Below are 72,089 nucleotides of genomic sequence, written 5' to 3'. Positions count from 1 at the left end.
CTCTTCCAGATTAGCGTCCTCGAGTAGGAAAGGGAAGGACTTCCTTCCGACTCTGGGGAATGCCAACAACCAATCCTGGAAGCTGCTCTCATGCTGTGTTCAGCATGAGAGCAGCTCCAGAATTGGTCAGAGCATGCTAACCCAGCACTCATTTTGAGGCTGTGGGCCTGTGCCACCATTCCCCTGGCTGTTTCATAGCCAGGGGATTGCTCGGTCCACAGTGCCCATGTCGGGCTGGCCTTAGCAAACCAGCTTGCCAACCCGACATCCGCACTGCAGGGGCATCTGTAATCCTGCAATCGCAGGATTCAGTCCCACTCCCTGCATTCGCACTGTGGTTTATGAGAAAATGGCATTGACATACCATTTTATTTATTTGTGTGTGCCTGCTGCATTCGCAGCAGGCGGGAGATGCTCCTCCGCTCTTGAGGAGGAGCCATCCCTGATAACTTGTGCAATTTCTCAGTCATACGTATGAACTTTATACTCAGAAAAACATGTGCAGTGCTCTGTACCAAGCTGGTGCAGCTCATCCTGATACAGCCCTAAATTGGCCTTATGGTTGTTGATATACCACAAAATGAAGCCACTGCGTAAATCCTGAATGTGTTGACTTCAAAATCCTGGTTAGGGAGCCAATTAAGCGGTTGTTCTGGTAGCTTCGGATGGGAGGTTATGGTCTGCTGGTAGTAAGCAGTATTTATTATTTGAGAACTCTGTCGTGTGAGCCTGTTACGGCCAGTGATGTTTGTAGACATAAGCATAGTAAACAAATGCCCAGAGCCTCAACCTGCTAAGCCCCAACCGGCTCCCACCTGACAGTGATTTTTTTTATCAATCTCACTTCTGTATATTTCTCTATCTTATACTTTAAAGTGTAATTCAATACTGTTTGGCATTTGAAGCTCGCATTAGTAGAAAATGGCTAATAAATTAAAAAGTTAATCCGAGTCGGACCACAAAATATTTCTTGTAAACGGCACCAAAGTCATAAAAAATGACACTACTAACAGCATGTACCATGTAAGTTAATGTGAACGTACACACTTCTAACCATCAAATACATACTGATCAAAAGCAACTCTCACTTAATAGTAGGGTGGGGCGACCATGAGTGCCGTTAGAAATGGGATTTCTGGTTGGCTAGGGCTTGCTTCTAAGCCAAGTAGAAACCACCACTCCAGTCGGGGCAAGGGAGTTACACACAGAAGATAACCCCTGCTCACCCTGTTGGTAGCTTGGCACGAGCAGTCAGGCTTATCCCAGAGGCAATGTGTAAAGCGTTTGCGCAACACACTCACATAGCAGCAACACACTAGGCACATCACAAAAGAAACTCCACACAAGGTTATATAAAAAATAGCCTTTGTATTATCATAAACACATTAGAAACATAATCATACATTTACACTGTGCCAACTGGCACTGGGCAATATTCACAGGGAATTATATACAGACAGAGCCAATCGGGCCACTGTCAGAACCATTAGTTCAGGTAAGTAAATCTAAAACACAACCAGTAACTACTGGTACCATAATGACCTAAGCATTATCACATGAGCATTAGACACCATCCTAACATACCATAGGATGACTTTAGGCATAACATTACGCATAAATCATGCGGCATGAATCAAATGAGGCATCTCATTAGGCAGGACATCTCTTAGGTATAAAAGCAGCAGTGCACCATAGTTGCACTGGCAAGGGCCTTGCGCCCTAACAACACCCTTAAATGACCCCAGGACAACTGGCCTTCCCCTGGACTCAAATGCCCTAAGTCCCGCAAAGTCAGGGCTCTAAGAAGGACCTCGCAAAGGGCCCCTGGCTTCCTCAGCAGCAAACATAAAGTGTGCAAGTGCACTGGGGCCTAGGGTGCACTCACCCCTCCTTTATCACAGATCACTGGCCCCCTCGTTGCAGCTGCCAGCAACTGCAGTGCAACTGTGGAGCTAAAAGAACACTGGCACCGACTGGGCCTCTCACATCCCACTGGGACTCCAGGGACCAGACTTGTCCCTACGTTGCAGCTGCCCTATGTCAGGCGGGGTAGCTGTGGAGATTTAGCAAGGCCTTTCACAGTGCCTAGGGAATGACCACAGGGGAAGGGCACCGAAAATGTGCCCTGACACACCCCCCCGCCAGGCTCCCAACTTAGCCCCACTCACCGGGCTCTCTCTTGGGACACCTCTGGTGCCGCTTCAGGCACCCGCAATGCTTTGTGGAGCCCCCCTTCACCCGGGCTCCTCTGGGCAACGACGTTGTGGCAGTGGGAGGGCACCGGAAGTGTGCCTTGGTCAGCCCGCCTCTCGGGCCTCTCTTCCGTTCTCCTGGTCCTCTCTCACCGGCGGCTTCACTGCGGGGTCACACAAAGGCTGAGTAGGCTCCCGCATCGACCCAGGCTCCTCGATCAGCTCTGGTGCCATTTCTGCCACGGGAAGGCTTTGTGGAGCCCCCCTTCACTGGGGCTCCTCTGGACAACACCGCGGGGCTCTCTCTCTGACACGGGAGCCCCGCCCACCTTCAGACAGGAGGTTTGCCTGACATCCTTTGCTGGCTGCGCTACGATGGGCTTCCCTTTTTCAGCTCCTCCTCAGGTCCGGCTTTCAGAAAGCCTGACTTCTGGTTCTCGGCGCTCCTCTCCTTTTCTTTCCAGCGCAGAAGTGCGGAGTAAGCTCCCGCAGTTTAAATGAGAACAAGTGCGGGGTGGGCTCCCGCCTCACTGAAATTCAAAAACGTGGCAGAAATGCTGGGTGGCCTCCCACTTCTCATCTGAGCACGGGAAAATCTTAAGCAGGAGATTCCCTCTCCACGATGTGCAGCACAGTGCTGCAGAGCATGCACGCTCCTCTTCTTCTTGGAAACAAAAAGTAAAGTGCTCACGAGGTGCTAGGAGCCCCAGCTCCAGCAGCCAGGCCCGGACTGACCGTTGCGGGCACCGGGCAATCCCCCGGAGCACCGCAAGGGTGGGGGCCGGTTTTGGGCCCCTGGGGGCCGTTTTTGTTACAGGGCCGTTTTTGCAGCATAGCTGCAAAATCGGCTCTGTAACAAAATCGTCCGAAAACCGGCCCGGCAAAGAGTTCGGTCGCACCCCAACCATCCCCCAGGGGGGCCGGCCGAGCACTTTGCCAAGGCCGGTTTTGGTTCCTAGTCCTGCCCTGCCAGCAGCAAAGTACTTAGGGGCACAAGGCTGGGCAAAGGCAGGCCAGCTCACTGGTCCCTCCAGCTGGGAGGCAGTCCCTTGTGGCGGTTTCTCCTGGAGCCCAGCAGCAGCAGTTGCCAGCACAGGAACAAGCACACCTATCATGGGGTCACAGCCCCTATATTTATATCACAATTTCCTTTGTCTGTTGCACAGTGCTTTGGATGCAACTGGTTCAGGGGGGAATTGGAGCACTTTGTTCACAAGGCTCCTCTTCCCCTTTGTCAGGTGTGGGCTCCTCATCAGACACACTACAGGGGGGAGGAGCCAGCATTGTACAGGCTGGGCACAGGCCTATTCAGGGACCAGGGACTACTCCTCCCACTACTCCAAATACAGATGTCCCATTCAGCCTAGTGCTGACTCACCCTGCCCCTCCTGGAGCCACACACATCTCACCAGCCCCTGTCACTCAAAAGCCAGACATGCAATTCACATCAGGCAGGCATACACATAGCACACAGAAATGCCAACTTCTAAAAGTGGCATTTCTAAAATAGTTATAATAAATCTGCGCATACCATTGCACAGCATTTATTGTCACTATTCCACATATACCAAGCTTGACCACGCTGCGCTTCTCATATCGGGAAATACCATTGAAACACTTATCAGGGAATCCCCAATGCATTCCTATGGGAGGGCAGCCCCACAGTAGTGAGAAACCAAAATGGCTGTTTGTCACTTCCAGGACATGTCACACACTTGAGGTACATATCCTATATTTTACCTACAATGCACCCTGCCCATAGGGCTAGCTAGGGCCTACCTTAGGGGTGACTGACATGCAGTAAAAGGGGGGTCACAGCCATGGCACACACTATGCACACAGGCCCTGCAATGACAGAGGCCTGAGATAGGTTTGAAGGGCTACTTTTGTGGGTGGCGCAATCAGCGCTGCAAGCCCACCAGTAGCATTTAATTTACCAGCCCTGGGTATATGAGATACCACTTTACAAGGGATTGACAGGTAAACTAAATAGGCCAAACAGGTGTAGACCAATCTTACCATGTTTATCACAGAGAGCACACACACTTTACACTGAACAGAAGTGCTAAAGTGCCCAGAGTCCTAAAACCACCAACACCATGTCAGAAAAACGACTAGGAGAAAGGCAAAAAGTTTAGGGATGACTCTGCAAAAAGGGCCATGTCCAACAAGTGCGATCCGGTACTGGCCAATGAGAAGCCCTGTATAATTCATCACAACAGTTAAAGTTGGTGCATGATTGACAGCATGTTTGATCTGCATACCTGCAGACTCATGATAACTGGTAAGACCATGACACCTGTTAGGACTAAGGGTGCACTTTGAAAGCCCAGCATCTTTGGCGTGTCAGAAAACACCTCCGGTAGGTACTGTAACCTCTTTGGCAGCATGGTATTGCAACACGGGTGTGCAATGCCCCATACACTGGTTCTGGTCCAATCAGCACATGCAAACAATGCAAAATAATCTGTGGCATTCACTTCTTTTAGGGTTCTGTGGGCATTGGTAATATACAATTAGTATTATTAACAAAGGAGGGTAGCAGGGGAGCACTGTCCATTGAGGGGGAAAGCGAAAAATTAAGTTCATTTATAATAATGGGGAAGGATGTGGTGGGACTTGACTATGTGGCACTTTGTCGGTAGAGGTATTCTTTTTAGCCCAAAAGAGCTAAGGACATTTTCACACAGGTATGTTTTTGTCTATTTCATGTGTTTGTCACCCACTCACATAAGTTTATTCATTGAACCTGTTATGCCCTACAGCTGATACTGCTTTGCAGCTCTTGGCCAACTACTTGTAGCAAATGAGGCAAGATTAATATGTATGTGTGTAGGCAGTCATTTGGCGTTTTTCTCATTTTATAATAATTCTCAGTTGTTGCACTACCTTTAGGGGAAACTGGCCCCCTCGTTGCAGCTGCCAGCAACTGCAGTGCAACTGTGGAGCTAAAAGAACACTGGCACCGACTGGGCCTCTCACATCCCACTGGGACTCCAGGGACCAGACTTGTCCCTACGTTGCAGCTGCCCTATGTCAGGCGGGGTAGCTGTGGAGATTTAGCAAGGCCTTTCACAGTGCCTAGGGAACGACCACAGGGGAAGGGCACCGACAATGTGCCCTGACACACCCCCCCGCCAGGCTCCCAACTTAGCCCCACTCACTGGGCTCTCTCTTGGGACACCTCTGGTGCCGCTTCAGGCACCCGCAATGCTTTGTGGAGCCCCCCTTCACCCGGGCTCCTCTGGGCAACGACGTTGTGGCAGTGGGAGGGCACCGGAAGTGTGCCTTGGTCAGCCCGCCTCTCGGGCCTCTCTTCCGTTCTCCTGGTCCTCTCTCACCGGCGGCTTCACTGCGGGGTCACACAAAGGCTGAGTAGGCTCCCGCATCGACCCAGGCTCCTCGATCAGCTCTGGTGCCATTTCTGCCACGGGAAGGCTTTGTGGAGCCCCCCTTCACTGGGGCTCCTCTGGACAACACCGCGGGGCTCTCTCTCTGACACGGGAGCCCCGCCCACCTTCAGACAGGAGGTTTGCCTGACATCCTTTGCTGGCTGCGCTACGATGGGCTTCCCTTTTTCGGCTCCTCCTCAGGTCAGGCTTTCAGAACGCCTGACTTCTGGTTCTCGGCGCTCCTCTCCTTTTCTTTCCAGCGCAGAAGTGCGGAGTAAGCTCCCGCAGTTTAAATGAGAACAAGTGCGGGGTGGGCTCCCGCCTCACTGAAATTCAAAAACGTGGCAGAAATGCTGGGTGGCCTCCCACTTCTCATCTGAGCACGGGAAAATCTTAAGCAGGAGATTCCCTCTCCACGATGTGCAGCACAGTGCTGCAGAGCATGCACGCTCCTCTTCTTCTTGGAAACAAAAAGTAAAGTGCTCACGAGGTGCTAGGAGCCCCAGCTCCAGCAGCCAGGCCCGGACTGACCGTTGCGGGCACCGGGCAATCCCCCGGAGCACCGCAAGGGTGGGGGCCGGTTTTGGGCCCCTGGGGGCCGTTTTTGTTACAGGGCCGTTTTTGCAGCATAGCTGCAAAATCGGCTCTGTAACAAAATCGTCCGAAAACCGGCCCGGCAAAGAGTTCGGTCGCACCCCAACCATCCCCCAGGGGGGCCGGCCGAGCACTTTGCCAAGGCCGGTTTTGGTTCCTAGTCCTGCCCTGCCAGCAGCAAAGTACTTAGGGGCACAAGGCTGGGCAAAGGCAGGCCAGCTCACTGGTCCCTCCAGCTGGGAGGCAGTCCCTTGTGGCGGTTTCTCCTGGAGCCCAGCAGCAGCAGTTGCCAGCACAGGAACAAGCACACCTATCATGGGGTCACAGCCCCTATATTTATATCACAATTTCCTTTGTCTGTTGCACAGTGCTTTGGATGCAACTGGTTCAGGGGGGAATTGGAGCACTTTGTTCACAAGGCTCCTCTTCCCCTTTGTCAGGTGTGGGCTCCTCATCAGACACACTACAGGGGGGAGGAGCCAGCATTGTACAGGCTGGGCACAGGCCTATTCAGGGACCAGGGACTACTCCTCCCACTACTCCAAATACAGATGTCCCATTCAGCCTAGTGCTGACTCACCCTGCCCCTCCTGGAGCCACACACATCTCACCAGCCCCTGTCACTCAAAAGCCAGACATGCAATTCACATCAGGCAGGCATACACATAGCACACAGAAATGCCAACTTCTAAAAGTGGCATTTCTAAAATAGTTATAATAAATCTGCGCATACCATTGCACAGCATTTATTGTCACTATTCCACATATACCAAGCTTGACCACGCTGCGCTTCTCATATCGGGAAATACCATTGAAACACTTATCAGGGAATCCCCAATGCATTCCTATGGGAGGGCAGCCCCACAGTAGTGAGAAACCAAAATGGCTGTTTGTCACTTCCAGGACATGTCACACACTTGAGGTACATATCCTATATTTTACCTACAATGCACCCTGCCCATAGGGCTAGCTAGGGCCTACCTTAGGGGTGACTGACATGCAGTAAAAGCATGTTTGATCTGCATACCTGCAGACTCCTGATAACTGGTAAGACCATGACACCTGTTAGGACTAAGGGTGCACTTTGAAAGCCCAGCATCTTTGGCGTGTCAGAAAACACCTCCGGTAGGTACTGTAACCTCTTTGGCAGCATGGTATTGCAACACGGGTGTGCAATGCCCCATACACTGGTTCTGGTCCAATCAGCACATGCAAACAATGCAAAATAATCTGTGGCATTCACTTCTTTTAGGGTTCTGTGGGCATTGGTAATATACAATTAGTATTATTAACAAAGGAGGGTAGCAGGGGAGCACTGTCCATTGAGGGGGAAAGCGAAAAATTAAGTTCATTTATAATAATGGGGAAGGATGTGGTGGGACTTGACTATGTGGCACTTTGTCGGTAGAGGTATTCTTTTTAGCCCAAAAGAGCTAAGGACATTTTCACACAGGTATGTTTTTGTCTATTTCATGTGTTTGTCACCCACTCACATAAGTTTATTCATTGAACCTGTTATGCCCTACAGCTGATACTGCTTTGCAGCTCTTGGCCAACTACTTGTAGCAAATGAGGCAAGATTAATATGTATGTGTGTAGGCAGTCATTTGGCGTTTTTCTCATTTTATAATAATTCTCAGTTGTTGCACTACCTTTAGGGGAAAGCACTATGAAGTATAGTAATTTGCTAGTATTAGTACTGCTTGCACCATTCACACCCCCTTCCAGCATTTGGGATGGCATAATATGGAATTTAGTATGTCAGAAATCGTTAAGAGTTTTGGCTGTGGAGCATTTTGTAGTTGTTGAATCTGACATCCTTGGAGTGGTTTCCCCCATCATTTTTCATTCCAGTCTCCTGTTTTGTTGACCTAATGTTTACTGGCTTTAGGATTCTGTGCACCTTACCACTGCTAACCAGTGCTAAAGTGCTTGTGCTCTCTCCTTTAAACCTGGTGGAATTGGTTCTACGCACACTTTACCACTGCTAACCTGGTGGAATTGGCTTATGCACACTTTACCACTGCTAACCAGTGCTAAAGTGCTTTTGCCCTCTCCTTTAAACCTGGAGGAACTGGATTACACCCAATTGACACATTTACTTTACTTATGTAAAGTGGTGCTACGAGTACTCAGGGCCAGTAAATTAAATGCTACTAGTGGGCCTGCAGCACTGATTGTGCCTCCCAATTTAAGAGCCCTTTAAACATGTCTTAGGCCTTCCATTGCAGCCTGTGTGTGCAGGCTTTAAATGTGTTCATTATGCCAATGGATTCAAGCTAGCCTGACTGATGAGGAGTGATACCCTAAAACCAGTTAGCTTGTTTTCTGGTCCAGGGAGGACCTGGCCTGGCAGTTTGGGTAGGACTGTTCCCATGGGGAGCAGGATCAAGACTGATTTGCACATGGCTTGTTCCAAACTGGGGTGGCATGGTGAGCAAAAAAAGATGGATTTAACCCAGATCTGTGACTGCAGGTTCATGTTTGACAATGTTCAGCATTCTGTCCATCACCTTTTTGTGTTGCTATAGTCAGCCACATTTGGAAGGGTATGCCCACACATGGGTCCCATGCATGCTATTCCATTGGATTCAAGCTAGCCTGGCTGATGGGGGGTGATACCCCAAAATCGGTCCCAGGAAGCTTGTTTTCCAATCCAGGGAGCACTGGCCTGATAGCTTGGGCTGGACTGTTCCCATGAGGAGCAGGGTCAAGACTGATTTGCATATGGCTGAGTCAAACCTAGGGCAGCATGGTGAGCAAATAAATGAAGGATTTTACCCAGAGATATGACTTGAGGGGAATGTTTGACAATGTTCAGCATTCCATCCGTCCTCTTTTTTGTGTTCCTAAGTTGCCCTAAGTGGGAAGGGTATGCGCAGATGTGAGGCTCATGCTTGCTATATAACTGGATTCAAGCTAGCCTGGCTGGTGAGGGGGGATACCCCGAAACTAGTCATAGGACGCTGTTTTCTGATGCAGGGAGGAACTGGCCTGGCAGGTCAGGCTAGGCTGTTCCCATGGGGAGCAGGGTCAAGACTGATTTGCATATGGTTAGGTCTAACATGGGGTGGCATGGTGAGCAAAGAAACAATGGATTTAACCCAGATCGGTGATTGGGGGTGAATGTTTGACAATGTCCAGCATTCTGTCCATCATCTTTTTGTGTTGTTACAGGTTTTAAACTGCCTTTTCGACCTGACAAAATAAACCTTTTGCCAGGCCTAAACCTTCCTTTTTAATACATATATGTCATAACCCAGGTAGGCCATGAACAGCCCAGAAGGCAAGGTGCTGTGTATTGAAGAAGTTGGACACATACTTTTAACTTGTACATGTCCTGGCAGTGAAAAACTCATAAATTAATTTTTCACTACTACAAGGCCTACCGCTCCCATAGGATACTGGATAGGACATTGGGTCACCATCTTACATTTAAAAAGTGATAACTTTCAATTGGAAGCAGGTTGACAGGTCAGGTTCATTGTCTGAAGAATTGTAATTAAAAGTCCTCATTAATGGTATAAGTCAGATTTGTAATCACATTTCTGAAAATATCACTTTTAGAAAGCTGTCATTTTTTGTCCTTACCATTTGCTGCTTGCATCCTGGGTTACTTAACTAGGCATAAAGGCAGTTTGTATTTGTGTATTGCTCCCAGACAGTGAGACAAAGGTGGAAGGGGATAGGTGTTGGCATGGTGGGTCACTCTGAGTTGATGAGGAGGAGGAGCTGTTGCCTACCAAAGTTGCACATCACAACACTCTTACAAAGTGGGTTGACAATGGCTGTTTGTGACCCCAGACAAGCTAGGGCAAGGGTAGGGAGGAAGGGGATGCTTAGAAACGTATAAAAACAAGCCGCAAAACCAAGCGCATTTCACCGGAATGCGAAGACGGCACAAGAGATACTCGGCAGGCTCTGTCCAGTAAAGCCGTGAGTATGACGATCACCACGACCATGGGTAAGCGCTTTTTCCTCCCATACAGGTCTCCTAACCCCAGTGGCCAACCCCCCCCCCCTTTTTCTCCTAATAGGGTCATCCCCTTGCCGCTTCTCTCCTGGAAGCACCAACAGCTAAAACCTAGCGTAAGAACATATTGCTTACGCGTAATCACACTATGTACCACCCAAGTGTGATATCCGTGTTTTAGCCACACCACACACAATAGAGTGTGATTCTCACCCTAATGGCACCACCAGTACCATTACACCTTAGCCGACTATAGTCTACTCACTATGCACCATAGACCCGGCAATTACGATATGTATGACTTCGCAATATATGCTAATATGCTAATATGACTCTCTTTCACTTATATGTTTTGTCCATGTCCTTTACGTTGTGTGTTTAGGTATGCTTGAGAAGGGAATCCCTCTCTCACACCTAGAAAAACGCCTTAGCGAGTGTAACATATAGTCTGTATTACACGAACCCACTTTTTTAGTCTGCACCATCACCCTTTTTATTTAGGTCCTGAGGAAAGCCAGATATTTAAGGCACTAGCTGAAACATGTCGACCCACGTATGGATGTAGGAGGTCGTAACTCACCACCCTGACATCCCCCAGCCTTATTTTTAACCGCTGACGGCGGCCCAATTATGAAAGTGTAATTTACCCTCGGGTATTGGGACCCCCGCCAAGCCGTTTTAACTGTCACTTCACAACGCACCCTACACTGCACTCTCAGCAATATACCAGCTCCGCTGTAATCCCGCGTCGCAGCACACCCGGGACACACTAGCTGTTACTGGATGGGCCCGATGATGAAGCATGCCACCAACTAGGTTGGAGGGTGAGGGCTTCATGAACACACCAACGAGGTGCCCACTGACAAAACCAGTCAGAGTCTTAACATAAAAGTCATATTGAGCTAGTCTAATTTGATGATACATGTACACGTTTATTATCATTACATCATGCACTCAGCAAGGAATGTATATGAATCTTGCTAAAGGATTGAACTCAGGGTATTACAACAGTCCGAAAAACAATAACTGGAAACAACAACATCGACCCTATATCCCTGATTTGGGTTAGCGAAAACTGAAATTTATAATGATCTGTGTTAGCCTGAGTAGGTACGCCACCCTTGTGATAATATTAGAGCACTGCCTAGGGAGTGTCAAAGCTCTGTAATCAATGACAATGCGCTTCCATACAATGCTTTAGTTACATTCAAAAATCGCACCACCTCATCTCCATTAACAGTAGGTGGGTCACAAAAGTTTGTCATTCTAAAAATTGGATCATGGTTCTTCACTTTTTGGGAAGCACTGTCCTATAAACATAAAACAGAATGTAGGGTATGCGGCCCGCCTGATGAAGTGTAAGCGTGCCGTTAGGGAAATGCATGCTCTGAGATTGGTACTCTGGGTGACAGCACATGCAGCTCTTACGTCTGAGGCCAGTGCAGGAGTGTGATGGGCATTATGCATGTAGGGCTACATATTCTGGTGTACAATATACCTGCATACATAAGCACCAGGAGTGGCCGGTAAAGGTAAGAGCAGTGGGGTGGGGTGGGCTGGGTGGCATTTGACAAAGGATGGGATAGGGAAAATAAAATAAATAAATAAATAACACTTGCGATTGCCGCATCGCTGAGTCAGCGATCCGCTGAGCACAATGTAAGTGGTTTTATTTATTTATTTTATTATTCCTATCCCGTCTTAAGTCGACTCCACCCCCACCGCCTCACCACTCTTACCTGTACCGGCTGCGCCTGATAAGCACCCAGCCCATCCCTGTGCTTCTGTTATGGCTGTCGATATTCACCCACTCTGCGGTTTGCAGTACTGACGATACTGGCCCTGCGCACAATGATTACCCTCCACATTTCCACCTTCAGTCAGCCTCAGTGAGCATGTGGAGCTCAGCATTACTGAGCTTGCAGTTCCAGTCCCTAAACTGCATTTTAAAGTGAGTAAGCACTGCTAGCAGGGTGTGCATGAAGGATCTCGATGACGGTGCAGGAGTGCCTCATATAACTGCAGCTCTGTTTGCAGCTTCAGCCTTTGTTTTCCCACTCTAAAGCGAGAAGAGATGAGTTGCTGGAGATAAATTAAATCAGTGCTCTTAGCACCGGATTTAATGATGTCTACACCAAGAGTGCAATTTACGTTGATGTTTATAATGGCCTCCTTGCACTGATGTGTTTATGAACTCAAATATAGGGCCCCGTTCGCCAACAGATATCATAAATCCATTCCCAGAGGATACGACGGGCTTAATTACAATCCCTGCAGGTGCATCATTTTTAATATGGGAAAAAGTGACATAAATAAGCCCCTACATATATATGGAATGGATTCACATGTTTTGTATGTACAAAGGTTTCTTGGAGGTCTCCTTGGAAGCTATGACTGGCACAGTTTTCACTGGAGATCGCCTGAAATTCTTTTGAGAATTGGCTATATACACATGCATATTTGTCCATGAGAACATTCCCGAGCTTGTAGTGTGGCATTCCTGTAGTTTGAGGCAATCTTACATTCCTTCCTAAGGGAAATGACCACAGAAGTGTGTTTTGTGTGTTCACGCAGGTATCTGAGTGAAAAGGGCTTTCAATGGGTGTTGCTGTAAGAGTTCCACTACAACACCCATTGCCTTTTTACGCTGCCTCAGATTTACAAAGAGGTGTAAATCTATGGCAGCGCCAAAAACTAACCCCATGCAAGAGCAGGCGTTAGAATGGTGAACAAGGAGAAATGCTTTTATTTTACCTCATTTTTGCTTTTTCTATGTGTGCAGCATTCAGCAGCACACAGAGAAAGATCAAATTGCCATTAATGATTATTTATGTGCTGTAAATGACACCTTCCTGAACATAAACAAGCATTTCTTGCAACACGGGCACCCTTGCACTATGGGTGCCTGCATTGGCTCTAGGCAACTAATTTTAGTGCTAGGGAAAACACAGGGGTGCAACTCAATGCTACGACATTGGGGAGCATATTATCAAGGGGGTTTATCTCCGCTTTTTTGGCTTTAAAAGCCAAGAAAGCGGAGATAAAATGATCTCCCTATTACCTAGCTGTCGCTAACACCAGTTAGCGACAGCTAGTAGGAGATAGCGACCATCTTGGGCCCCACTTTGCATGTCAGTGATATTTATCACTAATGACATGCAAAGTGGGCGTGCCAAGATGTTAGCGACTGGAAACAGTCGCTAACATCGCTATCTCCTATTACCAACTTTTGGAGATATTCACGCTAAGCGCGAATATCTCCAAAAACTAACACCTGCCCTGAGCAGTTCTTAGCCATGTTATCCAATGGGAGGTGGATAACATGGCTAAGAGCATTAGCTCGGTAATGCATGAATATCGCTGACTTTTCAGCGATATTCATGCAATGCGGCCGTTTTTTATCGCATTTGCGATAAACCTTGATAATAGCAAGGTTTATCTGCGATAATTTCTGACGATGCTTAGCGTTAAAAAATTCGTTGCTAAGCATCGTTAGCGATAAATATCGCTTAATGTTGGTAATATGCCCCTTTGTTTTACATATGCCTCTTAATTTCCTATCTCGAAGAGTATTTATTTCTTTGCTCGAGAATCACTAAGGAAACAAGAGGCGATTTAGCCGTAGACCACCCCTTTTTCAGAAGTGTTTCCTCCTTCCTTGCCCTTTGCCCTTGATAGTCTAAAACAGCACCTTTACTTAAAGATTTAAAATATTTCCGGTGGAGATAGGGGGACCACAACAAATTTGTCACTGTGCTATTGATGGTCTACTATGTTCTTGTCTACTATGCTATGATTTCATTTATAAGCCATTATTTTTCTACAAAAAAGATATAAATGCTTAATTTATTTAATCGCATATCAAAATCAAAACACAACTTGAAAGATCCTATCTGTCTGCTGAAAGCCCGATAATTTTTTTTTTTTTTAAAAACGACTTGAAAGATCCTCTTCTAATAATTGATACAGCTCCAGTTTTACTTGTTTTTAACCAACTATGGGAATTTCAACACATCATTCTAGATAACATCCTCACACATAGATCAAATGTATCTACCCTTTATTATGCAACAAAGTATTCTGGGTGACATCCCCACACATAGACTACATATGTCTACCCTTCATTATACAACACAACATTCCAGTTGTCATCTCCACACATAGACCACATATTAAACAATACAGTATTCCAGTTGACACCCTAATACGTACATCACATGCATTGACTTTCTATTAGAAAAGTCATTCCAGATGTTATGTCCACGCATAGACCACATATTATAAAACACAATGGGGCATATTATCAAGGACCGGTGTTAAAATTATCGCCGTTATATCGGCAGGAAACTGCCGATAAAACAGCGATAAGGGGCTTGATAATACGCTCTTGTTAATTCCCATACAAGCTAATGTTCTGGTGTTAACATGGGCTTCTATGGGAATTAACAAGGGCGTATTATCAAGCCCATTATCGCCGTTTTATCAGCAGTTTTCTGCCGATAAAACGGCGATAATTTTAACACCGGTCCTTGATAATATGCCCCAGTATTCCAGACGCCATCCACGCACATAGACAACATGTATCTACCTTATATTTTATGCTCATATTATTCCAGACATCATTTCCACACATAGAATGGGTATGATATGACACAATATCCCAGAAGCCATCCACACAATCCACACACATAGACCACACCTATGTACCCTTTCATATACAATCCATTACGCCAGATGCAATTCTTACATTTTGACCACGTGTATCAACCCTCTATTGGTAAAGCCTTTTTGTTCTCATAATGTTATTTTATCAAAGATGCATGCACTCTAACTCTCAGCAAGGATATTTCACAATTCATGTAGATGGCAGGAGGGGTTTCCCTCTTCACATTAGCATCTGGCATGCAGACAGTCATTCATAACCCCATAGTCACAATTAAATGTGTGCTATATGAGATCACAGCTGCGGTTTTTCAAGTCTCAAATATGGCTGACATACCTATACGTTAATATTATTGAATCCTCGCTGTCGTTTCTCAATAAATTCACACCATTATACATCAGTCAACATAATGACTGCGCTTAAAGCTACTCTCAACTTTTCTTACATACTAGGGGCCTCATTTATGAGAAATGACGCATCGCTGCGTGAAAGCAGCGATGCGTCACTTCTCAGTGCGCACTCCTTGCGACATGATTGATGCGTCATATTTACAGTATGACGCATCATGTCGCAAGGAGTTACAGATACGTCAGTATTTCTGACGTATCTGTAAGCGCAAAAGTCACGCATTGCTGGGGTGTGTCACAAAAGTGACTCAACTCCAGCAATGCGTCCGTTCACATGGGGAAAGCCCCATGTGAAAGGGCTCACGTCAGTCTTACGCCTGCTATGAGGCAGGCGCAAGATTTTGACGCAACAGCGTCCTAAAAGTGACGCAGTGAAATCTCATAGATTTCACTGCATCACTATTACGAGGATTTTTGCGGGGGAACGCCCCCTCTGCGCAACATTATTCCTGCCGCAGGTATAATGTAGCGCAGGCGTTTACAAAGTGACGCATCTGCTTAGATGCGTCACTTTGTAAATAGTTCGCAACAGGAGGCATGTTTTACGCCGCCGATGCGTCACAAAAAGTGACGCATCGGAAGCGCAAAACTGACGCAATGCCTCATAAATGAGGCCCTAGGAGTTACTATTTTCCAGTTCAATATCCCACAAACCTCCGTACTCTATAGATCAAAACGGTTGACAGCAATTTCAGAAATGATAAACAAAAATAAGAATGGACCATGCAATTGCTCCAAGCATGAGTTAAAGGGACAAGTATTTTCATGCACACTATGGCAAAAAATGTGTCTCCAAATATTCTTTTATCTGTGTAGTTTATACTGCACTGGGCACCAGCACAGTGTCTCCAACTGTTATATCAATATCTTCAGAAATGAAAGTGGACAGTTATACTCAGTACCCAAAAACCTACATTTTTCAAACCCCCCGTTCTTTTCTGCCAACTGAAGGCAGCATATTGTCCTGTTTTCTGACCTATAGTGGCTACTCATGGTTCATCATGACGAGTGATAACATAACATGTATTTGTAAAGCACACGTTCACCCATAGGTATCTTTGCGCTTTATACCAGACGTTTATTGTTACCCAACTCAATGTTACTCATTTAATGGACCTCAGATGGATGAAAGGCTGAGTGGACCTTCCGGGATTTGAACCTGTGACCATGAGACCATGAGGTCAAACACAGGCCCCTGTAGATGATGCATTAGTCCACTGAGCCACTAGATCCATGCTTTGACTGTATTTTTGAACACGCATTTCACCAGAGCAGGTGTCAGGACAGTGGTACTGTCTTTCCAGTAACTCAATAGTGACAACAGAAAAAATATGTGAGTAAAAACGTGTATTGTAGCAGTCTCACAATTACAGACAACACAGAATCACAATTGCATATTGTGGTGGCAGACTTCCTACTTGCTTGGTTCTTCATGCCTGACTCCTGAATCTAGAAGCAGTGAGTAGAAGACACATTCATGAAGCAGCCAGGAAAAATGATGATCTGTCTCACTCTGCAAAACAAAATAAATTGTTGTCAGAACCACTGGACTAACACAGCATATAGTTGGCAAAGCATCCTAGAAAGACTAAGAAAAAATTAGTTTACAAATATTTCAATTTTAAGACATAAAAAATATTTTCTTTGAAATGTAAAGACACATGCAGACCAATGCCCTTTCCATTCACTAAACCAAGCAACAATTGTAATATTTGGTGGCAGGGGATGTCAATTGCCAATATGAGCCATATTTTGGAAGTAGCGAGGGTGCTCTTATGGGAGAGCACGACTATTGGGGGATTCCCCAATGTCAGTCTCCACGCCCAAAGGCTTGGTCCCCACTGGCGACCCATATCACTGCCCTTGTGCTAAATAATTCCCTTAGGGCTTGTAACAGACGTTTAGCGTCCGACAGCCCGTCAGTGTGCACCTACAATAAGAAGGGGCACGAGTCCCGAATCGACTACATCATGGTGGAAACCCGGATGTGGTGGATGGTCTCCGATTTTAGGGTAGTTGAGAGAGCTGACAGGGACCATAATGCGTTACGCCTGGAGTTGGTGTATCCAGGGCTACAAGCGATAGAATCATCTAATGTAGGGGGTGATGCAGAGGGTACTGGTTTAACCCTATCAAGCAACAGGCGTAGGGTAAAGTGGGGGAGAGTAGTAGGTTCGGAAGAAACCCTGGCCAAGGTCTATAATATAGTCTCACCACGACTCCTGGAGGTCGAATCCCTAATCTCCCAGGGCTATCCTACGGACTTTAATGGAGAACTTAGTTCAATCCATTTAGATCTGGCCAATAATCTGGCTGAAGTCTTCTACCCCCAGGCACCCACTAGAAGACCCAGAGTACCTGCATCATCCTGGTACAACTCAGCATGCAGGAGAGCAAAGTGCCACCTCGTCACAGCCATAAAGGAAGGGCGCTGTAAATTGGTGATTCGAGATTGCAGACTGCAGTACAAAGAGGTAATGGGGCATGCAAAAAAAGAATGGGACATGGATAGGTGGATGAATCTAAAGCAAGCTCTGGACACAAAAGATGCGCGCAGATTCTGGTCACCTGTTAATCATGGCACGGGTGGACCAAAGTCTGCCGTAGCACGTACATTGCGGCATCAGCATGGGAGGCTCATTTCAAAGGGCTATATGGGGGCGAAGCTGCGCTGTGTAGCTTGCCCAACGTACAAGTCCTAGAAGAACAGCAGGAGCCCCTGGAGTTTACCCTAGGGGAGGTGACAAGTGCAATAGGTAAATTATCAGTGGGAAAGGCCCCGGGACTTGATAAATTACCGGGGGATCTTTTCAGACATCAACCGGAAATTTGGGGCCCTTATCTCCATGTAGTATTTAACGCCATCTCGAGAGGCATGGAAATTCCCAGTACTTGGCTGGGGGCTGAGATAGTCCCGATATTTAAGAAGGGGTCCCCTCTGCTCCCAGCCAACTACAGGCCAATCAGCTTAATTGACGTCCAGCAAAAAATATTTGCGAGATTGGTCTTGGACCATTTGTTGACGTGGCTGGAGGAACACGATGTACTGAGCCCCTTCCAGGCGGGATTCAGAAGGAATACGTCCACTATGGACCAAATTTTCCGGCTGATCCTATTGTACTGGAAGTCGGTAAAGGTAGTGGGTGGCAGCCTCTACATGGTCTTTGTGGACCTTTGGTCCGCGTTTGACCTAGTTCCTAGGGGGAAACTGTGGGCCGTCCTTCAGGATCTGGGCCTCCCACATCAGATTCTTGAGCTACTCATGAGATTACATGAGGGGACTTTCGCCCAGGTCCGCTGTGGCAAGAATGGGACGCTGTCACCAAGGTTCCCCGTTGGCAGGGGGGGTGAGACAGGGCTGTGTCTTAGCACCGTCCCTGTTCTGCCTGTATGTCAACGGGGTAATCTCACACCTGGACGGCGTCCCTGACAATGACGCACCTAGGTTGGCTGGTAGGAGGGTGCCGGCGATTATGTTCGCAGACGACACCCTCCTACTTTCCAAATCTCCTATGGGGATACAGAGGATACTGGAGGGGTTTGGGGACTTTTGTCGGAACAGAGGCCTTGAGATCAACGCCGACAAGATAAAATTCATGATTTTTAACCCGCCAGTGTCCACTCGAGCTAATCCATCTTTCGGTGATGTTTGTCTGGAAAGGGTTACGACCTTCCAGTACCTGGGTGTTACAATTCATGAACATTTGTCATGGGGTCCGCAAAAGGCAAAATCCCATATGAATTTTTCTCAGTTGTCGGGTGCCATCTCAAAGGTTTCCAACTCCTCAAGTTTTAGGCCAGTGAGTCCTGCTCTGGAGGTCTATAAGACGCAAGCAAGGGCAGCTGCTCTCTACAGGGGTGAGCTCTGGGGACACTGTGCTGCCCCTGAAATTACTAAACTTGAGTCCAAATTTCTAAGGCGAATATTATCACTTCCCCAGAGTACACCATTAACACCACTGAGGTTAGACTTGGGACTGACTCCCATTGCAAACAAGCTAACAGTAAAGCCCCTAAGGTTCTGGCATAGATTATGGACCACACCAGATCTTTTAAACTATAGGGATGAACTTAAACAGATCCTCAGTTTTAATTGCGTAGGCAAAATCCCCTGGCTTGCGTTCATTGAGTGTGAACTTTTAAGTATTGGACTACAATCTATGTAGGAAGATCCAGAAAGGGCCTGTGGTCGGGTATCACGAAAAATGTTCACTAAAATTTACAAAGGGCATAAGCAGGAACTCCTAATTGCGGATCCTAACGCACGTATCCTTACTAGTTCCTTTTTAGAATTCAAAAATTCTTATTATTTCGAGGACTTCATGGATGTTGTCTTTCCAATTTTAGCGCGCACACTTTTTATTCAATGGCGTCATGGCACTTTACCCCTTAAGGCCGTCACAAGTAAGTGGACGGCCTCTTCGAATAAGTCTTGCCCGGGCTGCAGCTGTGACTTAGAAGATGAGCTTCATGTTTCTTCTTTTGTCCAGCATATACCAAACCCAGAAAATATTGGTTGATACCATTATGCAGAAATCTCGGCTTCAAACATTGTCTGAATGCTTTTAGAATTTTTAAATCAAGTTCATTGAGCCCTATTGTGTTTGCACTATCTAAATTTCTGCTAGCTATGTGGTGCAAGCGGCGCAAATTAATGGATATTGATTGCTAGCCTTAATGGTGAGAAATGTGTGCTCTGAATTTGACATTATCTTTATTTCTTATTTTTAACTAAAGGGTACTTTTGCCTGTACAAAAATTTTGCCATGTGTATATAATTTTTTTTTTAATTGTTACCTGTTTTATCCCATTCCCTTTTTTATATAACTTCCCGGACCTCCTTTTTACTGTCTGTTTTATATATTGTATTCTTTTATGGCTAAATTGGTCGAAATAAAGATTTTTTTAACTTGAACTTGTAATATTTGTAAACTGGTTACTTTGCACACTAAGGGGCTCATTAGGATCGCGGATTTCCCGCATCCTCCGGGCCGGCTGAAGCCACCGCCGGCCCGGAGGATGCGGGAAAACCGCCGCGGATGCTTTAAAGACCCACCGCCAAATTAGGATGGCTGGTGGGTCTTAGAATCTGTCCACCGCTTTTCCGCCGCGGTCGCATTCCGACCGTGGCGGAAAAGCATTAACATGGCTGGCGGTGTCTATCAGACACCGCCAGCCATATTATGATGGAGTAAAAAGTATGCTTTTCCACGGCGGCTTTTCCGCCGTGGAAAAGCATACGGACCTTCACTTCGGGGGCCCGTTGCGGGCCCCCTGGGTGAAGGGGGGTGCACATGGGGGGTACCTACGGTACCCCCCTGCATTTGCGTGAACAAAGCGTCAGGCACCGCGCGGTGCCTGCCGCTTTGTGCACGCAAATGCCGTGCATGCATTTTTAACATTGCGGCGGGTGCAGCTTGAAGCTGCACCCGCCGCAATGTTAAAAATAGAGGATGTGACCGCCACCCTGGCGGTCACATCCTAATCTGTATGGAGGGACCGCCGCTGCCCCTGCGGACGGTCCCTCCTACTCTATGGTGGCGGACGGACTCAGGTCCGTCCGCCATCATAATCGGCCCCATATGGACTCGCTAATTACAACGATGACACTAATCAGAATTGATGACATTACCCTAATAGTCTCAGCTATACACAAAACTTCATAAGCCATCAAGATTGAAACTCGTTAAATAAGAGTACTTGAATAGGTTTTAATCAGAACTTTCCTGGGGAGACAATGTATGCATTAGTGATATTTCTTCTTAAATTATCTCAGGTTTTCTGAATCTATCACGCACTTTTCCTATAGGTAGTATCAAGTGATTATTTTTAGGTCTTGCAATGATGCTCAAATAATCATAAAAGAATTCTGGCTATGAACATTGTTTTGCAGAGATGTCTACAGTGCATGTTTAAGCACCAGGAGTGCAAGGAAATATGTGTTTCTTGTAGGATTTGCAATGTTTATAGTAGCTTTCAAATATTGCAATGTTTTTTTTTGTTTATCTTTCAGACTAATCTGTCTTGAGAGGCCACAGGCATAGAGGCCAAAATGTGAAATACATATTTCAAATATACGCAAATCACAACTGTAGGGCAATAAAATAAATGTAAGAATAACAAAATTCAGCTAACCAATCATTCAGTTTCATGGATAATAATTTCAAGAAGGAGCTATTTAGTATGCTTGAAGATACTGGAATACAAAAACTGATGGATGGAATGCTTGAATTAATCTCAGCTCCTGGTAGTTACTCAGGGCTGCAACCCTGTTCATCCTTATTTTGCACACCATGCCACCTCAGTTTGGACCCAGCTATATGCAAATCAGTCTTGACCGTGCTCCAATGGGACCAATCCAGCCAGAACTGCCAAGCATGTTCTCTCTGAACCAGAACAGAAGCAAGCCAGGATCGGTTTCGCCCTTGTTATGGGCTCATCAGCCAGGTATAGCTAGGTTCCAATGAAACAGTGGGTACAGGACCAACGCCTGGGCATACTAGTAACACTTGAAGTGACACATGAAAGTTTACAAAAAGTGATGGAAAGAATGCTTGACTTAATCTCAGCCAAAGGTAATTACTCTGCCGCATCCCAGTCCATTGTTATTTTTCACATCATGCTACCTCAGTTTGGACCCAACTATATGCAAATCAGTCTTGACTTTGCTCCAATGGGCTCATTAGGTTAAGGGCTCATCAGCTGGGAATAGCTTGGTTCCAGTGACACAGTGTGCATGGGACCCAAATATTGGTGTTAGGTAAGACTTAAATACTTAACCATGCTGACTTAAATGTTGGTTCACTTAGAGAAGGATAGACTGTGGGAATGGAAATCAAGGGTTGATGATTAAGATTTTGGTAAGAAATAAGGAGACTCATTTTGGTTTGGCACGTGGGTGGCAATTTCTGCTGTGTAGAGGTGGCTCTGACACTGGCCCACTGGTGACCAGTCTATCATACTATGGATGTTAAGTCCAGACCTATGTATATTTTGGTGAAGAGGCTCCTGCCTCAATGAGGTCTCTCCTTGAAAAAAGTAGAACTAATGTCCCTGATTTGGTGGAAGCTGCCCCTGGTGCATGGGGGTATTTATACATTTTTAATGTCAAGGTTCTCCATGCTATACATGGTGGTCCTGGACAGAGGAAAAGACTGTGCACATGGTATTAGAAGTCCCACTTTGAATAGGGCAGACCTACTGACGCCATGTCCACCGGCAGCTGATGTGCTGCAACAGTTTTCCTGTAGGTGTCCCAAACTTTAAATGAGGCAGGGAATGTGAGAGGTGGAACGATGAGCCTCCCAACAAGGTCAATGCCACACTGCCGCACACACAAACACGGCTTCATAACACTGTACGCAATATTAGTTGTAATGAAAAACGGTGCGGGTGAGAAATAAACAATACAAAAGAATGGGAGGAGACAGGCAAGGTAAGTTGGTCAAAAATCTGCTGATGAGTTAAGGAAACCAATCAAGTTTATGGACAGCAAGAATAGCTGGTCAGCCTGCTGCTGATCATTGAAGACTGGCTGGCCGCAGGCAAGAAGGGTTGGTATTTATCTTACTGTGTAGATTTGACTCAGCTCTATAGTCTGCTTGATCAGTATCTCTAGTGTCCTCCACTCAGATTTGAAAGGTGCTGTGAAAACTTAGTAGTGTGGATGAACTAAATCCGAATACCTATTTATTGATTTAAGACAGAGATGCCATTTGAACACAAATAACAACCGGAAATCTCCCCATGTTGTATTAGTTGGTCATTAATTCGGGGGCTAATTTGACAGGTTGTTCATCAAGAAAACACACTTTGCACCTGATTAAGATGTAGAACAGAAAGCCTCCCGACATCATAGGTTTCCGTCCAACCGTCGTATTACAATACAGGCGGTCAGAGAGAAACCCACAGGTGAATTCCACTCCACTACTTGTGCCCGTCAGAACTTCGGAAGGATAGATAATCCCCAAATGGTGTCTATTCCTACTCAGGCACCGCCATCTGGATTATGATGTCCCATATCCCACAGCCTTTCTGACATTTAAAGGCTGTTGGAAAGTGTCTTTGGGGGTGACTACCAGGGCCCCCTTCCCCCTGGCCCTCTGATATGGGGTCTGGAGGGCACCTATTTTGTCACCCTAAAAATCCATGCGCCATGTAGCAGGCACCACATGGTGCCTGCCACACAGGGCAGGGATGTTTTGAAAATGTATATTTTTTATCTATTGAGCCTGGTGCTGCAATCCGCAGCAGAAGCCTCAATAGAAAATATATAGCTTACGACTACCATGTAGATGATCGCATCATAATTGTGAAAGCGGGACCATCGATTCCTTGTCGGGCGGTCCGTTTCTGCTACGATGTCGGTCGAACGCTTCTCCAACCGACAATATAATTAGGGCCTATGTATTAAAGACTAATGAGTGAGTCTTTTCTAGATATTTTGCCTGAACAGAAAAGAGTTATATTATTAGCAAAAGCATGTATGTTGTGCTGCCTGGATTATGGAAATATATATGTTCTTTTCCAGTTTGCTGCACCCATTGACTGCAAGTTTCATAGAACTAGCATTTTGCTTTATTATGAACGGTGATGGGTATGGAATAACCAGAATATCCTATCCAACATTTAAAGGACCAAAATATTGATAGGTAAGTGTAGGTATTTACTATACTTAACTTCACATGACATTAACAATATATATATATGCACATTTTATGATTATACCAATGTGCCAACATGTGGAACCTGTGGAGAGCCGTATGCTTCTTTTTGATCACCATTCTATAATTTTAAGTTCTCCTGCATTTTTTGATTAAGTACGATTCGTAGAGATGATATACTACCAGTTTTGGAATGGTTCACTTATAAACACAGGGTGCTGATAAGTTAGGAATTTATTGGAATATGGGCTTGAGCTAGGACTTAATGTGTTTAGCCACTTGGTTATGAAATATATATGTGGTCAATAACATGATTTTCCATGTTTGAATTGTAATTTGTGCACCTTAATATGTTTAAGCCACTTGGCTATGAAACATATCTGTTATCAATAATATGACTTTGCATGTTTGAATTGCAATTTGTACACCAAAATGTTACATAGCTTCTGTATATATACTGTTTTGACACTCGGGCACTTGCCATTGATTCCCCTTTGTGGTCTTTATATTTTTAATCAGATGATAGTCGGAACTCTGCAATGTTACAGACTACCTGAGATTTATTTTATGTCCATTTAGTGGTATCCGGTGTCATTGGATATATTGCCTTATTTGCTTATCCTACGGTTCACTTTTTTACTTCCATATTTATCAAATTATAAATACATCTGGGCAACTGTGAGAAGACATTTATCTCACTGCTAATATCTCGTAAAAGTCGTCTGTTTCACATGTGTTGGGGCCTGCCAAATCCATGTTACATATTTTTTCTATGTCGACAGTATGCCTAGCAAGCCCTTCCGTTTGTTTTATAAGGTGATGGGGCACAATGTGTAAACAGTTTGGCCGTGAAAAATCCCGAGGTCGGGTGAAACGCATCGCCGGAATATATTTCTTTTGTAAAACTCAGCTGTGGCGTGCAAGGTATATATATATATATGTATGTATATATATATGTTCCAAAAGTTCAAAACCAGAGGACAGGTCCACAATCTCCTGGACGCCACTGTAGCAAAGAACACGAGACCCAAAATCAGGTGAGCTTCATATTTTATTAGCACCTTCGCCAGCATAACGTTTCGGCCTGCACAGAGGCCTTGGTCATATATATATATATATATATATATATATATATATATATATATATATATATATATATGTATATATATATATATATAGAGAGAGAGAGAGAGATAGATAGAGAGAGAGAGAGAGAGAGAGAGAGATAGAGATAGAGATAGAGATAGAGATAGAGGACCATGTTTTTTGACTAGCCTATATCTTTAGCGTGGTAATTCTTGTTGCACTTGGAAAGTTTTGGGGTGATCCATTAAGCAGGGGCCAGGAAAAAAAGGAGGGTCAAAAAATGTGTGTTTCCCATGTTAATAATCATAGGAACTTTAGACACGTCTAAAGCCCGAACTGCTGAACGGAATTACTCTAAATTTGGCAGAAAGGTAGCTGTTGGTCCAGAGAGCCCCCATGTTGTGAATTGGCATAAATCCCATCAGTAGTTTTGGAACTATTAAGAAAAATCCCAATTTGTATACATAGGGACATGCATCCTCCAAGGATCTGGCAGTCCTCATGCTCAAATCTGATTGACTGCCAACAATTGAAGCCAGTAAGTGTTGGCAGCCATCTTGAGACTCGACTTGAGTTGAGTCCCAAAGAAAAACATGAAAAAAGAGAAGGAGGCAGGGTAGGAATACCCTGACCCTCTAGGGCTCTTCTGGGAGAGTAACAGAGTGACCCCGCCAGGGCAAAAAAATGTTACTTAAAAAATAAATTGGTTGGACTCACACTGGAGCCACTGCTCCTGCCAAAAATGTAAAAAAGAAGCACCGCGGGCTCTCGCGCTTCTGTAGTAACCGGCCTCAGGTTGGGCCAAGCCCCTGGGGAAATTTGTAAATAAAGGAGGGAGCTGCATGGGCCCACCCCTCCTGGGGCTTATTAATGCCCTGGGGACCACCACCTCCCCGGGGCTTATTTATTATTAAAAAGGGGGCCTCTCAGACCCCCCCCAGGCCCAGGGATCACCACCTCCCCGGGGTCACATTCTAAAAATAGACAGGGGGCCTCCTAGACCCCCCAGGCCCACCACCTTACATGCTAAGTAAGTACTGCCCATTGCTGTGTGGATTCTTTGTTGAGTTGGCCTGCAGTGGCTGATTCTGCCACAGAGAGGACAAAGACTGAACGGTGCTGTGTATCCTGCTTGAAGAAGCTTGGTGTAGAGCTTGCCTCCTGTTCTGAAGTTTCAGGAGCACAAAGACTTCACTTCCTTGGTTCTCCTGCCTCTGGGACTGTGTGTTCCAGTTGCCTAAGTGGGGAACCGCCACCCAACAACGCCGAACCGCTGACACCACAGAGGAAACCGCCACACGTCACACCGTAACACTGGCCTCACCGAATACGACGACTGCTGCTGCTTGCACCGCGACCTGTGGGCACCGCACTCCACACTGCCTTGCTACACTCCGCTGCCCCGGTCTCACGAATGACGCCGTGGCATGCTGACATCGCTGCCATTGCCTACACCATGGTTTGGGGGAACCGCTCATAAGTAACACCGTGCACCGCATCGGCCAACACCGCAGTCTAGGTTGACCGATGCCAGCTCTCATCGACTGTCACTGCCACTTGCACCGTGACCTGCCAGCACCGCAACAAGCACTTCGCACTGCCGCACTGGTCTCACTGATGCTACTGGATGAACGTCACCGAGCCACTGCCTGCACCACAAGCTGGGGGCACTGAATGCCTCACCGCTCCACTTCACACCACAACCGCGACAGTTGCCACAGCCGGCTCGCACCGACAAGGCTGACCGGAACCAAAAGGTACTGTTTACAAGGCTTCTGACCCCAGTGCCAGTCCACAACAACACCTTTGGCCGGAACTGTGGCATTTGGTTGTTTTTCAGCACTGCAGTAGCCCAGGACAGAGCTACCGACTTCAAGGAACTGTGTTTTAAGTCTATTTTTACTTATTGATATTTCTGTTTGGTCGATTTTTATCATTTTTGGTCTTGTTTTGCACAGATAAAATATTGGATATTTTTCCAAAACTGGTGTGGTGTCCTTTTGTAGTGCTTTCACTTTATTACTGTTGGTTATGTGCACATACTTTACACACTGCCCCTGAGATAAGCCTGACTGCTTGTGCCAAGCTACTAAGTGGGTGAGCAGAGGTTATTTTAGAAGTGTATCCCCCTATCCTGCCTAGGGAGAAGGGTCCCCACTTGGACAGAGTAACAACCTGCCAACTAGAGACCACCATTCCCAACAGTGGAGTATCGTACAGTGGAGAGACGTACAGTGAAGTGGTATAGGCTGGAGTTGTGTACAGTCGAGTTGGGTAGAGTGGAATAGCATGCAGTGGAGTAGCATAGAGTGGAATGGCTTCCAATGGACTAGCGTAGAATAGAGTTGCATATAGTGGAGCAACATACAGTGGCGTGGCACTTAGTAGAATAGCGCACACTGCAGTGACATACAAAATAGGGCACAGCGGAGTCTTGTAGATTGGAGTGGTATCCAGTGGAATACCATTGAGTGAAGTGGGGTTCAGTGGAGCGGCGAAAAGTGGAATAGCATTTAGTGGAGTAGCGTACAATGAAGTGGCATACAGTTTGGTGGCATAGACTGGAGTGAGGTATAGTAAAATAGCATACAGTGGAGTGGAGTATAGAGTGACACCCAATGGACTAGCGGAGAATGCAGTGACATACAGTGGAGTGGCATACACTGGAGTGGTGTAGAATGGAGTAGCGTGTAGTGGCAAGTAGTGAAATAGCATACACTGCAGTGTCATAGAGTGGCATGGCATACAGTGGAATAGCGGAGAGTGGAGTGGCATAAAGCAGAGTGGTGTAGAGTGGAATAACGGATAGTGGAGTAGTGTACGGTGGAGTGGCGTACAGTGCAGTGGCATACACTGAAGTGGCATAGAGTGGAGCTGAATGCAGTGTACTAGCATAGAGTGGACTGGTGTAGAATAGAGTTGCGTACAGTGTAATTGCATAGAGAGGAGTGATGTAGAGTGGAGTTCTGTATAGTGGAATAGCATAGATTGTAATATTGTATTGTGGGGTAGCATACCCTGGAGAGGCGTAGAATGGAGTGGTGTAAACTGGAGTGGCATACAGTGGAGTGGGGTAGAGTGTAGTAGCATGCAGTGGAGTGGTGTACAGTGAAGTGGTGTACAATGGAGTGGTGTGCAATGGAATTGCGTATAATGGAGTGGATTACAATGGACTTAGGTAGAGAGGAATACCACACTCTAGAGTGGCGAAGAGTGTAGTTGCATACAGTGTAATAGCATAGACTGAAGTGGTGATCAGTAGAGTTGGGTAGAGTGGAATAGCATATGATGGAGTGGCATAGAGTGTAGTGGCCTCCAATGGAGAAGTGTAGAATGGAGTACATAGAGTGGAGTGACCTACACTGTGCCATAGAGTGAAGTAGCGTCTAGAGTAGTGGCATGCAGGTAAATAGGGTACACTGCAGGGTCGTTGAGTGGCATGGCATTCAGTGGAGTGACATAAAACTGAACAGCATTTCGTTGAGTAGCAGACAGTAAAATAGCATACACAGCAGTGTTGTAGAGTGGTGTGGCATACAGTGGAATAGTGTTCAGTGGTGTACAGAGAAGTGGCGTAGAGTGGAATTGCACACAGTGGAGTAGCATATAGTAGAGTGACATACAGTGCAGTGGCGTACACTGAACTGGAATAGAGTGGAGTTGCATACAGTGTGATAGCCTAGAGTGGAGTTGTGTAGAGTGGAGTGTTGTACAGCGGAATAGTGTAGAGAAGAGTACACTGGTGTGGCGTACAGTGAAATAGTGTGGAGTGGAATAGCGTACAGTGGAGTGGTGTAGACAAGAGTGGCATACAGTGAAGTGGGGTAGAATGGAATAGGATACAGTGGAGTCCGTAGAGTGGAGTGGCACCCTGAGCATAGGATGGAGTGGCATAGAGTGGAGTGGAGTACACTGGAATGGCCTAAGAGGTCAATTGCACTCCCTTATCAGTATGGATACATTTCAGACATCTTTCCCTGAAAATGATTTCAGGTAAGAACTTCATCACTGAGGCAGTGGTAATCTCCAGCACCACATCAACTTCTGGCCATCATGTAATCTGCAAAAAGATACCTAGCCGCACCACCAAAATTCAATGGTCCAACAACATCAAATGCCACATACTCCCACACCTCTGTAGGAATTTCCTTACATATCATGGAAGAAGTGCTGATTTTTTAGCTTTATCACTCAATTTGCACTCATAGCAATCTCTCACCTTCCTATCAATGCCAGTATCCATTCCTGGCCATCACTAAGTTCTCCATAACCTCTCCTTAGACTTATACATGCCCATATGACCATTATGAGCAAGAACAATTAGACGTTCTCTGAGTCCATATGGAGGAACTAACTTCTCACCCATTAACACCAAATTGCTGCTGACCGACACTTCATCCCAAACCTTCTAAAACCCTACGAGATTTGGACCAGTAATATTCTCCATTTCGACTGCAATGATGAGCTTTCTCACTTTTTTCAGGTCAATGTGTATTTTGAATTTTATTCAGCCGTTCATCCTCTGATATACAACCATCAGAAACCACACATACCTTGATTTCTTCTTCTTTCCACTAAGACCCTCATTAGGATGTCAGTCAGAATGCCTCCTACCAGAGCCCGGAGTCTTTCTGACCGACATCCTTGGTTTGAATTACGACTGCCATATTACGATTACGGTGGTCAGAATTCAAACCGGCCGGTCATTCCGGCTGGCTTCTGATGGGCTCAAGGAGCATGTCGACCAGTCGGAACAGCCACCATAATCCCATTCGGATGGCGTTTCCACTGTTTGGGGGTACCTAGCAGGGCCCCTGTTTTTCAGCAGCCTCTGGTTGGAAGCAGAGGAAATCCTTGCACTGTGTGCCAGGCACCATGAGGTGCCTGCCACACGGTGCAGGGATTCACAGTGACTCCCATTTCTTTATGGAAGCTTGTGCTGCAGGCGGTTTCTGACCGCCTTATAAGCTTCCACAGGGAAATGGGAGTCTGGCACCACACCGTGCGCAGACGCATTGTAACTGCGGTTTCTGACTGCCGACCCGAGGTCGTCCCTTTCGAAACCGCAGGGATGTTGGTCGGAGGAAACTCCAACTGACATCCTAATTAGGGGGATGTATGTCGTTACTACGCATACTTTTACAACGCATGCCTTTACCACGCAGGTTTTACAACGCAAGTCGTTACAACGACTTGCGTTGGGGGGTGCTGGATAGTGAATAGTTTAATTTACTATTCCAACTCCAGTCCCCGTGGAAAGTAGGGAAGGTTTTGGATAGTAAATTAAACTATTCCCTATCCTACAGCGCCCCCCAGTGCAAGTCGTTGTAACGACTTGCGTTGTAAAAGTTGCGTGGTAAAGGTACTGCGTGGTAAAAGTTGCGTTGTAAACGCTGTTCCCCAATTAGGGCCTTAGTGTCATCACCCACTTGTGTACTTTCCACATTCGTAACTAACCTTGATAAACGGTCTGTAACTTTATTGTCAACAACAAGAATGAATGATACCATAAAATGATAATCATGCAAAGCAATCATCCACTTACAGATTCAACTAGAAATACAATACAATCCTTTCCTGCCAAACACTACTTCAAGGGGTTTATGACCTGTGCGAACCATAAATTTCACACCCCACAAAAACAGCTTACATTTCTTTAAATCCCAAAACACAGTCAGTGCCTCTTTCTCAATAGTAGAATATCACGTTTCCGCACCTCTGAGAGAGAGAGAGGCAAACACGATAGTTACCTCCTCACTTTTCTGCTTCTGTCTCATAAGTGCTCTAAAGCTTTATAGCTAGCATCCCTAATGATGTAGCATGGCAAACTAGGTATGAATCTTCTTAAGCACAGGGCTGAGAATAGACTGGACTTTACTTTCTCAAACTCCTCTTGACAGTCAATATCCAATATAAACTAGACACCTCGTCTGTGCTGCAAAATTAGGTACAAATCAACTGTAAAATTCCGCCGTGCCTAGAAACACTTGAATCTCTCCTTTGCATGGGGCAGCCCTACTAGTGTATTTGCTAAATCCTCTTTATGTTTGATGACATTCGCAGTAATAGGGTACCCCAGGTAAGTTATCTCAGGTTAGCAAAACTTACCTTTTTTGATTTTCAACACAAACCCCTTCAAACTTAAAAATCTCCATGACTTTCTCCAAGTGAGATTCCAAAGAATTGATGAACATACGTCATACTGAAAGAACTTCCTCCCAAGATTTCCAAAATGAGTCTTTGGAACACGGATACAGCTTAGCATAGGCCAAATGGCATCCTAGTGAAACGGAAAACCCCAAAGGGCATTATAAAGGACGTAAGATCCTTCGACTCTTCATTTAATCTGACCTGATGGAATGCAGAGGTCAAGTCCACGATGGAGAAAAATGTGTCATCCCCCAATGAGCTAATAATCTCAGTGATGTTGAAGAGAGGGAACCTATCCTCAAAAACACCCTTATTCAAGTTCCTATGGTCCACACAAAGACTGATTCCACCTGAGCTCTTCATGCCTATGACCACAGGCACCACCCACTGTGAGCCCTCAAAGGTCTCTATTATTTCTTCTGCACATAAACGATAAAGCTCTGCTTTGACATCCTCTGGGAAACTAAAAGGTATTTTCCTTACTTTGCAGGCAATTGGCTTTGCCCCGTCTTTTAACTTAATATGATGTACATAAGCCTTGACACAACCAACCTCATCTGAAAAAACCTTAGGAAATTCATGAAAGAAAAATTCAGATGAGAAATCAACTTTTCAAACTTGAACCTGAGGTATTGAATTGGGATCAAGAAAGATGCCCAAAGGTTTCTGGTGAGTCCAGCTCAATAGTGTGTCACCCTTCACTGGGACATAGACTTAGCATCTCTCTTCACCCATAGTTCTTCTCTAATTCTGTCACATTTTCACTCCAACATGAACTGATCCCTTATTCTTCTTCCTTCAATATTTCTGCCAAAGTTGCATGTGGAGTTCAATTCACATAAAGCAGTGATAAAGTCTTTGACAGATTTATTTTCCCCTTGTCATCTCTACCCAAAGTAGTATCGTTGTAAGATTATAGATACCGTAGGAAGAAAGTGAATATCTCATTTTTTACTTACCAAGTCAAAGTCATTTAAAGATTGTGACGTATCCCCTTCTCCTTCATCAAATTCAAAATCCAGTAAAATATCATATAGTTCTTGTCCCTCTGCCCCTAACCATTGGATTATTAAAGAGGGGGTTTTATCGAGAAAGATTCAGACTGCAAACTTTTAAATAATTTACAAAAAACATCTTCAATTTTTGCAATGGAAGGACTGGTTCACCAGGTGAAGACAAAAAGAATGGAGGAGGATAAATATTTTGCATGGTACACACAGCTGAATAGAAAGAAGAACTGAAGCGACTGGAAATAGGAATTAAAATATGATGATGGAACAACTCAGGCAGACAAAGAGAAACAAATACGATGACACAAGAAGGCGTAAACACAAACAGGGAAGGAGAAAGTCAGCAAATACCATTAGTACTTAAATATGTGCCCGAACTCACCCTAAAAAGGAATATTATGTTAAATATATTTAAAATAAAATGAAGCAGCAATGAAGTCTTTTTCCATTTTTATTGCCAGGCAAAAAAGCAGGAAGTAAAAACATGACCCGCAAATATAAGATGTTGTGGAGGAAAATGATGGATGACTCTCCAGACAGGTAAGCAGATAAAAAGTGTGACTGTGGTTTAGTGCAAAGCTGCAGTGTGATAGGAAACAGGGAAGCACTTGTAGCCTGTGCACGTATAAAATCCTGCGCACAGAGATAGACAGCGGCAGATAGCTTGTATGCTGTGAGAAACAAGGAAGCACTCTTGGAAAGCAGCAGATAGCCCGTATGCTGTAAACATCGTAATCCTTCCACCGCACGCACAAAACAGCAAGGGCTCCTCGAAAGTGTGTGGCTGAATCCTTCTACTTTACAGCACGTTATCAGCAGCATGAGCTTGACTGCTCTCAGTAGGAAGCATCCAGCTCGAGGGTAGCACGAGCCAGGGAGACGCTCAGCAGGTAAATGGCAGATGTGCTTGAATGGGGCCTTTCATTTTTTTTTTTTTTCGATTTTTTTATTTTTTTTATTTCTGTAATTTTTTATTGAAAATAAAGAGCATATTTACATGGTACTGGGTGGAGAACACATGGGGAAAGAGAAAGAAGAAAAACGCACGGGGGGGGGGGGGTGGGGGGGGGTTCTCACAAGCCACCCTAGACACTCAGACCAGACAATACTACCGAACGCACACATGCACCCTACTCAACAACATAATATGCCTACGTCTCTCTTCATCTTTTGATCTTCTATCTCCTCACATCACCAGGGGGGCGGAAGATAACCATGCCGGTGGCAAAGGGACACGGGGGAAACTGGAATGGGGCCTTTCATTTAATGTAATAAAACAGCACCTTAAAGAACCCAGTAATGAGGGGCCTGGAAACAATACGATGTACTCAGAAGTCCAGGGGTGTTGGAGTTTCTCAGCAGACTTTGTAGGGTTATCCTATCATCGTCACCAATGTGAAAGTAAGTCCAATGGCAAGATTGATGTTGAGAAGTAAGAACTTTATTACAAGAAAAACAAAACACCAGCCACAGCATATTTCCACACAAGGATGCCTCAATAGTCAAAGGATCACTATTCTTTTTTTAAAATTCTTTTTATTGGCATTTCAAGAAAGAAACACAATAAACATCAAGCCAGTATACAATCAATCCATAATCAAAGACAAAGCTGCACCACCATTACAGTTCAGATGTGATACCGCATGTACCCGACCCACTGATAGAAACAGAAATATGTAGGTGGTCACCACATAGCAAATCCAATCGGGCAAAGAACATGTGACAGCGTGTCATAAATCCAGGACAACACCCCATAGAGTGTGCATAACAGGTAGATCTTCTATAAAGAAATGCAGCAACATCCCCCCTCCCGATCTACCCCACCATCCCCGTATCGATTGCTGTGTTATCCTCCGTCCCCTGTCTCTCCCGGGCCCAAGTGAGGAATGGTTCCCAAATGTCTCTGGGTCTGGAGGTAGGAGGCATTAATTCCTAGAGGGTGGTCAACTGGGAGTAACCATATGAAACGTCCCTGATCCACTCCTTAATGGAAGACACCTTCTTCCTCCCCCAAAGCACAGCAACTTGGCGTTTGGAGAAAAGGAGAAGCAATGCATGCAGTTTACGAACCTTAACGGGTGTATCTATATATAAAGGTCCTTTTTCAATGTTTAGAAGTCACATTATTTAAATGCTAACAAACTCACCAACATACAGTGGCAAATGATTAAGATTCACATGAGTCGAAACGCGTAATGCCTACCTGCCTGTTTGCCTCAAATAAAGAAACTTCAAAGCGCGATTGGAATGGCCTGTTTTCACGTTGCTGAAGGAGTGCATGTTTCCGTGTGGAATATTGGAGGTGTCTGGCACACCTGAGATAGGCCCCTACCGTGAGGGTGAGGCATGCCTGTTGTGTTATATATATCCGTGCTTGGCAGGGGTTGGCCAACCCAGGAAAGGGGCACACTGTCCCCCTCCCCAGGCCAATTTCATCCCAGGTGACCCCATCCTCCAGGGCCTGCCACATTTGTTTTAGGGGGGGTACGTGGCCCTCCTCCATGGGCTATTTGTGGCCCTGGGAACCACATCCCTTAGGGATGACAGCTTAATTTATGGGGGATAGGGGCATGCAGCCCCCTCCCTGGGCCAATTTCTGCCCCGGGGACCCATCTCCCGGCACGCAGACACATTATAAAAGGGGAGAGGGGCATGCAGCTCCCCTCCACCGACCTATTTGGCCCCAAGGACTTCATCTCTCTGGGTCTTCTACCTTTTCAAATTGGGAGGGGGCATGTCTGTCATTTTACTTTCATGTACATAATTACAACATGAGGTGCAAGGCATCGAAGACAGACTACATATTGGTCTTTATTACAAATTACTATATATATTTTTTAGTCACCCAGAATTCTGTTCAACCATGCATGATTTTCAAAACGGTATAATGTGAACTAAATAAGTAATTATATCAAATTGAAAAATGTGTAATACTGCCCTTATGGCCCCATTACAAAGAGAACTGCTAAATTATTAGGGCACTCATCGCCATACAATTTGTTCTTTTAATCCAGTAACATGCTGAATTAATATCTTGCAATAGTCGGCATACTCTAATACACATTGTGGTATACCATTACCCATATCTCATATTCCTTGCAACCACGCGTTGTCTGTGTTACGAAAAAGATATACTCTCCAAACAAAAAACATGTAAATGTCCTCTCAGAGGATCATCAACACAAGGAAAAAGAAAGAAAGAAAAACATAAAAAACATGTTACAAAATCCAAAAAACGTTGCTGGCAAGAATATGAAAGCATTACTTATTTACTGATGTACTGCTAATTCCTCATTCATAGTAAGTCCAAGATGCCCACATGCTTCTAAATTTATGATAAGGGCTCCCGGTTTTATGGTATTTATTTTTTGCTATTTCCGTCTGTATTTATCCATATTTATTTTTTGGGCATTTTATCTGTATTTATCTGTATTTATCCTCATTTGTTTTTGCCACAAGCAAAATACGATGCTACAGCTAATATTTTTCCACATTTATTGAAATTGACAATGCACACATGCACTCGGTTTTTTATTGGTCAACACTATACATTCATCTAAAAACCTTTCCATTTGCAGAATGTCTCAAATATGCTTAAAAGTGCTATCACAAGCCATTTGTCTCAGAGCCTTGAAGTTTCTGTCATAGGCAGAGCGCCACATCCGCTCCCTCACTGAACACCATACTGCCCCACTGAGAGAAATTCACACTACCTTCAACTACAATTTGATTTGATCTGCTATAAACACCTGGATGCGACTCAATTAAAATTACGCACTAGGCAAGAGAAATATGCTCCCTAAAGAAAATAGTAACAACACCCTGGAAAAAGCAAACATTCATAGGGAATGAAAGATTAAATAGTGAAATATATGCAGGAACAACATGGTGAACTTAGCGCTTTTACACTAACAATTCAGAAATCAGTGAGTGCTTATGCCAGAAAACTACAGGGCCCAGAAAGGATCCATTTCAATGTCCACTGCTTATATGCTTACAAAACGTAAACAGTATTGTTTAAAAATACCAAATTTGTGAACAGAAAGCCGCCGTACACATTTTGTTTTCCAATCCACCCATCAACCGGGTATTGCTGTACCTCCAGGTTTGGCGCACTTCCCCACCGGGGAAAAACAGCGATTCACTGGCAAACTCGGTAAAGTGACACTAGTGTTTTTGGGGTAGAAATAAAACCGATCCGGCCACTTTAAGAACACTCTGTCTTGCTTTACTTAATTATTGATTTTTCATATTTTGAACCTTTTATTTCTGTGGCTGCACTTTGGAATGGAAAAATGTCAAAAGAGCATTTCCATCAAAAGTGTTTTTATTTTTTGCATCCATTTCACAGGGGCACAAATGAACGACAGGAAGAAAGAAAGGGTGAGAACCAGTTCTTGAGTTTTGGTTTTCAGTAAGTGAGGAGGAGTTAGACAGACAGAGAGGGAATAAGAGTAAGAAAGAGAGGGGCGATTGGGTGCTGTTAGCGATAGAGCAGAGCAGACACTGTCCTTTTTCTTGTCTGTGCAGGAAGCAAGAGACGGAGACCTTTTCCTTCTCTGCTCCCTGACCAGCCACTAATGCCGAGCCTTCTCTGCAGGCCTTGGATATTTCTTACGTCCAGGGATACCACCTGTATGTGCGCGCATCGCAATCTGCCCTTGTAAAACCCAGTCTGTGAGGAAAAGACGGGTGCTGGTGCAATCGGCAGAGGCTAAGGGTGAAAGAACATCAAATCTTCATTAACAACTAAACTGTCTTTTAAATACCTGTAAAGTACTCGGGTGCGGCTGAGTGTGTGCCTGGGAAGCTGTCTTAGACACCTCTTCACCCTCTAAGGAGGGGGAGACACCAGATGTTCAATGACAAAATGCACTAGTATTTTCCCATTTTTATATATAAATACAGATAAAGGAAAACTTGTTTTCTGTCTGTATTGATATGTAAAAATCCATTTAAACGGAAAACCCGGAGCCCTATTTATGATATAGCTAGATTTAAGTTTACATAAATGTTGACATCTGTCCCCCCAACTGGGGTGCAGTTGGACACTGTCCAAACTAAAGAGCGTCATTTTGGTCCAAAATTATTTGCAGACTTAGGGGCCGATTCTGATGTGGTTAGGAATGGCTCCGACCCTTGGTCAGAGCCATCCTAACCCCATCAGACATGCTCGTTTAGATTCCTTTCCGACTGAGCCATTCCAATAGGCTCAGTCCGAGAGGAATCCGACTTGGTTTTCCGGACGGCTTCCGACAGGCTCGGAGAGCCCGTCTGCCATCCGGACACCGTTCAGTACTCCCCCGGCTGGCTCTTCCCATCCGAGGGAGTACGATGTCAGTTTCCCACAGCCTTTCTGTGCCAGCCTTTACGACACAGAAAGGCATTGGGAAACTGTCATTGGTGGCCCCCCATGAGTGCGAGACCGACGAATGGCGGACCTTTTGATCCCTGCACCAGGTGGCAGGCACCTTGGTCCCAGGATGCTTGTTTCCAGTTCAGGAACGTGTTTATAACAAAGGAGGGAGGGAGAGAAAAGTGGATTCAGTCTCCCCGGGTATATTTCATAAACAAAGTGGAATCCACTTGGATAGTGATAGTGATCCCTACTGTGGTGGGGAGCACTCAGTGTTGTTTAAATACCCCTCACACACCAACAGGCTCCTTGGTGTCATGCTTCATCATCGGGGTCTTCGCACCCCTCTACGGGATGCGGCGTGCTACGACCGACGACTACGTGGGAGCACTGATTTTGGACTATGTGTGGTGTGTGTGAGGTAATGATTGTACGTGAGTAGTGGGGTTCAGTAGTGATAAGTGATAGTTAAAAAATACCTGGCTCGTGGGGTGAAAAACCTTTATTTAGCCCCCGGGCTGGTATCATTAAAAGGGGTGCGGTGAGAGGTTGTTAGTGTATAATTATGTACATCAACCTCATATGTGCGTCTACATGAACATGTTTCGGAGTTGGAAACTCCTTCTTCAGGACGGGATTATGCTAAAAAATTCCCACCTTACTCACATGAATGTAAAAGTGTATTATACAAAAAAGGGTGAACTATAAGGTGTATGTACCTAGATCATAGTTCAAAATGGTGTGTAGTCTAGTTCACCCTTTTTTGTATAATACACTTTTACATTCATGTGAGTAAGGTGGGGATTTTTGTGCATAATCCCGTCCTGAAGAGGAGTTTCCAACTCCGAAACATGTTCATGTAGACGCACATATGAGGTTGATGTACAGAATTATACACCAACAACCTCTCACCGCACCCCTTTTAATGATACCAGCCCGGGGGCTAAATAAAAGTTTTTCACCCCACGAGCCAGGTATTTTTTAACTGTCACTTATCACTACTGAACCCCACTACTCACGTACAATCGTTACCTCTCAAACACCACACATAGTCCAAAATCAGTGATCCCACGTAGTCGTCGGTCGTAGCACGCCACATCCAGTTCAGGAACACCTGGCATGGCAGTTCAGGCTTGGATGTTCCCATGAGGCACAGGGTCAGACTCATTTCCATATAGCTGGGCCTGAACTGAGGTGGTGAAGGAAGCTAAAAAACGATTATGGATTCAACCCAGATCTGTGACTGGGGGTGAGTGTCTGAAATGTTCCAGCGCTCCGTCCATCATCTCCCTGTGTTTGCTTTGCTCCCCTTAAGTTGGCAGGGTATGCTCAGACGTGGCTCCCTTACTCACTTGGCACTGGATTCAAGCTAGCCTGGCTGAAGAGGGGTGTTACCCCGAAACCGGTCCCAGGATGCTTGCTTCTGGTTCAGGGAAGAACTGGCATGGCAGATCGGGCTGGACTGTTCCCATGAGGCACAGGGTCACACTAACTTTCATTTTGCTGGGTCTGAACTGAGGTGGGGAAGTAAGCTAAAGAACGATGATGGATACAACTCAGATCTGTGACTGAGGGTGAGTGTCTGAAAAGTTTCAGTGCTCCGTTCATCATCTCCCTGTGTTTGCTTTGTTCGCCCTAAGTTAGCAGGGTATGCCCAGCCGTGGGTCCCTTGCTCACTTTGCCACTGGATTCAAGCAAGCCTGGCTGAAAACAGAAGTTACCCCGAACGGGTCCCAAGATGCTTGTTTTCGGTTCAGGGAAGACCTGGCTTGGCATTTCGGGCTGGACTGTTCCCATGAGGCACACGGCCAGACTGATTTGCAAATAGCTGGGTCTGAACTGAGGTGGAGAAGTGAGCTAAAGAACGATGATTGATTCAACCCAGATCTGTGACTGGGGCTGAGTGTCTGAAAAGTTTCAGCGTTCCACCCATCATCTCCTTGTGTTTGCTTTGTTTTCCCTAAGTTGGTAGGGTATGCCCAGACGATGGGTCCCCTGCTCATTTTGCCACTGGATTCAAGCTAGCCTGGCTGAAGAGGGGTGTTACCATGAAACATGTCCCAGGTTGCTTCTTCCCGGTTCAAGGAAGACCTGGCTTGGCAGTTCAGGCTGGACTGTTCCCATGAGGCATAGGGTCAGGCTGATTTCCATATAGCTGGGTCTGAACTGAGGTGGGGAAGTAAGCTAACGAACGATGATGGATTCAACCCAGATCTGTGACTGGTGGTGAATGTCTGAAAAGTTTCAGTGCTCCGTCCATTATCTCCTTGTGCTTGCTTTGATGGCCCTAAGTTCGCAGGGTATGCCCAGATGAGGGTGCCTTGCTCACTTTGCCACTGGATTCAAGCTAGCCTGGCTGAAGAGAGGTGTTACCCAGAAACCGGCCCTAGGTTGCTTGTTTCCGGTTCAGGGAAGACCTGGCTTGGCAGTTCGGGCTGGACTGTTCCCATGAGGCACAGGGTCAGACTGACTTTCATATAGCTGGGTCTGAACTAAGGTGGGGAAGTAAGCTAAAAAACGATGATGGATACAACTGAGATCTGTGACTGGGGGTGAGTGTCTGAAAAGTTTCAGTGCTCTGTCCATCTTCTCCCTGTGTTAGCTTTGTTCGCCCTAAGTTAGCAGGGTATGCCCAGCTGTGGGTCCCTTGCTCACTTTGCCACTAGATTAAAGCTAGCCTAGCTGAAAACGGAAGTTACCCCGAACCGGTCCCAAGATGCTTGTTTTGGGTTCAGGGAAGACCTGGCTTGGCAGCTCGGGCAGGACTGTTTCCATGAGGCACACGGTCAGACTAAATTGAATATAGCTGGGTCTGAACTGAGGTGGTGAAGTGAGCTACAGAAAGATGATGGATTCAACCCAGATCTGTGACTGAGGGTGAGTGTCTGGAAAGTTTCAGCGCTCTGTCCATCATCTCCTCATGTTTGCTTAAATAATATATAATTTATATGACTTCCCAACCTGTCCCCCTACAAACCCAACAACCTGCTACCAAATTATAAATTGCTAATCAGGCATAAGATATTTAATTACACAATAACATTTGCAAACTATGCTTGAAACAATAGAAAACCTTATTATAAACAACTCATGTCTTAAAATAATATAACAATTACTATATATTACATTAATTAAGAAGTGATAGTTAATACAACTATATTAACCCCTTTAATGCTGCGCACGTTCAGCGGACGTCGCGTGCACTACCTCAGTAGTGCTGCGCACGTCCGCTGAACGTCGCGGCCCCGCCCGCGCAATAGAACGTTATGCACCAGCGCGGAACGTTCAGTGCAGCGGAGCGGTTAAAGTATATATTATAGACAATGGTATATAAAAAAAGATATATTATCCATAAAAAATAATTTATTACCTTCTGTAGTCTGTTTCTCAATAATTTGGACTAAATAATTTCGACACAACATACTTGCAATGTGATACTTTTGAAACTATATTCTTGTTATTCATCAATAACAAAGTAGCAGAGTTATGCCTTCATATAATGTTCTGGTGGTCATGCCTGTGAAGTGCTTTATAGGCATGCTTTAAAAGGTGCAATGTAGGAAGCAAGGCCGTCGCAAATTGTATTTAATAATATGAATCCTCAGGAGAGTCTTTCTACAAGCAGAGACGTGTTCTGTTTATTGGGTTTAAAATTTTCTTACAAGGACTGTGGATTCATATCCCTAAATTGTCATGGCGGTCACAATTAAAAAAAAAATCTATTTAGACACATACGTCAGATACAGTTCTACTCTTTGCTGGGAAATATGGCATAACATTCAATACCCTTGCCAGCCAAAATCCTAAACAGCTGGTACAATGCAATGCATATTTCAGTGTAGTACAGTAGTTTTGCAATCAAACTGAAATGAGCAAAGCAACTTCTTGAAGGTTCTCAGAAGAAAATAAATAATCCATTCCCTTGAAAAGTAATTGCTCTCAAATTTGCCGTGGTTATCGGGTCATGTTTATTTACAGAGTATAATAAACTTATCATTATGAAATCACAAGACAGTGTGAGCATATAACATCAGCAGACAATATTTTGCACATTACAAAATATCAAGTTCAGCACATCCATAAAACAGTCTGTCAGAGTAGAAATGATTATTGCACACAACTATTTGCAATGAGGCACTCCCTGAAACTGTCACAGCACTAAGGATTTGCTTCCCTCCATCCTACTAGTATCACTCAGGTGAAATCCCCTGAATCCCTGGGGGATAGCCCCAATCTCTGTACCCCGCGCTACCACAGCCGCATGCCCTACACTGGTAAACTGTAAGCCTATGCCACCAAACTAGTGTGAATGTCTTTTGCAGAATTTGTATTGCTGACCATCCCCTCATTGTTGACCTAAGAAGTATTAGATGGAGAGTACCTCTACTGTTGAGAATATTTGATGTTAAATGTCGCAATTTCATCCAAGGAGCATTTTTAGATTTACTAAACCCCACCAGTGGTTTGCTACTCAGTCAAGCGCTCTGACTGTGTCTCAGTTCTGATCCCACTGTTGGAATGGCCACATGAAAAGGAGGGAGATCAGGTTGAGGCCATCCTAAATATCCCCAATGCCATTGCGATATCGGACATGAAGTAAAACGCTAATCATGTTGGTAGCTTCCTGCTTTCTGTCCCCACCCCCCAGATCATGAGACAGGTAACAGGAAGGCCAACTTGAGATGATCCGTGGTCTCTCCTTCCCTCAACCAATGAGTCAAGAGAGCAGGGGAGCGGACCTACAAAGGTCCCTAAGGGGTATGTTCTGTTAATTGCACTAAGGGCATGTGAATGTAACAGACTCACCAGACCGCACCCAGGATAGTGAGAAGGTGTGCACTGGGCGGCATATTGCCTGCCCTGTGCCTGAAAGAGAAAAGCAAAGAACATGGTACAGGAAGAGGAAACAAAGCTATCTCTGAACCTGAAGCACTAAGTAGGAAAGTGTGTTGCACTACCAAGGCTTAGCAGAGTAATGGGTTTTGCAAGCCATTGTGATTGGTATAATATTTGGGTACCAACCGGTGTAATAGAGAGTACGGCTATAGCGTAAATCTCCCGGATAGGTTAACCTACATACATACCTTAGTCAACTGCCAACTTTCTCTTTGGTTGGCCAAGACCGTTTGCTTAGTCTTGTTTTAGCTAGAGGGCTTAGCTCTCCTTTACAGACCCCTTCTGAGCGAGGCAGCGCATCTTCTCAACAGTCCCAGCATTTCTATTTCGAATTAGACTTACAACCCAAGCTACCTCTGATATCTCCGAGCTTTATCTACTTGTCAATAACTGGAGAACTACGGGGCATATCAACAATGAGGTGCGATAATTATCGCCCAGAGCGCCTAGCGCTGATTTCCCTAACGCCAGCTATCACGGAATTAAATCGCCGAGTTAGCGCGTTATCATCAAGGCATAACTCAAGGGCCATATATAATCCAGCGATAGCGGGGAAATCGACAGTTTTGCAGGGAACATCGCTGGTTTTCCAGCGATGTTCCCTGCAAAACGGCGATATGCTTGATGATACAACCCGGTGGTTGTAACACACCAATCCACCTCCCATTGCCAACATACAATAGTCAGGATTTTAGCAGACGTTAGTTTTCAGCGAAAACTAACGTCTGCTAAAATCCTGAGGGCCACCTTGTAATTATTGCGATGTGCATTTAGCGATAATTTCCAAGGTAGTCCGTCAGGGGTACGCCCAGTAACGCCCACTTTGCATCTCATTAGAGATGCAAAAGCGAGGTGTCGGCAAAACGGCTGATAACATGCGCTAATGCATGTTAGCACCGGCTTGCAAATAGGGCAAAAAGATTAATTCCACTTTTTTGGCTTTAAAACCCAAAAAAGCAGAGATAAGTCCCTTCAAATATGCCCCAATATGTCTGTTGTTGAATTGCAATAATCTCTGTTTTGGTGCCTGGAGGGCCAGAATATATATTCTTGGTACAACAATAATTTAGATAGCTCAAGAAAATCTAGTGTATTGCCTGGTTTTTGTAGATCAGACATTCTCCTCACTAACCATGCATTAGAATGTAACATATCTTATTTGTTTTCTAGGAGTGTTAAGCATAAAATGGAATGTCGTTCGAAAGGCTAGTTTTGAATTTTAATGTAAATTCCTGCTATTGGTGGTGCGAATGCCCATTTTTAAGGCGATCATGAGGAGTATATTTCCTTAGCTCCCAGAGGCTTGTACATCGCTTTGCCCTATGAATAACAGGAACATGGGCATGTACTTCCTATCTCCTCCTTTGGAAAATACAGGAATATGGGCGTGTTAGGAATCGAGCACAGTTGTGAGAGAAGCTTTTACAGGGTATAATAAGGAACCAGGGCCCAGATACCCAAAATCAGTACGCACACAAAACTTGGTATTTTATAACAACTATTGTTTATTGGTTGCTAATCTAGTGAATATCCAATGTGTTATGATTATCTGCATTATAATGGATGACTCAGCGACATTTAACATTAGAATGAATAAAATCTGAAGAACAAATATTGTGTTTCACACAACCCTAATCAATGATCTCCCTATTTACCTTATGTTATTCTGCAGGTTATTTACAGCCATGTAATACCCCCACATACCTTCCAACCTGATGGTCCTCAGTATCTTTTCCCAATGGTAGTTCCACGCTGTGTGGACTTCACAAATATAGCTTGGCCCCACTAAAAGCGTCCCATTAATGCAGCAGCCAGACTTCACCACTGGTTCAAAACGAAACAAACACATCTCCCCAGCCCTCAAATCTCTAAACTGGCCTCCATATGAGGCTAGAATACAGCTAAAGATAGCCTGCGTGACTCACAAAGCCCTACATCTCAAGACTCCCACGTATCTAGCTCAAGAACTAGATCTATCTGGAGGTTGCAGACAGTCAAGATGTACAAGTTCATGGCTCTTAAAACCACAGATCTTCCACAAAATGAGAACGAGTCACCTGCCTTCTCAGGCGCTGCCCCAAAGATCTGGAACTCTCTTCCACCGGAGGTCCGATGAATTTCCTCAACGACTACCTTCGATAACGAAGTAAAAAAAAATCCTAATGGACAAGTTCCTGCCTCAAAAAAGCTCTGGCCCACTGCTCATTGAATGCCAAATGATTGACAATTAGATTGCTAGACACCTTGAATTCCAGCATTCGCCTGCCATGCTCATGTATGTAACGATAATTATTGAATATTCTTCTATAGGGTCTGTATCCCACATGCCTTATCTATGTTGCAAGACTATCTTGTTGTTTTATGTATACTCTTGTAATACCCATTCAAATTGTAGAGCTCTCTGATACCTACCTGAGTCAAGTTTGCGCAATATAAAACGTTCAAATAAATAAATAAAATAAAATAAATAAATCAGCAGCATGTCTCTCAGCTACTGGTTTTCAATCTCTCCCTCCTCTAATTAAAGGAATTGTATACCTTTTTTCGTAGCTTTTCCATGGAGCCAGTGGGGACACCGCTCATAGATTGTGTTAGGCATTAGTACCATTCATCTGAATGCAGTGCTTTCGTTTGAAGCATTCGGAAATATTAATACATTTTGCATTCAGGACCTCATTAGTGTGAAAACTAGGGCTTTAGCAAGGTCATCCTGCAGAAAACGATTCAAATTACCTCTTAGCTGCTGTCAACTCTGAGGATTGCCGGAATGAAAAGATTCTCTTCAAGCTGAGCAGAGTGGTGGACGACAATCTTCCACACACATGAAAAATAAAAGATTATTTTGTGCATTCTGCACATGCAAAACTAGAACTCAAGCTAATTAAACAATTTCATTATAGGGCCTACTTTGTTATGTTATGTTAGTAAGTTTTGTATAGCGCACAGCTGCCTCAGCAAAGAGGCGTCCCAGCGCTGAAGCAGAACATAGAGGCTGGTGATCAGAGGAAGGCACAAGGCTGTGGGGAAAATATAGGTTTTAATTGCCCCGTGGAAAGCCAAGTAGTTCTCCATGGCACGTATGCGAAATGGCAGCCAGTACACGGAAAGAGCACCCGCCCGACCATGCCCTCCTCGTCCGAGGCTCAATCGCCAGATGTTGTCCCAAGCAGCGAAGTTGACGCATAGGGGAATAAGGTGATAGTAGATTGGACAAGATAGCTGGAGAGGAGGCCTTCAAGATTTCGAATGTAGTGCAAAAACCTTGAATTCTACTCGGTTGACAACAGGCAACCAGTGCAACCGACGAATTGCATTAGAAGTGGGGCAAGCTCTGGGGAGACCCAGCAGGGTTCTGGCAGCCGCATTTTGAACTCGCTGTAATCTGAGGGTTTCGGTCTTATTTAACCCTATGTACAGTGCATTGGCATAGTCCAGTCTTGATAAAATGGAGGCCTGAATAATCATTTGCCTATCGGCTGGGTCAAAAAACCCAAGCAACGATTTAAGCTCCCGAGTATGCCAAAGCAGGTCCCTGCAACTTTCTTGGTTTGAAATTTAAAGCTGAGGTTCGAATCGACCCAGACACCAAGATCTTTCACCGCCTGCTATGGGATAGGTGCACAACCCAATATGGCCGGACACCACCGATCCCCCCATAGCTCTTGACTGTTTCCCACCAGCCGGACCTCTGACTTGTTGAAATTCAGTTGGAGACAGTTATCATTCATCCACTCGGCGACAGCCATAAGATCCTCCTGAAACTTGGATGCTGCCCCCCTGGTGTCGTCCGAGAGAGCAACCACCAGCATATGATACAAAGGTGAGCCCTCTGCTCTTTGCCAGGATCGCCAAATGTAGCACATAAAGGTTAAAAAGCATGGGGCTCAACGCGGAGCCCTGCCGGACCCCTTGTGTGTTGGCATGGAGCGCGGAGGCAAACGGTGGAGCCACGACCTGGAAGGCACTATTAGATAGAAAAGAAGCAAGCCAAACCAAGGCCGAGCCAGTGACACCTGCCTCCTTCAGCCTACATAACAGGATCCGATGAGAGACCGTGTTGAATGTGGCACTGAGGTCTAAAAGAATCAGAGCCGACGTACATCCCTCATCTAGACTGAGCCTGAGATGCTCGATGACGGCCAGGAGAGCAGACTCCGTGCTTTGGCCTGAGCGGAAGCCATTCTGAGAGATGTCCAGACGGCCTTTTAAAGCCTATTACACTTATGCTAAGTGAATACACTTAGTAGCACAAATACAGATCTGTAACATATTCACATCAGTGCTTAATTTGTAAAAGAAATTAAAGTGCCAGGCCATGTCAGGAAGCCATCACAGATTGAACAAATTGGCACTGTACTTACGCAACTACTAATCATCGCCCTGATTTGTGACAATTTGGACTGTTCTAGGCCGCCAAAGCTTTAAAAATGTTTGGGTGTCAGATATTAGTTGTTGTTAATGTATACTAAATTAACAAACACCAGATTTTCTACTCATCTTAAAATTACACAAACAGTGCCACCATGTGGTAGCAGTCATAAGTGCAGGTTCAGACAATTAGGTCCCGGCAATTAAGTGCCGGTGCCAGCACCGGGAACCACTGGCTTAAATCAAGCACTGATTCACATTTTCAAAACATATAGAAACTTGGTACCAAGAAGGCACTTCAGTGTTCCTGCTTGTGTCAAGCTAGCCTGGCTGTAGAAGGGTGACACACCCTGAAACTGGTCCCAGGATGCTTGTTTCCGGCCCAGAGAGGACCTGGCTTGGCAGTTCGAACTGGACTGTTCCCATGATGCACAGGGTCAAGACTGCATATGGCTGGGTCCAAACTGGGGTGGCGTAGTGGGCAATAAAACGATGGATTTAACCCAGATCTTTTGACTAGGGGAGAATGTTTGCATTGTCAGCATTCTGTCCATCATTTGTTTGCTGCGTCAGTACACCCGGCATCACAAGAGCATGAACCCTGTATTTATGCCCCTTCAGTGTCTACTTTGATGTGTGTGCAATCCATTAGTGATGGCACAATTAGATTGGTTTCAGCATACGTTTCTCTTCCATCGCTGCTATCAAAACAGAATTTTGTAGCGCCTATAAAACGATCATTACAAATGGATAATATGTTAGAGGTATGTTTTGAAAATATTATGGCACAGCTCAGTTGTAAAAATATGGATTTGCCACAGTTGTATATGAAAATGGCCTACATTTGGGGTTTATCGGAGGGCCGCAATGGCGATGGGAGTGACCACTTACAATCTCGTAGGTTTTTGTGTATTACAGTACCACACTAATGATGTTTACATTTCCAGAAATAAAAATAACTTTACTCTTGTCAGGTTCGGAGTAGGCTTGACTAATGGTGTGAGACACCTTACAATATTAGCTGCGCTTTGTGTTTATTTGTTATACCTTTTGGAAAGTTTGCCCTGCTTGGTAGTTCCTGGAGTATCTCAGTTTCATATGTTTCTAGTTGTCATTTTCATAGAAACATATCTTATCTTCTCCTTGATATCTGAGGGGAAATGGCATACAAGTTTAAATTTCTTATTTTCCCTAAGCATACTTATTATTTGAGGAAAAACCAGGTACAAGAATAAATTAACATATTTGCAGGTTCATGGCTTCTTGTCAAATTATATTAAATTATGTTTAGTTTTTTGCATTGGACGAGCATATAGTCTGCCATTGGTATGGCATTGCGGTGGTTTTGTCCGGGGGTGACTCTGAAAACAGTTTAGAGATTTCGATCCCAGCCCAGGGTGTAATTTGTCTTATGAAGGTTGTGTTATCAGTAGTGTTAGTGGGCATGCTCCTATGTTACACGATTGTGTTAATAGCTTCAATGAGTTGTAGGTGAAAATATTGTTTACTAGGTGAGACTTGGGGACTGGACCAATTTGCTTGTGCATGTCTTAATATGTTCTGTTAGCCGATGGAGTAAGGTGAGTCCTGCATTACGCATTTGATGTATTTTGTACTATTCATTTTTTTGTGTCTTTATCTCATTTGTTAATGTTAATTATAATTTTCTGTTCTGTTTTTCTGCTGTTTCTTCCATCTCTCCACTGCCTCCTCCATTCATTTAAAAAAAAAAAACGTCCAAACGTAATGGTCAAATTAGATACATTTCCACATTATAAGTATATGTGCTGTCTTTCAACAATATCTGCATTTATGGAGGTTATGCTTTTCCCTCAGTTTTCTCTCTAATCAATGCAGAGTAACTTAAGTGCACCTCTTGCATACATTAAAAAACTCAGGTCTATATTATAGAGAGGTCTTTTATGGCCCATCTCCACCACCTGACCCTCCAGTTTGTTATTGCGGCTGAAGATGTTCACGGTGTATCTCATATCTTACATTAATGGAGGGGTCAGCTTTTAACCAGCTCTTAGAAGCCATCCTATGAACATGCTTCAACAGTACTTTGATGGCATGTGGGGGCAGTTTTACAAGACCTGTCGCATCTCTGCATATTGAATGAGAACAACAAGGACCCCCTGATTGACCAATAGCAAATAATTCCTAGGTCAGGGATATAACATGTGAAAATAACAACCTAGGCCATTAGTGAGCTTGTAATTTAGGATAGAAGAGAGGCAGTAAATTCAACGACATAAAAAGTTATTGCTTTTTATTAGTTCTATAAAATTAACAGACAGAATTAAACATTATAAAATATGTATTATTAAAATAATATTCTATTTGTAAGGCAAACTACAAAAAACAGTAAAATTCATAAGTTCATACAGTTATACAAAAAGGAAAATCAATATAAAAACACATAAGTGGCACAGTATTATTATCTCGACGCGCGTTTCGGCGACCAGCGCCTTCTTCAAGAGTAGCCACGTTCAATCTGTGAATATAACAAAAACCATTTAAAAACTTATTATGACCATCAATTTAATCAAAAAGAGGGTCCATAGCTAAATAATGCAGCTAATTCCATTTGACAAAAAGCAATATATTAAATGTCTAACCTCTCATTATACAAGCAAGAAAAAAGGACAAAATGATATGCCTCATTTCAAAACATCAATAACATTTCATTGCTCAAAGAATCATCAATCCAGAAAAGATAGAAAGCGAGCTAAACAAGAGAGGCTCCATATCTATACAAGTGACACAATGCAAAATTATTATTTTAAGGTAGATTCGGTATGTGTATCCTATTTCGGTACATATTAATCATAACAGTACTTAATATTTAAAGAGGTACTTACTAGATAGCAGAGTAAAATAGTTTAATTAGCTTTTTTCTTTCTCCCAATAAGGAATTAGAGTTTTCTAGAAAAATAAATCAGATTTCGTATTTGTAAGGTCATATACATATTTATTTACAAACCAATTACTTTTCTCTTTGTCAACCTATTTATTACCTTATTCTATCAATTGATTTCAAAATCGCTGATATTAACTGGAGTAGTCCTTTTTAGCTTGCGCAGATACCATTCATGTCCTCACGAATCTGAGGATGGATTATGCATATCAAAAAAAGGAATAACGTTATTATTGTACCTATATATCTAATCCTTATTCTTTTGGTAAGGGAGCATGTTAGTCGTGATTACCTCATTTTTCTTGTAATTACTGGCGTCGGAACCTGACGTTATATTCTGTGTACGGAGCTCATCATGATATTGTGAGTGCCGGTCAGATAAACTAAAAATGAAAAAACATGAAAGATGCATATTTAAAACTAGTAGAAAAGATTTTAAATGGATCATTGTTTCATGATAGTTCTTACTCTCAGATTTACCTGGGCTACGAAGTGAAGCGTTTTCAAGAATATTCAGACAATATAAAATCTATAAGGTCAAAAAGAAATGAAGATAAATTCTAGATCAAGGGGTCATTCATTTTTAACGCATGTATTTACTTGCAGAAACGTTATGTTAGTACCTGCCAACTGCAATATTTAGAACTGCCACCTGGTCTGCAATCAAAGATACTGAAGATTCTCTTTTGATGTATTCTAGTATTATATATTAAACGGTCTCCTCCTGATATGGCGGATATTCAGATATTCTCTGTGTTTAAATAAATAGTACACAGTTTTAGCCATGGGGTAAGTTGCAACATATAAATCTAGTCACAACGATAAATTTTCTTAATACCTTTATGCCGTTTAGTACAAAAAGTACTTCAATTCAGTCTACCACATAATAATCACCTGGTATCGGAATCTTTAGATTCTATACACCAAAGGGTTTAAAACCTTAGATGCAGGACTGGATCGAAGTCCATAATCTAGATACCGTTTGTATATCGAAACACACTTTCCATAGAGACAACAAATTCATACAAATCTTTAATTCCAACGATTTCTTCCCTACGTAAAAATAGAGAAATAGTATCACATAGACACAGCGAATTCTCACGTGTTTACCTTTTGGTTGAAAAATAAATACGCAGACCAGGGACCGCGACCGGTGCAAGCCTCGGATATTCAAGTTGTATCACTCACCACTCGGTAACTTGGCGTTTTTAAACCGTTATTTAATTGGATAGGCCACGCCTTATTGGGTCATATGACCTTCCATGGTTCGAGAAAAAGAAAATAGACACCGGACTAATAGAATCTGTAGGAGAATCCATCGAGTTACTAAAAAAATAAAAAGAGGACTACTCGAACGATCACGTATTTTCCAATGAAACACACTATGCTTCCACTATAAGACCATGAATGACGGACTACAGAGGACAACGAAAAAATAGTGGACAACGAAAATCTATAAAAAATAAATAAACACAATGCAAGGAGAATTACTAATCACACCTACTTAGGAAGTCTCGTCATTTCGAAAGAAAAGATGATTAGATTGCTTTGACTAATGAAGTATATAGTTAGTTAACTCATAATAATCATTACTAAAATAAGAAATGACATTCAAATAATTATTTGCATAATCATCTTATTATTTTCAGCAAAGGGAGTGAAATCCCAGAAAATAGTATATATGATATAATGTACCGATTCGGATGATTGTATTGCTATTAGTGACAGACATAATTCTTATATATATATAAACAAATTGAAGTGACATAAAGACGACGGAAGCTATTAAATATTCATGATTTTACATAGAAAATATATTCGGATCAGTCCATGGATATAGTGCTAATTCCAAAGTGAAGATAAAAGTATATAAATGGGCATAATATCTATGGTCCACATAAGCAATGGAGAAGAGAATCTTCTATGGAAGCTCAGCTCTTATCACAGTAGGCATCCCAATGAAGACTTAGATGGAACATATAGTAGATTTCAATTTATCGCATTCTCCCATGGACAGTCACTATTAAGCCCATTTCTAAACGTGTCTAACACAAAAATCCAGTAGACTTCACGTTTCTTCCTAACCAACATACCTCCTCTGGACTCAGGAGTCTGAATTTTTTCCAAGATTCGCCATTTAAAATCATCTGGACCATGGTTGTGTTCTAAGAAATGTTTAACCATAGGTGCCACCAGATTTTTTGTTTTGATAGCTGAGCGATGCTCAGTTAAACGGACTTGAATACTTCTAGATGTTTCACCTACATATCCAGACTCGCATGGACATTGGATATAATATATCACATTAGAAGTTTTACAATTCCATAGTTGGTTAGCAGTAGTAGAAAAACCATTATGTGTAAAATGTTCACCAGGAATGATCGATCCACAAGATTTGCATGAGGAGCAAGGTATTGTACCTCTCACTGGTTGATTGGTGTCAATCGATTTCTGTATGAATTTTGGCTGAGTATATGAATCATTAAAGCGGGAGTGTACAATATGGTCTTTAATATTTCGGTTACGACGATGGGCAAAAAGAGGTTTCATTAATTTATTCTCCTCTGTACAATTACTGTTTAAAATGTGCCAACTTGAATTGATGATTTGTTTTACTTTGGCATTTAAGGTGGAGTGTTTGATTATACAAATTACTTGTTTGGTTTCTTTGAATGGTTAAGTTTTCAAAAGGCAGTCTCGGTCATAATAACGCGCTCTTTTGTATGAGTCCCTCACAAGCCTGTGAGGGTATCCCCTATTAATGAATTTGGATCTCATAAGACTCGCTTGTTTATCAAAGTCGGCAAGATCTGAACAGTTACGTCTTACCTCTTGCATACATTAAAAAACTCAGGTCTATATTATAGAGAGGTCTTTTTATGGCCCATCTCCACCACCTGACCCTCCAGTTTGTTATTGCGGCTGAAGATGTTCACGGTGTATCTCATATCTTACATTAATGGAGGGGTCAGCTTTTAACCAGCTCTTAGAAGCCATCCTATGAACATGCTTCAACAGTACTTTGATGGCATGTGGGGGCAGATTTACAAGACCTGTCGCATCTCTGCATATTTGCAGAGATGCGGTAGTTTAATTGTGTGATGGAAAATAGCCTTGCGCCACCATGAATGCACCGCATTTACAGTGCTGCACACCGTGGTGCAAGAACAGACAGATGTGTGACGCATCTTCTTTCGGCAAGGCAACGCATTGGGGGAGTTGTGTCGTAAGCACGAGGCAACTCCAGCAATGGTCAGGAATGCCTATTCCGACCATGCTGCATCACTCCTTTTTTTTATAATGTGATTATTGGCATTTCAGAGAATAGAACAAAAATAAGAGAAACGAGAATCAAAAAATCAAGGCATTGGCATATACATACATAATATGGAATCAAAGGCAAGTAGCATAAAATGACACATATCCATTAACACATCAAGGAAGTAGACCACCCCAGCGTAGCAACAATACTTCAAAATAATCTAGTATGTGACGTCACTCTAACCTTGAGCCACCCGCTCCGTGGTAGATGGTGTGACCCAGCCTATGGTTATTCCCTCGAAGTCCCTGGCGTATTGTCCACCCTGAAGGTATGTGAATCACAGGATCAAGTCCCGACTACAGAGTCATTACATGTTAGGTGCTATGTGTTCTACCCCGGCAACCGTGGCCACATTCTCCTCGTCCAATGTGCCCTGTGTAGGCCTCCTGCTCAGGACTAGGGACCAAAAGTTCTTAGTTCTATTACGGGGGGGGGGGAATTTATTCACTATATAATTCTGTCTGTGTACTGCAATAGAGCATTTCCTTAGTCCATTGCTCTAAAGTAGGTGTCGGACCCCGCATCCAGGAAAGAGCAACACATCTCCTGGCCAGGAGGAAGCACATGTTCTATCAGTCGTCTAAGGTCCTTATGGAGGGGTTTAGAATATCCTAGTATAGCCAGAAGCGAATCTGGAGTCAGTGTGAGGTCAGTGACCCGATTCACCTCTGCATCCACCTGGCGCCAGAAGTGAGCAATCCCCGGACAAGACCAAGCAACGTGCTAGAAATCGGCAACCATCACACCGCACTTCTCACATTGTGGGTTCTCTCTCAGGCCGAATCTATGAAGTCTTTCGGGAGTATAGTACACCCTATTAAGAAATTTGAAATGGATCAGCCTATGGCGTCCATTTATTGTTATTATTATTATTAAATTAGTTTCGTAATGCGCGCAGCTACCCAAAAAGGGTTTCCCGGCACCTAGCACAGAAATTGTTAGTAAAAGAGCAGTCAAAAAACATTTGCTACTAAAAAAGCCAAGTTTTAAGATTTCTTCGAAAGCTGAGATAGGACGGGTCATACTTCAGGGACACCATAAGAGAATTCCAAATTTTGGGGCCAAGACAAGAAAAGGCATGGCCTCCCATTCTTGCAAGTTTAAATCTGGGAATCACAAAGTCTTCGTGGGCTGTAGAGCGCAGGGGACAAGAAGGAATGTAAGGATGGATGAGCTCTTGCAGATACGCTGGTGCCACACCTTGTTTGATTTTAAAGATGTAACACAGGGTTTTAAATGTAATTCTTTGATCAATTCAAAGCCAGTGAAAGTCACAGAAATACGGCGAGATGGAAGCCTATCTAGGAACTTGACAAAGAAGGCGTACTGCAGAGTTCTGGACTACCTGTAGCTTTCTCAATACTGTTCGGCAGCTACCGAGATAGAGAATATTGCCGTAATCGATGCGAGAGGTGATGAGTGCCTGGACTACCGTGCGTTGGGTTAAGGCAGGAAGCATCCAAATGATCTTACGAAGCCACCTCAAGATCGTGAAACAGATGGCAGCAACACTCGACACCTGTTGAGAGACTATCATTAATAATGATGCCCAGATTACGGACATGGGAGACAGGTAGGGGAAAGGAACCCATTTCCTGAGGCCAGTGGTAAGGGCACCATATGTCCTTGTGCTTGCCCAGGATAAGGACCTCGTCTTATCCCCATTTAACTTAAAAAAGTTAAGGCGCATCCACTCTGTCACTTGCTGTAGGCCGCACTGAAGGGCAGATGTCGTAACGTCTTTAGTGGTGGAAAGCGAAAAGACAATCTGCGTATCATCCGCATACGAATATAGGGAAAGACCCGCCTTTTCCACAATCTCTGCCAGAGGTCTGACATAAATGTTGAAGAGCAGAGGGGTTAAAATGGATCCCTGTGGAACTTCATATGCTGATACGCAGATCTTAGATGATGCCTTAGCAGAAAAAACTTGAAAAGTGCGACCATCAAGGAATGAATCAAACCAGGATAGGGCAGTGCCGTCCAGCCTAAGAGACCTAAGGGCGTTAAGCAAGATGTTATGCGACACAATGTCGAATGCGGCACTCAAATCTAATAGAATGAGTGCCACAGTTTCCCCTTGATCTAAATGCTGGCACAGTTTCTCAGTAACCCCAAGCAAGCGGTTTCAGTTGAAAAGTTTAGCGATATACGTTTAGTGCTCGTGCAGCAGTACAGCCACTTCTCATCTGTCATTTCCACCCCAAGATCCCTCTACCATTCCAGTTGTGATTTAGCGTAATCAGCGTGTCTCTCAGATGGCGCAATGCGGTACAGCCGGGATCCCAGTTTAGCGGGCGACTTAGCCTGAATAATGTAGGTTAATGCTTCAACCTCCGGTGGCTCCATCATGTTTTCACTCAAGAGGCCCCTAATTGCATGTCGCACCCTGTGGAACTGAAATCGCAATATTAGCAAAGACGGCTCCCCCTTCACAGCCACCTGCTCCCAGGAACGAGCTGTGCCATCAGCAAAGAGGTCCCCCATATTATGTATTCCCAGCATTCTCATCGCTGCTATAACCCCCTTGTCCCTGCATGGGGCTAGCCAGTAGCACCAATGGATAGGAGCTGACGGAGCATATAATAAGCTACCGGCTTGCACGTCCAATATGTGATGCCACGCATGCGTGACCGAGTTCAGTGAGTCTATTATGCCGGTACATCGATCTCAGGGTGAAAACAGGAGCGCCGTTAGAGGAACCGGATCAGCAATGACAGTTTCAATGCGGAAATGTGGAACTTCAGGGCCATGAACCCAGTGATATGCGTGTGAGCTTTGTGCCGCCCTATAATAAAGTTCCAGGTTGGGAGCACCTAGGCCTCCTGCCACACACGGACGAGTGAGTATTTTCCAGGCCACTCTAGGCTGCTTGCCCGAATGTAACTGCTGGAAAAAAGTTTTGGACAGTACCATGGGTATATTTGTAAATAGAAAGAGGAGACGTGGCAGTACAATCATTTTCATCAGTGAAACCCTCCCCATCAAGGACAGTGGTAGGGCAATCCACCTTTCGATGTCGTCCTCCACTTTAGAGATAGCAACCCCGTAGTTCTCTTTCAGCACTACATCAGAATCCGTATGTAACCGGATCCCTAGGTATCGCACCGCGTCTGTGGTCCACTGCAATGGGTGCTCCGGTTCCACACGAGACATAGCCGGCATGAGTGGAAACATGATGGATTTATTCCAATTAACGCTAATGCCTGATAGAGAGCTGAACAGCACCACTTCGTGCAGTACTGGGGAGAGGTGAACCTCTGGGTCCCGAACATATAGGAGGGTGTCATCTGCATATGTGGACATGATGAGGCGGTAGTTCGGGAACCGTATGCCCCTATGTCCATGGTACCCGCGCAAGGCGCAAGCAAGTGGCTCCGCCGCCAGCGCATAAAGCATGGGAGATAGGGGACAACCTTGTCTCGTGCCCCTACAGATTGGAATAGGGTTAGTAATCAAAGTTCCAATCCGAATACGAGCCATGGGTGCTGAATACAACGTAGCCAGAAGTTGAAGGTGGAGTGTCCCAACCCCCATTGGGCCAAGAACCTGCCGCAGAAATGGCCACTCGACAGAGTCGAAGGTCTTTGTCATGTCAAGGAAAACAGCCACCGCAGGGACATCCGGGCGTGTGTGCTGCATGGCTGCAAACACCGTCCTAAGGTTGTAGGTGAGATTGCGACTGGGTACAAAGCCGGCCTGTTCTGGAGCGACCAGCGTGGTTACCAAAGAGCTAAGGCGGTTGGCTATCAGTTTCGCAAGAATCTTTGCGTCAACATTCAGCAGCGAAAGAGGCCTGTATGAGGCGAATTCCCCTGGGGGCTTCCCAGGTTAGAGAATAGCTGCCAATATTGCCTCGCGCATAGTAGGCGGCATCACGCCAGAGGAACAAATGTCCTCAAATAATGTAAGTATCTGCGGGATCAGCAGGTCAGAAAAGGCCTTATAAAAGGCGACAGTAAGACCGTCGTTACCCGGGGCACTGCCGGCCTTCATAGCGGATAAGGCCCAAACTATCTCCTCATGTTCAATCGGTCGAGTCAAGAATTCCTGATGCAGGTTCGATAGCCACGGTAGCTCAATGTGGGTCAGATAATCTAGGAAGCTTTCCTCTGGAGCGGGACCTCGGGAGGCGTACAGAGCAGCATAGTACACCCGGAACCTCTCTGCCACCTGTACTTCGGTAAGCGGCGGGTCCGAAGGCACGTCTCTGACATCCTAGATCGTCGTTCTGTTCCGACGTTGTCGAACTAACTGAGGCAGTACTGTCCCCGGACGCTCCCCCTCACCATAAGCTCTGGCAGTGGCGTATTTACCAAGATGCTTTATTTCCGCATCCGCTTCTTTGTGGTATTCGCACATCGTCTGTGCCAGCTCTTGAAATGAAATGAAATTAGCATTTATAAAGCGCATGCTCACCCTTGGGCATCCCAGCGCTAGCGGCCACAGCTTATCAATTAGGCGATCATCAAGGGAAAAGATGGGTTTTTACTTTCTTTCGAAAGGTCAGATGGTCAGCCTCTAAACGTATATGCAGGGGGAAAAGGTTCCAAAGCTTGATGGGGAGCCAATGGAGGGAGGCAAGAGCAGGTTTGGCTGACATACGCCTGGGAGTATTCAACAACAGGCGAGCAGCACAATTCTGCACAGTCTGCAGTCTTCTGAACGTGGAAAGTGGTGCTCCAAGATATAAGGCATTGGAGTAATCTAACCGTGGGAGAATTAATGCCTGGACCAGCAGCCTATTAGCACCGAAAGGGAGTAGAGAGAAGATCTTTCTGATCAGCCTCAACATTCCATAGCAGCTAGCTGCAACCTTTCGAGCTTGTTCCTTAAGATCAAGGTTACGGTCCAGCTACACACCAAGGCTCTTAATATGTTCTTTGGGGGTAGGGGCTGGACCCAGAGATCTGGGCCAGAGATGGTCTATATTCAGAGGAGCTGAGTTGCCCAGTAGTATAAGCTTTGTCTTAGCCCCATTAAGCTTTAGATATGATTCATCCATCCACTTAGAGACGGCACCAAGACATGGAGCTAAGCCTGGCGAGGAACTATCTTGATGATTGATAGAAACCACCAGCTGGGTCTTGTCAGCGTAAGTAATTATTTGCACCCCAAATGGCAATACTATTTCGGCCAACGGGCTCAAATAGATATTAAATAAAGTGGGGCTTAGGGAAGACCCCTGAGGAACCCCACAATTTAATGGTCTCAAATTTGACATAATGTCATCTTCCAAGACTGTGAAAGATCTGTCTTCGAGAAAAGACTGCAGCCATTTTAATACAGTTCCTGCCACTCCCACATTTCTAAGTCGTTGAATCAGTAGTTGGTGGTTCACAGTATCAAAGGCTGCGCTAAGTTAGCTCTTCGCTCCAGTCGGTTAATCGCCGGGTTTCTAACTCTTTAAGTTTTGCCTCCAACTTCTCTAACCTACCTCAGATCGATTTAAGCACCCCAGCGTGTTTAGAGATGGTGATTCTCTAATATACACCCTAAATGCTTCCCACACGGTTTGGTATGAATCATCCAAACCCAAGTTTGTTTCAAAAAACGACTCTATGGACATGGCCAATTCCTCCCTAAAGGCTCCGTCAAGCAGGGAATAAGGTGGAAAGTGCCACATAAACGGAGGGATCCGCTTCTTGGGCGAGTCTATAGTCAATAAAAGCGGTGAGTGGTCTGAGTATGTACGAGGTAATATCACGCAAGCACGAACATGTTTAAGTAAATGAGTGAAGGCCAGCCAATATCTAGTATCGATATCATGTGGAGCGGAGTAATGTGTATAGCCCCCTGAGTTGGGTGTCTGTGTCTCCATATGTCGCACAGGTCAAGCCTCACCATCGACAACTCAAGCACTCTGGCCGAGGCCGAGGGGCGTGTGTCAGGTCCATCCGATCTGTCAATCTCTGGTCACCTAGTCAAGTTAAAATCCGCCTCCCCCCAGAGAACAGAACCCTGTGGGGTATACAACGTTTACAACGCAATTTTTACAACTCACTACCATTACAACAAAACTTTTACAACGCAAAATCCATTACAACGCATGCATTTACAACGCAGTCATTACAACGCATGACACTACAACGCACACCACTACAATGCATACCATTACAACGCAGTCATTACAACGCATACCATTACAACGCATAACTTACCATCCAATACTTACCCTACTGTTGCACCCCCTGGAGTTGGAATAGTAATTTTTACCCCATCACTATCCAACACCTACCCTACTATTGCACCCCCTGGAGTTAGAATAGTAATTTTTACCCCTACACTATCCAACACTTACCTTACATGCAATGTAATGTAATGCGTTGTAATGGTATGCGTTGTAAATGTAGTATGCGTTGTAGTGGAATGCGTTGTAAAGGTAGTTTCAAAGAATTTGTTGTAATGGCATGCGTTGTAATGGTGTGCGTTGTAATGGATGTTGCGGTGTAAAAAATGTGTTGTAAAGGTAGGCTTTGTAAAAGTATGCGTTGTAACGTCATACATCCACCCTGTGGGTGTAACTGAGTTTTAGTCGCCAGTGATATATAGAAGGCAGGGTGGTCAAAGTTAGGGCCATAAATGTTCAGTATACAAATCTCCAGGCCTTTACCGCAGCATTTGGAGTTTGTGAAGCGCCCCTCCCTATCCGTCTCTAGAGGCGTCAGCGCCAATGAGGCTTTCGGGTTCACCCACGTCAGTACCCTCCTAGCATGTCAGGTAAATCCTGCAGAGTGAACGTTACCCAAGGGACCCCTGGAGTGCAAAATTGGGCTGTCCGGATGGAGGTGGGTCTCCTGCAGAAGCTCAATGTCAACGTTGTGCCTGGTGAGGTGGTGCAGAACCTTCCGAGCCTTGCGGTGATCATTAAACCCCGCACATTCATGTTATCAAAACCAGCGAGTCTAGGGGCTCCCTGTGTGGGGTCACCGAAGCAGTGCCATAATGCCAACAACGACAACAAAAATAAAGAAAGAAACATTCCCCTCAATAGGACATGAATTTGCTTCCCCTCTCCCCCCAAACCCACCCACGCCTGCCCAGCCGCAACTTGGCCGCGGAATCCTCCCCTTCCTAACAAAGACCAGCCCCCCCCCCCACAACTCTTAGAAACAAAAAACATTGCACCAGTGTAATTCCCACTGGGGTGGAGGTAGCCTGCTGAAAAAAGAAACACTCCTCTAAGCAATAAGGATCGTCCTCCGCGCCTCACCAAGCGTATACACTTCGAGCCGCACAGCAGTGCTTAAGCATTCCTTCATCCGTACCCGCGTTTAAGATTCTCGGTAGGGCGTCGTATCCTGGAGGTACTATCACCCGCACCCGAGACCACCCACCCATCCCCCAGGTCCCCACAAAGGGCCACCGTTGGCCACAGCGCCACCCCACGGGAGGGCGCACCTCAAGACAGAATTGCAACAAATATACCAACGTTACGAACTGATATAAACCATTTCTAGACCCTCTCGCCACCTCCACCAAGCTTCCGACCAAATTCGCACCAATCAAGTAATTAATGATGACGAAGATAGGTCCCAGGTGGGGTGGAAACACAACATCCAGTCACAGCCTGAGCGCATTCAGTTCAACAACTGTCACCACCAGTACTTAGCCGTTAGGGGTCGGGCATCAAGTCTAGTCCTGTTCGTCCAGGTTGCCTCCCGCTGCCTCATCCAGGAGCTCCCTTTCAGGTGAGGGTCGTGGCTCCTTCCGCCATTCCTTGAGGGCCTTCTGAAGTGCCTTGGGGTCAGTGAAGATCAATGACCGCCCCTGACGATTGACACGCAGCTTCGCAGGATACAGCATCGCGTAGTCAGCCCCCAAGTCGCGTAGTTGTCTTTTCATCGGAATAAACTGTTGTCTTGTCTCCTGAACTCTGGCTGTGAAGTCCGGGAATAGAGAAATCGGCGACCCCTCATATTGTAACTGTTGTTTCTCTCTGGCGAGCCTGAGCGCAGTGTCCCGGTCCCTGTAGTTTAACAATTTTGCAATTATAGGTCGGGTGTCGCTCCCAGTTTCGGTCTCGGGCCCAGGGATCGGTGAGCCCTCTCGACCACAAACATTCCAGAGAAGGCCGTGTCCCCCAGCAGGGTCTTCAAAAGACGTTAAATAAAAAGCTCCATATTCCCCGTTTGGGTCGTTTCCGGAAGGCCGGTGATACGGAGATTGCATCTACGAGAACGGGCCTCCAAGTCCTCCGTCTTGTTCGGTATGACTTGGAGGACCCAACCCAGCTTTTTGTGCTCCGAGTCTAGGGTGGTATGGGGCTCCTCAACCTCAGTCAACCTCCGTTCGGACATATCGGTGCGTTCCGCATGTTTGTCTAACCTCTTAGCCATGTGGTTCATCCGGTAGGTGAGCGCGTCCATCTTGGTTCCCAAGGAGGCTATTCCCCCCTGCAGACTCTTCTCCATGGCTATCAATAGCCAGCGAATGTCTTGTTCATGGCTCTCTCCAGCTGGGACCGACTCGCTGGCCCCATCCACCAGGGTATTCTCAGTAGACTTGGACCTCTTCGGGTCAAACGATAGCTTCGGTTGGTTCCTGTCCACTCGCCCCATTGCAGCAGTGCTAGATGCTCCCTGACCGGGGGTGTGAGCAAACTGATCAGGGGAGGGGGGAGGGGGACCGCAGGCAATAGCGCTTCAATACAGGTGTACCCACGCTACTAACCACTACACCTGGTTCTCCGTAGGTAAAGGGCATTCGCCCGTCGCTCCTAATTGCACCGTTCAGCTGCTCCCGCGGCAGGCGGAGCAGCGCTCACAGAGCAGGCTTCAATTCACACACAAGTCCGCCCCTCGGGCCTCGATCAGGCCGCGCGCCTCACCTCCCGGCATTCTTCCTACCAATTCGGCGCTGAAGTCTCCCTCGCGGCAGGGCACCCAGCGAGGCGCGGCACCGAGGGAGGGTGAACCCCGCCACTCACCTCCGATCCCGAGCACAGCCTCGGCAAGCCTCATCGCATCGCGATTGCCTTCAAAGCGAGCCCCGAGGCCCACAGGGCACCCGCTGTCTCACAGCCTTCGCCAGTCTCCACTCGCGGGCCGCCTGCCTCACACAGCGCGGAGAAGGCAGGCAGAAGATCCGTTCTTTAAGTGTTTGGGCACTACCACAGTCTGGTGACCCAATCCGCAGGCACGGGGCAGGATATCAGGGCACGACTCAGGATTGATGCAGGATAGCGTGGTGAAGCTGGGGAGCTCTCGTCTCAAGCAGCCATCTCGGTCGCGAGCTAGATCCGCCCAGATGCATCACTCCTTACGCCTGCTTCACGCAGGCGCAAGGTTTTGATGCAGTGGGGTCGTAAAAGTCACTCAGTGAAATCATGTAGATTTCACGAAGTCACTTTTATGAGGCTTCCTTGCGAAGGAACACCCACCCTGCATACATTATACCTGACGCAGGTATAATGTAGCGCAGGGCTTTACAACGTGGCGTATCTCCCTAGATGTGTCACGTTGTAAATAGGTCGCATTGTGGCTAATTGTTTACGGTGACGCAACAGCGGCGTAAAGTTGGTGCAAGGGGCTTGTAAATCTGCCCCTATGTTTTCATTGCTTGTACATTCGCAGGAATCTGAAAGTCACTTTTGTAGTCGAGGTGCACTGATGCATACAATTTTCATGCAGTTGACGGGTAATATGTATTTTGCATAATACGCCTAATTAGTGCGACAAAATATGAATATTACTCTTGGGGAAAAAATTCTCAATTTTGCCACGTTCACTAACTCACTAGAGCTGAAACCCCAAATCCCCAGTTAGTACCTAGTTTTAGTTTACCTTTTCCATAAAGCGCATATTGTCATGGTGTATTCAACAACAACACCCAGATTTCTGGTAATTAAAGGACACAATGCCTAGATTGAGTATAATGCACTACGATTGCGCGGTAGGTAGAGACTTGTATGTATCAGATAGATCCCACGTTTTAATTGTATTGCAGTGATACAAAACAGCCTTTAATTTTTTTTAATTTCGCAATAATGAGCATAATTGAGTTTAATTATAAAAACACGATTTAAATATGCAAGAACAAGCAGTTCAGTGTGAGGATGGGCTACAGAAGAGCTCAATGTTATTTAGGGCAATGAAAAGAGGGGAACATTTTATATCTGCGTTCAGATTTTTTAAATTAGTTTAGTTAACCCTTGCAGGTGTCTCGGAGCAGTTTTTAAAGCTAATTCTAATAACAAATAATACTCAAATAATACATGTTCAAAGGTAAAACGCCTGGTATAAAATAACAATCATTTACAAAACAGGTTGAGCTGTAACCGACTGAGGCCAGAGACTATAAACTGAGCTGTTTGTTAGACAATGCGCTGTTTATCTTCCTGGGAGCTAATCTCGTGAAGTCTAATATGTCAGGAGAGGTTTACTACTGCAGGCTCGCCACCCTTGCATACCAAAGAGGTACACTACATACTATTCAATTAGGGCTTTGTTTTCCCTTTTAGTGTGTATGGTGCAAGGGTCATATCGTGGCCCACTAACCAGGCCTTAAAGAAAAACTCTGATTGGATGCACCCAAATCTTTGAGTCGGAAACACAAACTGGAGAAAGGACTTCAGCAGAGTAAGCAAAATAAGTGTCCATTGCCCTTTCAAAAAGTTGCAGCCATTGGCTGCAGGCAGGGATGGTGCTGGCCTGTGCTGACATATTTCGGAATATTTCCCCATGTGAGAGAGTTTGCCTTCTATACTTACCTGAAATCTTCATTACTCCAATTAGGTCCCCCTCATCCCTGTCTTTACACAGTGAGATCGGTCCCGCCCTCGACAGGCCCATAACACATAGTCTTTTTTTATGTCCATTAAATGGACAAAAGCTATGCCCTCCTCTCCCTCCTCCTGTAAGTTCACAAGCAAGAATAAATGCAAACCCCATGGGAGGGAGAGAGGTGCGATGACTGGGATGAATGAGGAGGACCTTATTGGACAATGAAGATAACTAATAAGTATAGAAGACATTACTCCCTCACACAGTCCTCCTCGTCCCACTCATTACACAGTGAGAAAATCAAAGCCAAAGACAAAAGAAGGTTTTTACTGACATACATTTATTCATAATAGAAAATAAATCACTGACCAACTGGCATGAGTACGTTTTACAGACACATCAGAGGAAGTTGTGCAGTAGTATAAATGCATAGAGGGGCCTTTGGTGAGCCAGCATCATTCATTGGCTTGTTAACCCCTTCCATGCTGGTGACGGAACCGCTCCGTCACCAGCCTCGGTCGCGCGGTGCTGGTGACGGAGAGGTTCCGTCATGGCCCGCTCGGCGCACCTGCGCGGCGCTGATTTGGCGCCTGAGCGGCACATTCTATTGAGCGGGCGGGGCCGTGACAGAACTGCTCCGTCACAAGCACAGCGCGCCCGAGGCTCGTGACGGAGCGGTTCCATCACAAGCATGGGAGCGCTGCGCGGTCCCCCCTATCGCTGCGGCGGAATTGCCGCTGCAGCGAAGGTGTTAAATTGTAAATTGTTAAATTTAAACTTTGCTTCAGCCCACCACAGCATACAGTAAGGGGCTATAGGTCAATCCACTTTATTATTGCGCCCTTCAGTGTGAGCGATGGCACAAAGTCACAGCCACTGTTCATATTTGCATAAAAATAGTTCCTTTCCCTTAAACTACAAAGTAGGTTAAAAGTGTACTTTTTAAATTCTATTTTTTTATTAATTTGAAATACGGGCTAGTTATATTATATTCACTTCTTTTTAAAGTTAATGGTCTGTGTGTCTCCTAAAGCTTAGGCATTCCTGCCATGGTGTCCTAGGCTGAGGCAGGCACAGACACACCACATGCTGTAACTGCAACATGGCCCATTGGCATTCTATATGAGAGAATCGACACAGACAGATTTACAATGAGGATAATTGACAAGTCTGGGAGGAAGTGTGGAAGCCTCTTCACTTGAAAGAAATGCGAGCTGGCCCCCAACAGTGACTGCTGTGAAACCCCTAAGGCTTCTCAAAGGGGTCATCGCAGACATGCTTCTCAAAGAAGTCATCACAGATTCATGCAAACCCCAGAATCATGGACAAAAGGCATCCGTAAAAAGAATTATAATGGACAATGGACTAGGCACCGAAATAATGGACCGTCGTGAAATTTACAGATGGTTGGTCACCCTAACTACACAGCGGTAGCCAAAACAAAATGACCAAAATTACTAGACATGGCATCATCAATATCCAAACAACAGTGCTTCACAAAGGTATTAAAGGAGGATCAGGTAGCAGCCCTACAGATCTCATAGATACCCCACCCACCTCCCAGGACACAGAGACCAATGTAGTGGATCTGTCCTGGACCGAAGGCAGAATCAGTGCAAGAGTAGTGTAAACCTGACATAGCTTGTCGTACCCAGCAACTCAAGGTAGAAGTCATCATCCTTTTGCCTTTATGAACATTCCCAAAGGAGACAAATAAAGACCGAGAAAGGCAAAAACCCTTAGTACGCTCTAAATAACACAACAAACAACGCTTAACATCAAGGGAGGATAGACCCACAGTACAACCATTCTTCCTCAAAAACAAGATAAATAAACTCTTGCTGCAAATCAAATTTGAGCTGAATTTAGGAAAAAATCCTGGATCAGGACAAAGAACAACATGAGCTGAAAAAGTCCTGAGATAAGGGAAAGAGAAGACTAATGACCCAAGCTCGCCTATCAACAAGCCAAAGTAATGGCCAGCCAAAAAACTAGCTTGTCCGATAACCACATCAGAGAACAGGTGTCCATAGGATCAAATGGAGCTAGCTGCAACTCGTGTAGAGAACAGTAGATAGATCCCAGGCCAGAGAAATGGAATGAAGAGAAGGCTGTTTAAGATGAAAACTCCTCAAAAGCCAGGTAACCAAAGGAAACAATTCATCCATCAACCGAGTAGGACCCCTGAAAGCCCTAATAGTGAACCACTTAGTTGGCAAGGTAGTAGGAGCTACATCCTTGAGAAACCCATCCCGTAGAATATCAAGGACATGAAAAAAGAATCCCCAGCCACTGGTTCATAATCATGAACAGAAGCCCATTTTAAAAAGTTCCAATTCTTACACTAGGAGTGGGTCTTCTAGAAGACGGGATGTCTGCAGCCACCCCAAGAAGAACCAAGCATCTCTAAGGACTGCCACTCAAGAAACATGCCGTTCATTGTAGACTGCGGAGCTGACTGAAGGACAGAAGGGGGAACTGTGGAGTTGACAGAATCACTGGTAGTCTGAAAAACTGCGTCCTGGATAACTCCCGAAGTACTGAACACCATTGGTGACAAGGCAAAAATGGGGCATTCAGAACCACCTACACCCTCTCCTCCTGAATCTTCTAAAGAACCCTCGGGAGGCACCCTCAGTAGGAGGGGAATCTGAGGAAATGGATAAATCAAGTCTAATGGCCATGGAAAGGACACGACATCCACTGCTTAAGTCCCCTGGTCACTCTGGTCTGAACAATATATTGGCAGCATCACATTGGAGCGGTTGTCAAGCAGGTTCAACCAAGGGGACCCCCCAAGTGAGACAAATCTTGTCAAACATACCCCTTTTAATATATAAGGAGACTAGGGAGGACATATTGACTGCTATCAAAGACAAAAGATGGATTTCTACCCATGCAAGTATCTGAGACACCAGGAAATTCAACTGGAGAGACCTGGTCACCCCCGATTAAGGTAGCAGTGGCCCACCTGATTGTCCGTGTAAACCATTACACAATGACCCTGAAGGAGGGGCTAAAAGAATTGTACTTCCTGCCACACTGCAGCCAATTCCCTCCAATTAGAACTACTACTGTCCTCCCTGGACCATGGAATCTGAGCCTCCAATTCCCCCAATGTCGTGTCGTACCCCATCCCCACTGGCTGCCATCTGTTAAGAGCAACAGAGAAGGGAGAAACTGAAAAGAAGAACCACAAATTAGCCAATGATCTATATAAGGCAATAAAGAAAACCCTTTAAGCTGCAGCACAGCTACTACAAGAGCCAATACCTTAGTGAAGGTCTGTGTTGCAGTCGACAGACCAAATGGCAAGCCCTGAAACTGTAATTGTACCCTTGCACTGAGAGCAGAAGAAATTGTTGGCATCTTCCAGGTCGAGCGTCCTGGCAAAACAAGGGAATGACAAGACTGGGGGTGTGGTTGGGATTTGTTATTACCAAACGTGGTGCCTCGACCTCTGGCCTGGCCACAAAAGGGACGTTTGGCATCTTGTGCTTGAAACAACTGTTTATAGAAAAAAGTCTTCTTCCCAGGATTGTACTTGAAAGGCTGGTGAATCTTCTTCTCATCTGCGGGGCTTTGCACCATGTCATTCAACTACATAGCATGAAGGTCAGCCAAGGAAATAGAATTTTTTTTTTTTAAATTTAAACTTTATTGTTTAGTTAATTAAAACCATAACAATTTGGTGAATGTCACACAACAGATATAAAATTTATAAATGTATCGCTAAAATGATTGATAAAAAGACTTAATGTTAAAAAAATTCAAAGCATTAATTGTTCATGTTGTTTTTATACGTTTCTCAAATGCCTGCAAGAACTTCACCAGCTTGCAGTGTATTCTTGGAGCGGTAGTGTCCAGGCTTCCAATAATGGCTGATCTACATGTTCGTAGTTTCATGGACCGATAACTTTCCTTTAGGTGTGACCGTTCCTTGGATAGTATCTTACAGTGACAAATTATGTGTATTAGATCCTCTTTAGGGCTACCACACAGTCGACAAGAAACATCTTCAAGCAGTTTCCAGGCAGGTTCATTGGCTCGTGTCGGAAAGTCGCCAAGTCTCAAAGCCATCAGCTTTTTCTTAATAAAAATAGAGTAAGTTGTTTCCAGGTATTGTGCAGCTGTCAATGTCTTATAGCCATTTATCACGGCCCATGAGTGCGAACGATGGGAGAAAATTTCTTTGTCCTAAATTAACGAGTGGAGTTTGGCCACTTTATTTAGGGTCTGTTTTAGTACAACAAATGGCAGATTATTATCCCATAAGGTTTTTGAGCAGGTTGTCTCCAAAGCTTGCATGAGAAATTGATTTGCTTTGGATTTTTTGGGGGATATAAACTCTTGCCATAGGGTATTCAGTTTGTTATTACTTGCTTTTTGCTTGATCTGATACCACACCTTAATATGAGAATATAGTCTCCCCGGTATTTCGTTTTTTAGTCCGAATTCAAGTTGCAATTGAGCTGGTGATGTCGTGCGTGGGAGTCGTAATACTTTTTTGTATATTTTAGTTGTCAAGGTGTTTAGTAGGTCGGCGTCCTTTCCGTGCATTGCCACACTTGCATAGGTCAGGGTTGGGAGGATTTTATTTGCCATCACGGTTAGAAGGGGTTTGAGTGATGGCCCTTCCAGTTTTTTTGCCAAGGTACTTAGTCCAAATATCAGAGCACCCGCTCTTTGGGTCAGATAATTCTTCTGTTCTTTTAGGTTAAGTTTGACGTAAACAGAAGTCCTTTGCCTTACATTTGTTGCCGCTTTTGCCTGTGAACAAGGATAGAACATTATCTGAAACGCGTAAGGCTATGTAAATATTTCCGTGCAACTGCGAACTGCGCTGCAGCCTTAAACACGGAGTGCATTGGTGAAGAGTGCGTCCTAAAGCTTGGGCACTTGTGGAACTGAAATTAAGTTTGTCATCTATATAAAAACCCAAATATTTGTAAGCCGAGACTTTCTCTAGTGGTTTTCCTTTTAACCATATATCATGATGCAATCCACGGCGGTTAGTGATCAACATGGTTTTAGTTTTTGAGACGTTTAATGCCAACTTGTTTGCCAGCAAGAAATCTGACAGTTCCGTTACTAATCTGGTTAGCCCCACCTTTGTTAGGCTCAAGAGGACAATGTCGTCTGCATAGGCCAAATGAGTGAGCTGTAAATCACCAAGTTTTGGTGGGTGGGCATTGCAGTGGTTCAATTTCGCAGAGAGATCTGAGATGAAAAGGTTAAATAAGTGTGGCGGAAGGGAACAGAAAAACAAAAAATAACTGTGGGTCTGACAAAGAATTCAAAACATGCTATGTGTAGCTGGCTATGTATCTGTTGTTCCTCTAGAGATGGAAGACAGAAAGGACAGTAAACCACTGTGGAAAAATGTCCATCAGTTACGCGATAGTGGGCGCCCAGTACATCATGTGGTCTACTCCACAGTAGTATAACCACCACTCTATCACCATAGATCAATATTGGAGAAGAAGAGTGATGGATGGATGTCTGGTGGATTGAGTTGTCGTAACTGTGAGCAGTGCAAAAAATTAAAGTGTGAAAATTGAAAAGTATAAGATTGGATGGTGCATACAATTTTCTTTTATTCTGGCGTTAAGCACCTCCAAGGTTAAAAATAAAGTGCAAGTAAGTCAGGTGGTTCAAACAAATACCTTCTGACTGGGCTATCTGGTCGACATGTTTCTGCGGTTATTGGTCAAGTGTTACCATCCGCTTCCTCAGGACCCATTAACTTAGTTGCTACTGCTAAGTAAATAATAAGTGAAAATAGGACAATATACAAACATACAAAGTGTCACCTGTACACTTCCATTTTCTCCTGTGAGTGTCCATTTTTGATATAGCCAGCGAATCCACATGTAATGAAAAACACAATAACATAGCACTCACATTAGTTAAGGCTATCCCAAGACACAATTTGTCAATATTTGTGATGTTATATCTAGGTCAAAGTTACCTTAGAGTATCCCACATTGTTAAAATAATAATCAATGTCTCACCTTAATTTGTAAGGGAAAACGCCTCACCTCACCTGGCAAACAGCTCAGGAAAATGAAGCACCGCTCTGTAGTGCAGAAAAATGTATACAGGGTCAGTGTCAATAAAGCGCAGTGTCTGGCAATAACAGAAGCCCGACCCAGGTGGGTGCCCAGAAAGACATTCCACGCATGGGGGGCCCGTTAAACTATCGTTGTGCCCGTAAATATGCCGGAAGCGGTGTATTCACCATCAATGTAATCATGGTCTCACAATGTTAGTACCATCAAAGAAAAGTGCATCTCTATCGGTAATGTCGCTCGCTTCAATAAGACTAAGACCTAGTCATGAGCGCTCCCACCCATTCTGGCAAGCGGCACATAACGAGCGCTGCTGGTCTATCAAAGAGTTAAATGAAGCCCCTCCTGCTGCCTTACCTATCCGTCGGTACTTCTGACAGCCGGCCGGGCTGTTTGGGGAGGTGCCGTGTAAGACAACGTGCACTTCCTTATTGATTCTGTGCCTGCGCATCAGATCATGCGCGCAGAGGCCAGAACTACCGCTACTCATGGGAAGTGTAGTCCGCATGGGTGACAGCGAGCGTGCATGCGCGCGAGTGTGATCAAAAAACTACAGAAAAGGGAAATGTAGTTCATTGAAAAGGCTATGCAATCGCGCTCGTTTCAGCCAGTAAATAGACCTAGTGACTCGTCAAGGACCACTATACCGAGGGGCATATCTGTAGTTATATTTATTTTAGGCTCAATTCATAATATTAGTCAGATACCAGCACTAATGACTCGGTGATGTAATTGCAACTATCATCGCATGGAAGGTCCCTGAATGTAAAGAGACTCAGTGAAGTTCGAGACCGTATTCTATCTTAATGCGGTCTCATTGCGTCCCTTGTATGAAAGTGTCCACCACACATGACAATTATTGGTGTGTTGAGCAGATCTACTGTAGACTGCCTAGTGTTTTCTGGTGTAGATTCTAATACAGTCAGTCTTAGGGTGGTCAGATGATCCGGAGCTCTCTTGTTAAGGAGCGACCCAGTGTGTATAGAGCTAAAAACCCATCTTAGCGTGGAACAGGGGATTACTATTAAGCAGTGGGCCTAACAGTGACTCTATCTGGACACCCTCTGGGTAGGTTCTGTTCCATGTCTCATTGGCCAAGCCTAACTCAGGATAGCAGACGATGGCCAGCCAGGCAGATTTCTCAGAGTTCATGCATTGTCTACAGTGTCATCCACGGGATGTCTTCGTTGAGCCCGTTCTTGTCGCAGTTAAGCTTATAGACCCATTTTTGTTCGATTCTGAACAAGTGTCTGGATATGTCCGTGATGTGGTTGGGAATGTTGGGAACAGAACCTACCCAGAGGGTGTCCAGATAGAGTCACTGTTAGGCCCACTGTATTAGAATCTACACCAGAAAACACTAGGCAGTCTACAGTAGATCTGCTCAACACACCAATAATTGTCATGTGTGGTGGACACTTTCATACAAGGGACGCAATGAGACCGCATTAAGATAGAATACGGTCTCGAACTTCACTGAGTCTCTTTACATTCAGGGACCTTCCATGCGATGATAGTTGCAATTACATCACCGAGTCATTAGTGCTGGTATCTGACTAATATTATGAATTGAGCCTAAAATAAATATAACTACAGATATGCCCCTCGGTATAGTGGTCCTTGACGAGTCACTAGGTCTATTTACTGGCTGAAACGAGCGCGATTGCATAGCCTTTTCAATGAACTACATTTCCCTTTTCTGTAGTTTTTTGATCACACTCGCGCGCATGCACGCTCGCTGTCACCCATGCGGACTACACTTCCCATGAGTAGCGGTAGTTCTGGCCTCTGCGCGCATGATCTGATGCGCAGGCACAGAATCAATAAGGAAGTGCACGTTGTCTTACACGGCACCTCCCCAAACAGCCCGGCCGGCTGTCAGAAGTACCGACGGATAGGTAAGGCAGCAGGAGGGGCTTCATTTAACTCTTTGATAGACCAGCAGCGCTCGTTATGTGCCGCTTGCCAGAATGGGTGGGAGCGCTCATGACTAGGTCTTAGTCTTATTGAAGCGAGCGACATTACCGATAGAGATGCACTTTTCTTTGATGGTACTAACATTGTGAGACCATGATTACATTGATGGTGAATACACCGCTTCCGGCATATTTACGGGCACAACGATAGTTTAACGAGTCCCCCATGCGTGGAATGTCTTTCTGGGCACCCACCTGGGTCGGGCTTCTGTTATTGCCAGACACTGCGCTTTATTGACACTGACCCTGTATACATTTTTCTGCACTACAGAGCGGTGCTTCATTTTCCTGAGCTGTTTGCCAGGTGAGGTGAGGCGTTTTCCCTT

The sequence above is a fragment of the Lissotriton helveticus genome, chromosome 7 (genome assembly GCF_964261635.1).
Source record: "Lissotriton helveticus chromosome 7, aLisHel1.1, whole genome shotgun sequence".
NCBI classification, from domain to species: Eukaryota; Metazoa; Chordata; class Amphibia; order Caudata; family Salamandridae; genus Lissotriton; species Lissotriton helveticus.
This window is presented reverse-complemented; position numbering follows the sequence as displayed.